This window comes from Notolepis coatsorum (assembly GCF_963971535.1).
Source record: "Notolepis coatsorum genome assembly, chromosome: 6".
Taxonomy (NCBI): Eukaryota; Metazoa; Chordata; class Actinopteri; order Aulopiformes; family Paralepididae; genus Notolepis; species Notolepis coatsorum.
Genome location: NC_140170.1, coordinates 114,518,251 through 114,590,339, shown reverse-complemented (window position 1 = coordinate 114,590,339; position 72,089 = coordinate 114,518,251). Strand labels below are relative to the sequence as shown.

The following is a 72,089-nucleotide window of genomic DNA, read 5'->3' as shown; positions in this document are numbered from 1 at the left end:
GAGATGTCCTTAACTCTTTCAGTGCCACTCACGAGATTTCTCGTGTTTTTTTATAGGTGGTTGCTAGCCACTCACGAGATTTCTTGAATTTTTTTTTTTTATTTTTTTTTTGCGATCTGAAAAATTATTGCATCACCCGAGCCTACCCGAGTATTGCCGAGCTGCGCCGGTGATCACTGTGGAAAAAAGCGCCCCCTGTCGTCTCCCAGATGACATAAGTGATTTTGGAATGGACTCAATGAAAATGAATGGGGAAAAAAATCCGGTACTCCACATTTTCCAGTTCACTGATCCAGCCGGGGTTACTAGAGTTCATTCTGGAGCCTCAGATCCCCGCGGCTCATGGAGATCCACTGTGTCGCGTTGGATCCATACACGTATCGATTTTTTTGAATGGTGATCAGGAATTGGAATATACCAGTTGGATACCATCTGATGTCAGGTAAGGACTCTATGTTATCAGTGGTAGGATAATCAGAGTAAGTTTGATGAAGTTATAAGCTGTTTTGTGAAATGTCTTCTTTCTTTTTCACTGTAAAAGTCCGAGAGGAAATCAACGAGGCGATTATCCGCGCGCGGCCGTAATGTGCGTGCGTGCACGTATAATATTGATCATCTAGCGTTTATTTGAAAACGATTCATAAAAAGGCCGACGAATATCAACGTTGTGGAATATTCCACTAAAAGACGATTTTCATAGAATGCTCCAGAATGAGTTGTTTTTTATATCAAAACGGGGGCTTTTCTAACTGCTCTGAAACGGCAACGACGCGATAAAAAAACAATCTGCCTTCACAGCACTGTCTGGAACATAGTCTTTGATAATGCGATGGGCAGATTAGACACATAGCCATAATTTAAAACATAGATTAGGCGATATTAACGTTAACATTGGCGCCGATGGTGGCATTCAAGCGGTAAAACGGAAAACCAGGCGTGGCATTGAAAGAGTTAAACAAGCCTCTGTGGTTTGGGGGGCCAACAATTAAGATCTCAGTTTTATCTGCATTAAGGAGTAGAAAGTTTTGCAACATCCACTTTTTGACGGCAAGCAGGCAAGCCTCAAGATTTTGTAATTGGGAGGAATCATTTGGCTTAATAGGTATATATAATTGGGTGTCGTCAGCGTAAAAATGACAGTTTATGCCAAATTTGCGTATGATATTGCAGAGGGGTAGCATGTAAATTGAAAATAGTAAAGGGCCCAGGACAGAGCCTTGTGGGAACGCCATGAGAAACGCTGGGGAATTATATTTAAGTGTCTAACAACCAGGGCGGTACACTTAGGCCATGGTTACACAGACAGTTTTTGTTTTTGTTTTGAATATGGTTTGAATACGTTTACTGTCCCTGTTAGATAGAAATGCCGTTTTGGCAGGAAACGTTTTGGCCCTACTGAAAACGCTGAAATTGTGTTTCCGTTTTGGATACTCGCCGACAACGTGTCGTGTAATCTGCGCGGAGCCGTTGTTGCTCAACGCCCATGCGCAGTAGATACCCACATCTGCGTGCCCTCACCAACGTCCGGTGACAACAGAGCTATAGCTGCAGCTACCATGTGTTGTCAAGTTATTGTTATAAGGACCCCAGTCCAAGCTACAACAGTCTGCATTCCCTTAACAATTGTTTGTATTGTTTGTATTGTATTGTACCCATTCTGCAATATGTTAAATAAAGTTTACATCCATTCATTCTGCTAGCATTAACGATTGCATGAGCAGCTGGCTAACGTTAGCTATCAGACCCTGTTAGCTCAGAGCTCCTCTTTAAATCTTAACAAGCATTAAACAAAATGGCCCAGTCATCTATTCACCTTTGTTTAATACACGAGACGTTGTCTCTAATGTTATCTAGCTACTGATAGCTCCTGATATCAGTTTGGTGCTGGCTGGCTAACTGACGTGAGCTAACGTTAGCTGCTAGCCACAATGCTATACTGTTATAATGGCATATTCCATTCACGTTAGCATGTAGCTAACAACATCTGCGATCTTTTTTGAGACTAAACTATCCGCTCTTGGTGGTCACTTGTGTTGATGTTAGTTTTGTTTCATCAACAAATGAGGCAGAACACACAGTGAATGTATCCGTTTTTGTTTATTGCACTTTATTTCTGTGAGGATTGGCCCGTTGCCGAACGTACACTTCTAGGTCAATTACCAATTGCCGTCACGCACCTGTCGTTTGTTTGTAATCAGCGCTCCAGAGCCCTTCATATACTCGGGTCTTTCTGTCAATCGTTGTCGGGTCGTTTTGGATTACCACTGCTGCTGCCTGTTCCCCCCGTTGTTGTACCTCGTCTGTTTTTCTTCAGGACGTCTATGGAAGTCGCCGCTGTTGTGTTTCTCTATCATCCGTTGGAGCTGTGCCTCGTTGCCCGCTTTGCGCTTTGGTGAGTTTTTGGAACGAACCTTTTGGATTCTCTGTTTTTTGTGTGTTTGGATAAACACTGAAGATTTGCCGTTTTGGTTTTGTACTGGAGTTTTTGGAACGAACCTTTTGGATTCTCTGTTTTTTGTGTGTTGGTAACACTGAAGATTAAGTCACGTGTGATTGTACTGGACTCAGCTAAACTTGTGTGTTGGTAACACTGAAGATTAAGTCACGTGTGATTATACTGGACTCAGCTAAGGAGGACTGGACTGCCTCTGTATTCCGTTGGCTTGTTTATTGACCACTCTCTCTCTCTCTCCGTTCCTCCCCGAGTTGGATCCTGGAGTAGCTGCAGAGCCGCAGAGGCAGTGGCGCTACGCCGCTTCACCATCTTAATACCGGGACGATCTGCAGAGCCGCAGACAACTCTGCCAAGAACATTCTCCCCTTTGTTGTTCTTATTGTTATTTCGCTCATTCCTGTTTCAGAAATAAATACGCCCTAGTCTTTGGCTAACTCTGAACTACCTGTCTGTGCCGTGCTGTTGGGGTCGGTTTCAAACCATAACAATTTCTTGCTGAAAAATAATGCTTCATTGGCTAAAATGGCTCGCGGAGGCATTTAAAGATGGTGGCTTTTGAGATTTTGAACAGGATGTGGAGTGTCCTCATTCAAGTTCTGATTGGTTGAAAATTGCCTTCATGTTCGCCACCTACTGCTTTGGCATTGTACTACATCACTGTGCTCAGGAGGCAAAACGAATGTCTAACTCGGCTGCCACTACGTTGCGACCTGGAAAAGCGAAACTCATCTTCAAAACGAAACGAAAACATCAGTCAGTCTAACCGCAGCTTTAGATCTCCTCCGAAGTTTGGATACGGATGCGTACCTGATGGCCCTGAGGCGATTCGTCGCCAGAAGAGGAACCCCTGCAGAGTTGTGGTCAGACCAAGGGACCAACTTTAAAGGAGGAGAACGGGAACTCTGAGAGGCCTTCGCAAGAATGGAGCCTACCCTGCAGAAACAACTTGCCCGCCATAGGATTAAGTTCCACTTTAACCCTCCAGCGGCCCCGCACTTTGGTGGAGTGTGGGAGAGAGAGGTTCGTTCAGTCAAGTCTGCACTCTACACCTGCGTAGGGGGTCAACCTGTTCATGAAGAAGTCCTTCTAACAGTCCTCCTGGAAGTCGAGGCTATCCTCAACTCGAAACCATTGGGTTACGTATCTGCTGACCTTGCAGATATTGACCCTGTGACTCCAAATAGTCTCCTTATGGGGCGGCCTGATGGATCACTTCCCCAAGTGGTTTATCCTGAGCTGCAGATGCTGGCGGCATTCACAGATTCTCGCTGATCAATTCTGGTCCAGATTTATCAGGGAATACCTCCCTGGCCTACAGACCAGACAAAAATGGCACTCTTCTCCCCCTGAACTTTTGGATAAAGCAGTAGTCATGTTGGTCCATCCACAGATGCCTAGAGCCCTGTGGCCAGGGGCGGAGCTATAGGCGCGGCAGGGGAGGCAGCGGCCTTAGGGCCCGCCCACCGTCTGGCGGGAGGGGGGGCCCGGGCCCCGGCCCCCCCTCCGGCCCCGGGCCCAGGCCCGGGACTGAATGGAGTTGCCGTTCGCGTGTGGGACTGGATCGAACACAACTGGTGGTAACGGCAACTGGGACTGGTGCGTTTGTTTTGATTCTAGGCTCCTCCCGTTTTGCCAGTACTGTGGTACGAGTACGACTGATAGCGTGTGGTTTAATCTCTGTCAATCTCTTAATAAGCTGTCAATCTCGCCTCGGGGCCCGTGGGGCATTCCAACCGCCACTGCCTGTGGCCCATTGGACATGTGACTAAGACTCACCGCAGCGATGATGGGCGCATCAAGGGACGTGTGTACACTCCCACAGCTCGGCTGGTGATGCTACCAGCTCTTCCACCTGAGGGGAATGATACCTCTCTGAGTTTCCGGACCTCCCTGAATCTGACTATTAAAGTGGAGATGAAGCAGTGAGCAATGTGATCCTAGTTTGTTTGTTGTGTACCTTGTGTAAGACAGGGTTCTATAATCAAATGTGAAATCTATCTTATTTGTCTGAAAAATATAATATAATATCCCTGTTTTCAACATGGGCGCCGCCATTTTGTTGCTGACGTCATGGCTGACGTCATGCCGGGGGTTGGGTGTATACACTCTGGTTAGCTGCCTATATTGAATGGGTCAGTCAGCAAATAAAATGTTGCCTACAAAACAACGGGACCGCGGTGGTTCTGTTTGTATTGCTCCTGGCTGTTCAAACTAATTTTACCATGTGAGAGAGAGGAAAGTTGGTTAATTTCCACAAACTACCAGTGAAAAAAACAGTGTTGTCGACATGTTGGCTCGGGCTGGCTGCACTCAGGCGGCGCGACCAGCCTGTTGGACAGGGAAGGAGGATCTGCAGCGAACACTTCATTGCCTCGGATTATGTTGTTGGGGTGGGATGTTTGTCCAGAAGACCACTAATCAGCTGAAGCCGGACGCGGTTCCCTCGGTCTTCGACAGACAGACCGGCGTTAGCTCTCGGGAGCGATCGCTAGCTAGTTGGCACCAGCCGGGGCCCGGCGTTAGCTCTCGCTAGCTAGCGTTAGCAACCGGAGCGTCGCGGAGCATTCAGCCTGCTGGCTACCTAGACCCACTTCAACCAGCGTCGCGGAGCATTCAGCCTGCTGGTCGCGCCGCCTGAGTGCAGCCAGCCCGAGCCAACATGTCGACAACACTGTTTTTTTCACTGGTAGTTTGTGGAAATTAACCAACTTTCCTCTCTCTCACATGGTAAAATTAGTTTGAACAGCCAGGAGCAATACAAACAGAACCACCGCGGTCCCGTTGTTTTGTAGGCAACATTTTATTTGCTGACTGACCCATTCAATATAGGCAGCTAACCAGAGTGTATACACCCAACCCCCGGTATGACGTCAGCAACAAAATGGCCGCGCCCATAATGCTAAATGCTTCAGAAATGTACACAACAAATCGTTTTTTCTTAGAAACTGCTTATTTTTATAACGTGACTTCTTCTGTGGCTTATCTAAATACTAATGTGATGCTATGAATATGTATTTATCGCACTGCTTCATTTCCACTTTAAGCCTTTTTTATTTTAAGCAAATGTGCCCTGCTTATTTGGGTACGGCTGTACAAGTGTTTATTGTTTCACCTGTTAAATAGATTGCAAATTCGGCTGGGTACAGTGATTGATTGGAAGAGGTTAACGTGATATTTCTTGATTGAGTTAACATACCAACCGTCATTCTTTCCTTTCCAGTGGCGGCCGGCCGATAGAGGGTGCTCGGGCGCCGTCCCCCCTGGTAACGAGAGAAGAAGAAGAAGAAATTGTGTTTTTTTATTTTAGATTTTTGGACCCCTAAAAATAAACTAAACATGTTTAAAATGAATAATAATTACTAATTTTAAGTATGTTTGTGTTTCAAATGCACAATAACGTTAATATATCAAATATAAATCATTGTTTTGTGCGTGATTCACATGACATCACTCTCACTCTCCTGATAAGAGAGTACCTCTAAAGCTGGGCGCATAGACTTAACGCGCACACTGTGCACGTCACTGTATCGTCGCAACCAATAGTTCAAGCAAATACATCAGGGTGTTCAAATATGATGTCTCGGGACGCGTTTTCTAGCGCTCGAAGCAAGCTCTGCGCCACTGTACTCATCACGTCGTCAGTCATCAGACAGAAAATTAATGATTGGAGGAGGAGCCAGTAGTATTTTCATTTCAGATCGTGAGTTAGCTTAGCTAGGCTCGTGGTTCGGTAATAAGAAGTGTATTCTCAGGAGTTGGAGAGATCATCACGAGATACTGTACATTCAGACAGTGTTGGATCTAACAAAAGGATTTATATATGGACACTTTATCATGGAAAGTTCAAGCCCGGACCACAAAAGCTTACTTAAACATTTTCTTCACAAACATAGCCACAACACTGGTAAACAAACTACCCTCCCACTCAGGGCTTTATGGGGTAGAACACATAGTAGCTTACTACAAAAACCTAGGGGTCCGCAAGGACGACTTCAAGCTGGAAATGGTAACAACAGATGAGGTACTCAATAAACTGAGCGCCCTCCAACCTAACAAGGCCACTGGCCATGACAACATCCCCTCCAAATTCCTCAGAGACTCAGCAGCCGCCATCACCCCAATCATCACACACATAATAAACCTCTCCATAAAACAGGGACACGTCCCCAAGGACTTCAAAATTGCGAGGGTGACCCCTCTGCACAAAAAGGGCAGCAAATTAGACCCAGGCAACTACCGCCCTGTTTCTATTCTCACCTCCATCTCGAAAGTCATGGAAAAAATAGTCTACGAACAGGTCGAAAAGTACCTAGCGGAAAAAAATCTAATCTACGAATTCCAATCTGGCTTCAGAACATCCCACTCCACTGACACATGCCTTCTCTATTTGAATGACCACATCAAACAAGAGGTGGACGCAGGCAAATACTGCGGCATGGTCATGCTGGACCTACAAAAGGCCTTTGACACGGGCAATCACTCCATTCTGATTGACAAGCTAAAAGCAATTGGTTTTGATAGTCTATCAGTGAGCTGGATGCAATCCTACCTTGAGGGGAGGGAACAGATGGTGGAGGTAAACGGTACCCTATCCCCCCCCCTCACAGTGAGCTGTGGTGTTCCACAAGGAAGCATACTAGGACCGCTACTGTTCCTAATTTATGCAAATGACATGTCGTCAGCTTGTGACTGCAACTTGTTCCTGTTTGCGGACGACTCAGCCCTGCTGGTCTCTGACAAGAACAAGTTACAGGTTGAAAAAACCCTCAGCTCGGAACTAGGCAGAATCTGCATATGGCTCGCTGATAACAAACTATCATTACACATGGGCAAAACAGAGTCCATTCTCTTCGGTTCAAATAACAAACTCAGCAAGACCGACGGCTTCTCAGTTACAGTGGGTGACAATATTGTCACAAGGAAAGATGAAATTACCTACCTGGGTTCCATCCTAGAGGCTAATCTCTCCTGTGACAAAATGGCATCCAATGTAATAAAAAAAAGTCAACCAACGAACTCGATTCTTGTACCGGATCTCCTCTCTGGTAAACAAGAACACCCTGAAGACTCTGGCAGGAGCACTCATTCAGGGGTACTACGACTATGCTTGCACCTCATGGTACCAAAGCACCTCAAAGGCGCTAAAAACAAAATTACAAACATCTCAAAACAAACTGGTCAGACTACTGCTTGACCTTACTCCTAGAACCCACCTCACCCCTGCCCACTTTGACAACCTAGGATGGCTTAGAGTAGACGACAGAGTACAACAACTTGCAATGGGCCTGGTCTACAAGATACACTACACGACCAAGGTACCCATGTACATGTCAAAATACTTCCCAAAGGTCAGTGAATACCACGATCACAACACCAGAGGGAGCTCCACAAATCATGTTAAACCCAGATTCGGCTCAAATAAGGGACTAAACACGTTTCGCAATTATGCCACATCAATGTGGAACGCCCTACCCAAAGCTGTAAAGGAATGTGGATCACTACCCACTTTCAAAACCTCTCTCAAGGGACACCTACGGGAGACTGCAATTCAACACTGGCCCCTGTAAATATCCTAACCCAACCCCCTCCAATGTACAGTAATTTACCTAGTATGGTTTTGTCAATAGTTCAATGTACAATTTTGTTTGTTTGTACAGTGTCTCCTCCCCCCCCCCCCCTCAATGTACAGTATTACTTGTTTATACAGTGTGCCCCCCGCCCCCCCCCCCCCCCCCAACCACCTCCAATGTAAATTACCCAGTATGGTTGTCAATATCCCAATGTACCCAACCCCCCCCACACAACCTCCTCCAATGTACAGTTTCTACGTCAAATGTATATACTCCCTTTTCTTGACTCCTTCTGTATCACAAACAGTACTGTATTTGCAAATCTGGTATGTCATAAATGTATAGATGTAGCAGTACTGACTATCTGTATGTCATGTATGTCATATATGTCCTGATGAATTGAAAATGGGGGACCCTGATGTAAACAAGACGAAAGTCTTTCTCTGGTCTGCATCCCCTTAACAATTGTGTGTATTGAGCTGTACTGTATTGTACCCATTCTACAATCTGTTAATAAAGTTTTCAATCAATCAATCAATCAATCAATCAATCAATCAATCAATCAATCAATTCAAGGGTTAACGCGACGGCTCTAGGCTCGTTCCAACCTGATGCAACAAAACAACAAGTGAGTCTAACAATATGTACTGTTCTGTAGTTACTGAAACTGATTGAATATGGTAAGATTCAAGAGTAGGGATGTCCGATATTATCGGCCTACCGATATTATCGGCCGATATCGGCATTCAAATGTGATATCGGAAAATATCTGTATCGGTTTTCAAATTTTTTTAATTTCTTTTTTTTACATTTCTATAGAAATTATGTCCGATATTATCGGCCTACCGATATTATCGGCCGATATCGGCATTAAAATATGATATCGGTTGATATCGGTATCGGAAATTAAGAGTTGGACAATATCGGTATATCGGTATCGGTAAAAAAGCCAATATCGAGCATCCCTATTCAAGAGGTTTATTTACATTTACATTTACATTTAGTCATTTAGCTGACGCTTTTATCCAAAGCGACTTACAAGTTCTGTGCGACAAGACAGCAAGAAGGGTATAACTCTATCAGCTGAGTAACAATGTTCATCAAAGTGTTTTGTATTTGTATTTGTCACATATATACACAAGGCGTGCAGTGAAATGAGGGTGGGCTGGCTGCAATATATATATATATCTCACACACGCAGTACGCGCGTTGATTCATGATCATTACATTATGATCGACTGGAATAAAAAAAAAAATACAATTTACATACTGTAACTATCCCTTTGTTCATTAACATTATCAGTGCCGGCCTTGTTTTCCTTTTTACCCCCTTGAATGCCATCATCCACTTCAATGTTAGTGTTAAAAACGCATAATCTATGTTTTAAATTATGGCTATGTGTCTAATCTGCCCGTCGCTTATCAATGACTTGTTTGCAGTCAACATTGTCGAAACGGATTGTTTTTTAATCGGTTCATATCCTTTTTATAGCATTTCGAAAAGCTATCGTTCTCTCGAAAATGTCCGGAAAATTGAAAGATTCCCCCATAAACGGCATTTATTGAAATATTCTCGAATACACTAGACACGTTGTCATTTGTCAGCTTATTTATGAATAGTTTTCAAATAAACGCTAGATTATCGATAGTATATGTGTACTTATGCACGCTATAGAAGCGGGCTGAAAAATCTATTCTCTCATTTCCTCAACATCACACACACACACACACACACACATACACACACACGGCACATGCTGATATCTCAGTGAATACAGCTCTGATTATCCTAAAACTGGTAACATAGACTCCTTACCTTAGATCAGATGTTCTCCAAAAAGATTATTCCAATTCCTGATCGCCATTCCAAATATCGATTGCGTTTATTGATTGATTATTGGCTGCTGTAAATATATATTCCACGCTGCTTTCCAACTCGCGATCACTTCCATGTTCATCAGACGGCTTGCCAGCACAGTGGAGCCAGTTGGCTCCACCTCCACAGATCCAGCAGTATAATCAAATGGCCTAGACCGTAGACGGTAGGGTGACCACCTGTCCCGCGACTCGCGGGACAGTCCTGATATTGGGCCGTTTGTCCCGCGTCCCGCAACAACAAAGCAATGTCCTGCAATTCAAAGATAAAAAAAAAATATATATTTTATATTTTTTATTTTTTATTTTTCAAAGATTATTATTTAATTTTTTTTTTAAATGTTGTTAATTTAATGCCTCGTTCCAATCCCCTCTTATATTTAAAATAAAAAAATCGGGCGACGTCACAAACCAATGCATTGCGCAGCCGAGCAATAGTATCCATCTGCAGGACCACAGCACCGACACATTTAGGACCGCGACACTTTGCGGACCCACACTCTCCAGACCCTCGCTCCCATTGGCTGATTTGGGTCACGTGACCGTCCCACCCAATGGCTGAGTGGAGAGTGTGGGTCCGCAAAGTGTCACGGTCCTGAGAGTATCGGTGCTGTGGTCCTGCAGCAGGATGCATCTCCAGCCGAGGCTGCTGAGCAGCTCACTCGAGTCGCGCTGCCTGTCACCTGTCCGAGCCGGTGTTCTGCGAAATTCTACTACTTTGCTGAGAACTGCTGCCGTAGCGCGAATCGCCTATATGTTTGGACAGCTGGGTGACGTCACCCTATAGTTCACTCCGAATTCCAACAGGTGTACCGACATTTTATCATCTACAAATACATTCGGCTGCAAAGCCAATTACATGCAAATATTTACATGCATATACAGTTCAAAAGGTGCAATGAAAAACATATGTTTAAGATATTGTTTAAGATATATCAACAACAAGACTCAACAAGACGTCCGTCAGCAAGGTGGCAGGATATTGTAGTGTGAACGATTGTGGGTCATGCGAATGCGTGCGCCATGCGTGCCAGCAGGTATAGTAGAATTTCGCAGAACACCGTTTCAGATGATCCCCAAAAGGTAGAATGCAGGATCTGCCACTGACAGGAGCTTCACCATCACACATGGAGGAGAGGGGGACGTCACATATAGTTGTTCAGCAAGTCTGGCCCGACTATTATTGAGAACTGAATCAATCAGAGGGTCGGTTTGTTATAATAACAGAATACACGGGGAGTATCGCCGGGACACTGTCCAGAGGGAAGGGGGCAATAGAATCCGGAGGCTAATATCCCCAAAACCGGAGGTGAGTTTAATAAGATTAATAACAAAATTAGCTATATATAGCCTACCGTCTGCGTCGAATATGATATATAGGCATTTAAATAATAAATACATTTATTTAATTTTAATTAGCAATAAAAATTACAGTAAAAAGAAAGTAAGTAAAAAAAGTTATTAAGCAGTAATTAAAGGAATGTTCAGTCAATATACATAATATACAATACAGAGTAACAGTGAGGTTTATATTTATATTATGTATATTTTTTTATTTTTATTTCTTTAATTTGCCCTGTACACATTTGAGCATTTAAGAGCATATACAGTGAACACAGTGTGACAGTGTTCTCTGTCGTTTACATGGAGAAATGGCGCCACCGCCTGGGAAAATGCGGTATTGCACAACTGATATGAAAAAATATTCGCGAGAGGCCCCCCCCCCCCCCCCCCCCCTGCGCCTGCGCCCCTCCTACTTCACGTGTCAGCGGCAGCCACTGAATCCTTTCATGTACAGTATAAGCTAGCATTAGTAGCATAGTGCCGTTTGTGTCACCGGTTAAATGTGCTAAATATTTTATATACTCATATTTATATATACGATATAATTTGTGTTAATTTGTATCATTATATGCTTATGTATGACAGTTCTTGTTTATGCTTAAGCCGTGAATTGCTTTACACCTCATTAAATAACTAATAGCAACTATTCCAGCTAAATGTGATGACAACTGGATATTGGCAGAAAGAAAATAAACCCTGATGGACAAGAATTCCACAAAAGGAAATATACATCTCCTCACCTTCCGTCGTGTCCTGATCGATGCACCATCCTGTAAAACGGTTAAATATATATAAATTACCTCACTAACATCTATGTAATTCTACATTTAAAGTCAGCTTATTCAAAGTATAATTTTCATGGACTTTTGTATTCCAAACCTATTTAATCACATAGCCTATGCAAGTTTAAATAAGTATTGAATGCAATAAGCTACTTACTTATAGGGCTAAAAATAAAAAGTTGTAAAGAAGTGCCATACGGCTATATTTACCTATACGTTTGGTGGTGGAAAGTATTTTTACTCAAGTACTGTAGGCCTACTTATGTATGTATTTTCATTTGAGGGAACTTTATACTTTTACTCCACTACATTTCAAAGGAAATATTGTACTTTTTACCTCACTACATTTATCTGAACCCACCAGTTACTAGTTAATTTTTGCATAGAAAACAATGCAAAATAAAAAATGGATGAAGATTATATACTTTCACATTTGAGTGTCAACTTCAAGAGGATGTAATCAGAGCAGCTAACTGGACCACATTTACCACTTTAACATAACCTATAGTCAGAGGAAATGGATACACAAAGGACAAACTGCATGTAGAATGAATGTGTACTTTTACTTTAGATAGGTAAGTACATTCAATCGCAAATACTTTTTTACTTTTTACTTAAGTAGACTTTGAATGGAGGACTTTTAGAGTTCTCATTTATCTGAGTATTTCTACTTTTTCCCTTTTTTTTTTAAAGTAAAGGAACTGTTCAACTGTGTACTTCTTCCACCACTGTACTTTAGTTAAAACATTTGGGCTAGAGAAGATAATCACACGAGCCACACGCCAGCGAAGCATCGTTGGCAGTGGCACCTGTCCTGCACCCCGCTTCAGTGAGCTGCAGCACCGAGGCTGTACCTGCAGAGATGATTTGAACACGGTTACATGCTTCCGTCATCGCAGGATGTCTCGCAGTAACCAGATACTTCTAAAATGTATTTATTTCAGGCGAGGCGCTAAACCACTTCCTTTATTAATCAGCACTTGTAACGTGCGCTCACTTTCAACCAGAGGCAATTTTAGTCTTAGACATGCCGATCCTCGGGTGGGGATGCATACTTCCATAGGAATTTCGTCGGAAAAGGCTGTTTGAGAATAGAACTATCTTCTGTTGGAGATGTTTTCGCTGACTAGCATACTACTCTAAGAACAGGAAACCAGAACGTATAGCTGCTCAGAATATAAACCTGCGTCGGTAAAGGTAGGCTAAGCTTTGTATTTTTGTTGCCTTTTTGAGGAGTTGGTCAACTATGAAACAAGTTGAAATCCTGATATATTAAATGAAACGTACCTTTCATTCCAACTTGGCATGAAAAGCAACTGCAATATTAAACTCCGTTTCAGTGTGCCAATTAGCCTTTCTTTGAATATGATGAGCATTTGATCTCGTTTATTTTTACGAGCTCAAATTGTCCTAATTCTCTAACCTTCAATATCACACTTTCCATGTTGTTCATACATGGAGTAGTATTGAATGACATGGCATTTTCCAAGGATAGACTGCAGATATAATAGATTCCTTACTTACACTGAATGCCCTTGATAATTACCAGCATGTTTCATTCCAGTGTGTGTGTGTTTCTCTGCGCTTGATTTTTTTTGTATGCGAGGAGGTTACCTTGCCTTCCAAAACACCTCCACGTAGAACTGTTTGCTTCAACCGTCTATAGTTCTACGTATTCAACCAGTCCTCTCTTCTTTTCATCAGCAGTTTATCTGTGAGGTGAGTGTGGACCATGGAGAGCCCCTCCTCCACGGTGAGGCGTCGAGCCTGGGTCCAGAGCAGCCGGCAGTGGCTCACCCTGGAGGAAGCGGACCCACAGCCACAGGCATCGTCATGCGGCCGGCCCAGTGATTCCCACACCTCTATAGCAGACGATGACGTCTTCTCAGACGGTCAGTCCAAAATAAGTAGTTTGTGAGAGATCTTGCTTTACATGCAATGTCTCCCACTGGTTGGTTGGCATCCTCCCTGTTATATATTTTGCATCATCCTCATCAACTGTAGTTTTGGACGGAATGGGGGGGGGGGGTACTAGGATTATCATATTAATCCTACTATGAAGAAAGCTGTCTGTCCACATCCATTGGCCTCAGTGGGTTGGCCAATCAATCTGAAATTGCACATGGACATTAGCATATAGGCAGGGACTGAAGGAGCTTTTCCCCCCAAATGTAAGCTATTTGTGAGCATTTTGGGCAAGTCTGAATAATAATAATAAATTGAATTTGTATTGCACTTTTTGTTCACTAGGATCCCAAAGTGCTACAGGGTTAAAACAGTTAAAAAATAAAATAATTATTAGTAAAAAATAAAATAAAATACAGAATAAAAATAAAATAAAAATAGAACATAGTTAAAAACATAGTATAAACATCTACTTTTTCTCCCCATTAATAAATTTTTCTCCTGTCCCCAATTTCGCATTGTCCAATTCTACCCTCCCCTGTCTCGAACGTTGTTAGGCCATGCCTCCCACAAGCCGGCTGCAATGTGGACGAAGCCTTGCATCACGTGTCCCCTCCGGTACTCGAGGAGGCAGCCGTCGCATCTTTTCACCTGCACAGCGCGATCTCTCAGCGGCGAGGGTCTGCGTGGGAGGGACTTGTCGCTTCCTGATTCTACTGCACAGGCGCACCAACCGACCTGTAGGAGTCGCTGTCCACAACGTCCAATCGCCACCCACCAGCTTCCCACCCCCTAATACTGCCAATTGTATTAGTATGAACGACCAGCCAAGCTGGTAGCAACGCCGAGAGCTGGGCTCAAACCCAGCATCTCCTGCGTTGGTGGCGAGCGCCTTGCCCACTGTGCCACCTAGCCACCCTAGTATAAACATAGTTAAAAACATAGTATGAACAGAAAATTTAAGACAACAGCACAAGAAGAAAAAAAATATCACAAGAAATAAATAAAAAGCTAACAGTCAAAGGCCTTTTGAAACAGAGGCCTGCTTTAAAAGAGTCCAGGCTCTGTGGTGCCCTCAGCTGGATGGGGAGGCTGTTCCACAGGCGTGGTGCAGCCGTGCAGAAGGCTCGGTCACCCATGGTGCAGAGCCGGGTATTGGGGACCCGAAGGCAGATTACAAAGGCACCTCCCTCAAACTGAACAGTGACATCTCCTTAGCAAATTATCTCAATATCTTCTATGTGAGGTTTGAGGCTGGGAATAACAGCACCAGCCTACAAACCACTGCAATGGAGGGGGGGGCACTGCTGATGGAGACTCAGTGTTCAGGATAACAGAACATGAGGTGAGGAGGACCTTTAAGAAAGTGAATATCAGGAAGGCAGCAGGACCGGACGGTATCCCCGGCCGCGTCCTAAAAGTCTGTGCCGACCAACTGGCCCCGGTATTCACTGACATATTTAACCTGTCCTTGGAACAGGCTGTCATCCCTACCTGTCTGAAGAAGTCCACCATTATCCCTGTACCCAAAAAATCCAAGCCCGCTTGCCTCAACGACTACCGCCCTGTAGCTCTCACCTCCATAGCCATGAAGTGCTTTGAGAAGCTAGTGAAGGGCTACATCTGTTCCTCCCTCCCCATCAACCTGGACCCCCTGCAATTTGCCTACCGCCCCAACAGGGCCACGGAGGACGCCATAGCCCATGTGCTGCACACAGCAGCATCACACCTGGACAAGAGGCAGGGGAACTATGTGAGAATGCTATTCATCGACTACAGCTCAGCATTCAATACCATAGTCCCCTCCAAACTCATAGCCAAGCTCAGGGACCTGGGCTTGAACTATGACCTCTGCCAGTGGGTCTTGGACTTCCTGACGGGCAGACCCCAGGTGGTGAGAGCAGGCAACTGCACCTCCTCATCCATCACTCTCAACATAGGGGCCCCCCAGGGCTGTGTCCTGAGTCCCCTCCTCTACTCCCTGTACACACATGACTGTGTGGCACAGCGGAACAACAACACAATCATCAAATTAGCTGATGACACAGTAGTGGTGGGCCTGATCTCTGCAAACGACGAGAGGGCCTACCTGGAGGAGGTTAAGGTTCTAGCGGGATGGTGTCAAGAGAACAGCCTCTCCCTGAACGTCAGCAAAACAAAGGAGATGATTGTGGACTTTAGGAGGTCGGGGGTCAGTGACTACAGCCCCCTCAGCATCGACGGGGCACCGGTTGAGAGAGTGAACAGTTTTAAGTACCTCGGAGTCCACATATCCGAGGACTTGACATGGACCACACACATTGACAGTGTTATCAAGAAGGCACGACAACGCCTCTACTTCCTTAGGCGCTTAAGGAAGTTCAACGTGAGTCAGAAGATCCTCAATAACTTCTACTCATGCACAATAGAGAGCATCCTAACTGGCAATATCACCTCCTGGTTTGGGAATAGCACTGCACAAGACCGCAGCAGACTACAGAGAGTGACCCGTTCAGCCGAACGCACAATTGGAGGGGGGCTTCCCACTCTCCAAGACATGTACAACAAGGGGTGCATGGGCAAGGCTAAGAGAATAATCAAAGACTCCAGCCACCCAAACAACTGCCTTTTTGAACTGCTGCAGTCAGGCAAGCGATAGCGGAGTCTCATGGCAAGCACAGAGAGAGACTCAGAAGGAGCTTCTATCCCCAGGCCATCAGGATGCTCAATGAACAATGAACAATAACAAGCAAATCATCAACACACCCACAGCGCACATACACTCACTTAAATAAACAACACACTGTAGCACCCACTTTACCACTTTAGACACACTTTACACTTTATATTTATATTATTGGTAAGGAAATTGCACATCATTCTCATTCCTTATTGCACCTCACCACTACAAGGTGGCACCACAAGCTAAGCTATACCTCACAAATTCTTTTTTTATCCACTTTTTCTCCCCATTTTCTATTTTTCTCCCATCCCAATTTCGTATGTCCAATTCTTTCCTCCAATGTCTTGAACGTTGCTAGACTATGCCTCCCACAGGTCGGTTGTAGTGAGGACAGAAGCCTTGCAGCACGTGTCCCCTCCGGTACACGAGGAGGCAGCCTGTCGCATCTTTTCACCGCAGCAGCTCGAACTCTCAGTGGCGAGGAGTAACGTGTGGGAGGCTCACGCTGCCCCCGTCACTTCCTACTTCCGTCGCATCGGCGTCACCAAACCGACCTGTAGGAGTCGCTGTCCACAACGTCAAATCCCCACCCACCAGCTTTCCCACCCTCTAACACTTGCCAATTATGTTAGTATGAACGACCGGCCAGCCAGTAGCAACACCGAGAGCTGGGCTTGAACCCAGCGTCTCCTGCGTTAGAGGCGAGCGCCTTGCCCACTGCGCCAATCAGCCGCCCCATACCTCACCATTTTTGTACCAGCTGAACATACTGTATAAATAGATACACTGAACAATTTTGTTGTTTACACTTCTTGACTTTCTATTTTATACTTATTATACTTATTTTATACTATCTTGTTATTATCTAGCACACTCTCAGGAGCAACACAGAAAGAAACATTTCATGCAAAGTATTCTGTATTCTGTATGACAACTAATAAAGAAACTTGAAACTTGAAGGAGCAGGCTACCTGCAGATCTGAGGGTACGGGTGGAGGATTGTGGAGTGATGAGTTCCTGAAGGTAGAGGGGTGCGTGTCCGTTTATGCAGTTATGGGTGAGCATCAGGATTTTGTAGTTGATCCGGGATGAGGCGGGGAGCCAATGTAGTGAGTGGAGGATGGGGGTTATGTGCTCGTGTTTACGGACTCTCATCAGGATCCTGGCAGCGCTGTTTTCAAGTTCAAGTTTCTTTAATAGTTGTCATACAGAAGTACAGAATACTTTTATACAAAATGCTTCTTACTGTTGCGCTCCAGAGACTGTGCAAGACAAGATAAGTATGAAATAAAATAACATAGTATAGCATGTAAATTAGAAGTAAAAAAAAATGAGGTCACAGTGTTCAATATAGACATATGTACAATGTTCGATGCAGAATAGATGTAACTGAGTTACCATATAATATACAATACTGTGCAGTGTACTAATATACAATACTATATAGTGCAAGGCAGAAATGGGATGAGGTGCAATTTAGGTACAATTTACAGTAGGTGTACGAGTTGTAGTGCAAATCCTTTATCAATAAATATAAAGTGTGTTTGTGTGATCTAAAGTGTGGAGAGTGGGTGCTGCAGTGTGTTGTTTGTTTAAGTGAGTGTGTGCGTGTGGGTGTGTGTGCTGTGTGCATTTGATGGTTGTTGCATAGTGTTTATTGTTCGTTTAGCAGCCTGATGGCCTGGGGATAGAAGCTTCTTCTGAGTCTTTCTGTGCTCGCCTTAAGACTCCGGTATCGCTTGCCTGACCGCAGCAGTTCAAAGAGGCAGTTGTTCGGGTGGCTCGAGTCCTTAATAATTCTCTTAGCCTTCCCCTTGCACCGCTTGTTGTAAATGTTCTGGAGGGAGGGAAGCCCCCCTCCAATTGTGCGTTCGGCTTGCGTTCGGAAGCCCCCCTCCAATTGTGCGTTTTGGATGTATTGCAGCTTTTGGATGCTCTTCATGAATCCCGATGAAGAGTCCGTTACAGTAGTCCAGTCTTGAGGAGACAAAGGCATGGACAAGCTTCTCTGCGTCTGACAGGGTTAAAGTGGGACGGAGTTTGGATATATTTTTTAGGTGATAGAATGAGGTCTTGCAGAGGTGTTTAATGTGGATGTTGAAGGTCAGGTGGGGGTCAAATCGAACCCCCAGATTTGTGACTGAGGGGCAGAGTGGGATTTAAGTTGGAACCAAATCAGATAAGAAATGTATGAGTTTCACACAAGCGGTTACTATACTCCCTTGCACTATGTGCATGTGTGTAATAATTTAAATGTAAAGTTTAAATGTAAATTTTATTCTGCTGTGATTTCTCCCTGGGTTATATCTTTATATCTTATATGGGTGGCGGCGGCTGCATCATATCAGGGGAAGTAGAGCATGAGTAGAAGAATAATTCTGAGAAAAAACATATTTATGTTGACATATGTGTTTATGGATTCCACAGGATGCTGCGCAGGAAAGATTGAGAGCTGGCTCTTGGGTTGTGGGTGAGTGGGTGCACATGGTTTTGGGTGACCTTTGAGAACTGACTCTCAGAGACAGTAAACAGTGTCTGAAACTGGTTCAGCTAATACAAGTCAGGCAGAGAGTGGAAATTCACTGATGGCAGGTGTACTCCAGGAAGTGTCATCTTTTGAGCTAGCCCTAATATTCTTACTCACACTATTTTCAGATTAGTGTGTTTTCATATATCTATATACTGACTACTGTATAGTTGAGTTAAATACTGTACAGTCCCAAAAATGTAAACATTACAGATCTTTGAATCAGGTAAACGTAATGGCATATTGAGTTGATTTGCAGCATGTCTGCAAATCCCGTTCTCTGGAACCCTGCCAAAGTTGGGTGATGTAACGAGCCATTTAGTGTCATATTGAAAACAGACCCTTGCCAGGATATGGAAGCTAGCACATGACATAGACCTATTCCTGAAGCAGTTTTCTTAACATCACAGAAACACATTTTTGCTCTATTTAAAAAAAAATGTTTAAAGGGGACATGCATTGCTATTCCTTGCACTATTTGGGCAACTTTGCACAATTCCTGTGAGTCTATGGAAGACATCTGTAAGGTTTATTTAAAAAAAAATTATAATAATAATTGTTTTATATTTCTAATGGAGTACTCAAAAGCATCATTTTCCAGCCTCAGGATTTCAGCCTGTTATTGGATGGGCTCCGCCCATAAGCGCTTTCAGTGACATACGAGAGAGAGAACGAGAGAGAACGAGCAAGCGAGAGAGAGAGAGAGAGAGAGAGAGAGAGAGAGAGAGAGAGATGTCCCTGACACACACGCAGTCAAGTTTGTGTATGTGTGTGTGTCCCCGACGAGGGAGAGAGATGGCGCACACACACTTCTGCAGTCCCTCCCGCCATCCCTCTCTCTCTCTCCCTCTCTCTCCTCGCTCGCCTGTCAAACCCCGTTTGAGGAAGTGTCGGGTTACACTATGCCTACGTCCCAGACACACACGCAATCAAGTTTGTGTGTGTGTGTGTGTGTGTCCGACGAGGGAGAGAGATGGCGCACACAAATTTTTTTGTGGGCGGGCATTGGCTCCAACCACAGAGCCAATCGGATCACAATCAGCTCCACCAGCGCCTCGTTACGTCACCTTGCGAGTCAAATCAGAATGACCTAATTAAATGGAGGAGGAAATTGTCGCAACTGAATGAGAGCAATCCGCCAATATGGTATTTAGAGACACAGACCCATTGATACTAACTCCTATTACTATATAACAATGCTAAACACTGAAAAAAGCCATTTATAATGCATGTCCCCTTTAAAACATGTTTAAAGAACACTTCCTTCACTGTCTGTAGTACAAACTTTACAATAGGAACTCAACTGATAGAGGAACACTGTTGGACTTATGGGAAACAAATGAGAAGAACAAGTTCAGTGGAGACAGACATGATTTACTGTACCTAATGTACTATTATTATCATTATTATTATTACAGATCTCCATAACATGTAATTGAACCCTTGAGATAAAGAAGCACACAAGTCTGTGTTGAAATCAAGAGGAATCACTTGGAATGCATCACACAAAACAAAAACCGGGTAGACAATTAGGTTTGAAAACATTGATCATCTGAAAATGTTGTATGGATTTATGCCGTTCTTCGTCTCAAGTATTCGAGAGAGATATAGAGAGATTGAGGAGGGGGATACTAATTAATTTCACCGCGGGGGGGCATAATCCCACGGGACAATGCATTGGTAACTTGTTTCAAATTACAATATATACTAGGGGTGCACCGATGTATCGGTCGGGTATCAGTATCGGCCGATAAGTGCCTTGTTGACTGCAATCGGCCTATCGGCCGATAAGCTCGAATGTGCCGATGGCAGTAGCCGATAAATTCAGTCGCGTCCTGCCAACGGCGCCGCCCCCAGTCCCCCACACACACACACACACAAGCTACTGCATCAAAGTTACTACTAAATATTCAACATTCTCTTTTGAGACTCCGCTTCAGACTCTTATCATTTGGCACTAAAAGCTAAACATTGTCACCGATATGGCTGTCCGCAACATGTCATTAATTGTGTACGCGAGGTGGTCGCTCAGTGACGACGCTAACATGAGCTAGGTTAGCTAGCATGAGCTACCGGGAGATAGAAGACTAACGTTACTGGTGAAAATGTGATTTACGTTGGAATACTCCTTTGCCAACTTGCTGTACTTTGCTTGCAGGTCTGCAGCCATTATTGCTGGATTATGAATAGCCCCAACTTTAGCCAACGTAACGTTATGGCTAAACCTTTAACGTTAGTTAACGCTAGCTTTCGGTTAGCTGTTCAATGCTATTAATAACACAACCAAGCGAACCCATCACAGCTCCCCGTCAACACCCCTCTCTCGGGAAGATGGCATTTAAGAAAGTATCTGCTGTTAAAATGACACAAACATTCGTTTTGTGGCATTAACGTTATATAGTTAGTGTTACACGTTAAATAACATCAGCATATTATTTACCCGAAGATAGCAAGCAAGCAAGCAAGGCATTACTCCGTTCATAGCTCAGTTCCATTCCGTTGCTCATTCCGTACCCAACTACCCATTCTGCAATCTGTTAATAAAGTTTTCAACCAGACAAATGTATAGAAAGGCTTTGTTTTATTATAACATTTGTTGCAGTAAAATCATTGTCTCGTTTAGTCATCCTGTGGAGCGATGGTCGGCGGGCAGCTAACGTATTAGCTACGTTAAGTTTGTTGTGCTCTCGCAAGCAGATCAATGGCAGCATTCCCGGAAGTAGAAAATGAATAAACGCTTGCCGATTGGTGGTAAGAACAGCAGGAGGTGGGTGCTAGCGGTGTGGCGTAATTGGCCGAATCGACTGTCAATCAAAATGGTTCTATTGCATTGGTTGAAAGCTCTGGTTGAGAGAATAGTATCCATCTGCAGGCCGCCAGACGATACTGGGAGAGGGATAGTGATACATGGCATGGTGGAATTAATACCATAAACATATTTCTTGATGTTTCCTTTTTTTAAGTAAGTAAAGAGGCCTACAAATACAAACATATACATACAAATATACAGTAGTTTCATTAAAAAAAATTAAAAATAACAAAAAAAATTAAAAAAAAAGAATATTAAAAAAAATTACAAATACTTATTTTTTGCCACAAGTATCGGTATCGGTATCGGCCGATTGTGTTAGTTGAACAATCGGTATCGGTGGCCAATTTTCATATCGGTGCATCCCTAATATATACCCCTGTGAATATTATTGCACGGATCGGAATACAGGCGCGCATGTGGGAGCGTGCGCAACGATATTTTGACAGTGATATGCAAGTGGAGAAGCTCCATCCCCGCGCACACACAGATTTACACACACACTCCCACGCAGGGCTGGAGGTTGTGTGTAAATGCTTGTGTCCCTCTCTCTCTCTCTCTCTCTACCTCTCTATCTCTCTCTCTCCCTCTCTCTCGCTCTGTTCTCTGCACATCAACCCGTTTGAGGAAGTAATTCCACTCGCTCTATTGTTGAGCGAATTGTTGATTGTGGGCGGTGACTACAACCAGTGCCTTACTCACGTCAGCAAAACAGTCAAATCAGAATGGCTTAGTTGAGTGAGGGAGGATCTCGTGAACTCGAGACTAGACTGATGAGTCAAAATGAGAATTAGAGACACAGACCCCATTGATATAAACCCCCATTGCTGCTAAACACTGGAAAAGGCCATTTATAAGACACAGGACCTTTAAGTGCTGATTAGGGAAAAAGATGATTGATAAGAATGGTTACAAACATGCATCTAACCTTACAATTTTATGATGCTGTTAATTGCTGTTACGTTGCTATTTCTGTCATATTGAATACACACACAATAGAGAAGTCAAGCACCTGTAAGTGGAATAAATAGGCCTGTATAGGTAATTCATGTATTATACAATGGCATGCAAATATCTTGATTCTGATTGGTTGAAACAGTCAAGTTAGCCGTTGTTATTTCGTATAACACACTCCACGTGACCCCAGATCCCTCCCACAACCGAATTACTTTTTTGAATGAGTCCGCCATAGATAGACAAATGGAAGTATGAATAGCTTTTGAACGAATCCTCCAAAAAAGATACAGTCAACTGGAATACCGTAATTCCTCTAATAGTAACCGGGTCTCATTGATTGATTGATTGATTGAAAACTTTATTAACAGATTGCAGAATGGGTACAATACAGTACAGCTCAATACACACAATTGTTAAGGGGATGCAGACCAGAGAAAGACTTTCGTCTTGTTTACATCAGGGTCCCCCATTTTCAATTCATCAGGACATATATGACATACATGACATACAGATAGTCAGTACTGCTACATCTATACATTTATGACATACCAGATTTGCAAATACAGTACTGTTTGTGATACAGAAGGAGTCAGGAAAAGGGAGTATATACATTTGACGTAGAAACTGTACATTGGAGGAGGTTGGGTGGGGGGGTAGGGCGGGCCATACTTATTTTTTTTTGGAAAATCAATCGAGTGGGGTGTCTAAAATATGTGTTTTTTTGTGGGGAATTCAAATATGGGATTATTTTTCTAATCGGATAACTCCTACCTACATTGTTTTGGATTTCAAAATGGCCGATTTGACCATTTTTCACCCCTTGGCCATACATGGATGCCAACATGAATCTGAAGGAAATCCTAACATGCAAGGTGTCTAAATGATGTGTTTCTTAATGGGGAATTCAAATATGAGTTCATTTTTGGGATAGGATAACTCTAACCTACATCATTTTGGATTTCAAAATGGCCGATTTTACCATTTTTCACCCCTTGGCCATACATGGATGCCAACATGAATCTGAAGGAAATCCTAACATGCAAGGTGTCTAAATGATGTGTTTCTTAATGGGGAATTCAAATATGAGGTCATTTTTGGGATAGGATAAATATAACCTGCATAATTTTGGATTTCAAAATGGCTGATTTTACCATTTGAACCCATTGGTATTGTATTACAAAATTGCAAAGATAAAAAATATATGGGAAATCATTTATAATGACAAAGCCATCAAATTTATTAACAAGTGAACTGTATATAACTGGATACAACTCCAAAGATCAATAATAATAATACTAACAATAATAAATTGTATTTGTAATGCACACAAACACCTAAGTGCTAAATCTCGATCTCCTGACTTCTTGAACTTTGCCAGGTTCCAATATCTTGATTGGACTCATTCTTGGATGGCAAGATCTCCTACTGTACTGCTTTAGCCACCAACCTACAAACACAAACTTAAAGTCAACGTCAGCCATAAATAGGTGAGCTCTTTCCAGAACTACTCAGCAGAAACCTCTGTAACCATTTTAACAAACGTCTCAATGTATTGAGAAAATCCATGGGGCTCCATCAATCCTCTATCTTCTTAAAACATTGGAAAGGCAGGGGATGGAAAAGAAGGCAGAGAAAAGGAGAAGGGGCAAAGAAGAAAGCTTTGCAGCAGCAGACAAGGTTGCCAGGAAGGATGTTGAGAGCTTCCTTACAGTCCCTGAAGTTGAGCTCATTCCTGAAACTGACCCTGCAGCTTCAGCAAAGCTACGGAAAAATTATGATGAGATTCCAAACATCGCCCTTGCTAGTGTAAGGTATGGCATAGGTCTAAGGCCAACTGCAGCTATAGCAACTGCAGCTCTGATTGATGCAGGACTCATCTTAGAAGATGACACAAGTAAAGTGATTGATAAGAACAAGGTTAATAGAGCACAAGAAAAGTTGATGCAAGAGCTGGGGGAAGAGTTTGAGGAGAAGTGCAGGGAGGAGGGGGGGATCTCCTGTATCCTCTTTGATGGGCGGATTGACATGACCAATGTGATGATGGAAGCTGAGGGCAGTGACCAATCTTTTCCTGCAAAGATCAAGGAAGAACACTATAGTGTTGCTAGTGAGCCTGGCAGCAACTATCTGTTCCACTTTACACCAGAGAAAGCAACTAAAGAGGAGTCCCATGCAGAGAAGATTGCTAAGGTCCTGTTTGCCTGGCTGAAAGAGAGAGGTTCTGATAAGACCTTGTGGGCCATTGGAGGAGACTCGACCAATGTCAACACTGGAGTGAAGGCAGGTGTAATGCGGAAGCTGGAGCTGCACCTGGGGAGAAAGCTGGTCTGGTTGGTGTGCAACCTGCACACTGGTGAACTTCCACTGCGCCGTCTCATTGTTGAAGTTGATGGGGCTACTCTGTCAGACAACAAATTGTCTGGGCCAATAGGACAGCTCCTTGATTCTGTTACAGACTTGGAGATCAATCCTAACTTCACCAGGATCTTTCTTGGCCCTCCGCTGATCAAGCTGCCTGAGAAGATCATTCAAGATCTCTCAACTGATCAACACTATGGCTATAAGCTGGTCTGTGCAATCAGGGATGGAGTGCTTTCTGCAAGGCTGGCTCTGCTGGAGATTGGACCGGTAAACCACAGCCGCTGGCTCACCACAGCAAACAGACTCCTCAGGCTCTGGGTGTCAAAGCATCAACTTAAAGAAAGAACCTGAATAATCTACAATGCATTGTGGAATTCATCATTAGAGTGTATTAATATCCATGTTGGTTCAACATGAAGGTCAAGCACTCCTGGATCGAAGGGCCTAGGCACATCCTGTTTCAGCTGGACTGCCTCAAGTCTCAGAGGAAGGAGGTGCTGGATGTTGTGATGCCAACTGTGAGAAGATCTGCTTGGTATGCCCACAGTGAAGCCATCCTCCAAACACTGCTGTGCTCTGAGGATCAAAAAGAGAGAATTGAGGGGGTGGAGAGAATCCTGGCCATCAGGGGAGAGGGGGATCCAGACACTCAGCTGGGAGACTCCTGTGTCAGGATCAGAAGAACACCTAACATCAATAGTGACGCTTCCAGCATTGGTGGCTTAATCAGCTGGTCAGAAGATTTGTCAGAGCCACCTCTCACCTGCTCCCTAAGCACCTCCGAGGTGAATAACTTAATCAACACCCCCATGGAGGTTCTCGACTGGCCTTGCCACACACAAAGCATCGAGAGGGTTGTTAAAGTGGTGACTGAGGCCTCTGCTAAGTACTTTTCACAAGAAAAAAGGGATGGAGGGATCAGGGCTCAGGAGACCAGCAGGAGGCTGATGTCCAAGAATGAATCCAAGCAGGACTTGTGCAACCTGATCAAATTTAAGAAGATAGAGGATTGATGGAGCCCCATGGATTTTCTCAATACATTGAGACGTTTGTTAAAATGGTTACAGAGGTTTCTGCTGAGTAGTTCTGGAAAGAGCTCACCTATTTATGGCTGACGTTGACTTTAAGTTTGTGTTTGTAGGTTGGTGGCTAAAGCAGTACAGTAGGAGATCTTGCCATCCAAGAATGAGTCCAATCAAGATATTGGAACCTGGCAAAGTTCAAGAAGTCAGGAGATCGAGATTTAGCACTTAGGTGTTTGTGTGCATTACAAATACAATTTATTATTGTTAGTATTATTATTATTGATCTTTGGAGTTGTATCCAGTTATATACAGTTCACTTGTTAATAAATTTGATGGCTTTGTCATTATAAATGATTTCCCATATATTTTTTATCTTTGCAATTTTGTAATACAATACCAATGGGTTCAAATGGTAAAATCAGCCATTTTGAAATCCAAAATTATGCAGGTTATATTTATCCTATCCCAAAAATGACCTCATATTTGAATTCCCCATTAAGAAACACATCATTTAGACACCTTGCATGTTAGGATTTCCTTCAGATTCATGTTGGCATCCATGTATGGCCAAGGGGTGAAAAATGGTAAAATCGGCCATTTTGAAATCCAAAATGATGTAGGATAGAGTTATCCTATCCCAAAAATGAACTCATATTTGAATTCCCCATTAAGAACCACATCATTTAGACACCTTGCATGTTAGGATTTCCTTCAGATTCATGTTGGCATCCATGTATGGCCAAGGGGTGAAAAATGGTCAAATCGGCCATTTTGAAATCCAAAACAATGTAGGTAGGAGTTATCCGATTAGAAAAATAATCTCATATTTGAATTCCCCACAAAAAAACACGTATTTTAGACACCCCACTCGATTGATTTTCCAAAAAAAAAAAAGTATGGCCCGCCCTAGTGGGGGGGGGTTGGGTACACTGGGATATTGACAACCATACTGGGTAATCTACATTGGAGGTGGTTGGGGGGGGGGGGGGGCACGCTGTATATACAAGCAAAACTGTACATTGAGGGGGGGGGGGGGGGGGACACTGTACAAACAAACAAAATTGTACATTGGACTATTGACAAAACCATACTAGGTAAATGACTGTACATTGGAGGGGGTTGGGTTAGGATATTTACAGGGGCCAGTGTTGAATTGCAGTCTCCCGTAGGTGTCCCTTGAGAGAGGTTTTGAAAGTGGGTAGTGATCCACATTCCTTTACAGCTTTGGGTAGGGCGTTCCACATTGATGTGGCATAATTGCGAAACGTGTTTAGTCCCTTATTTGAGCCGAATCTGGGTTTAACATGATTTGTGGAGCTCCCTCTGGTGTTGTGATCGTGGTATTCACTGACCTTTGGGAAGTATTTTGACATGTACATGGGTACCTTGGTCGTGTAGTGTATCTTGTAGACCAGGCCCATTGCAAGTTGCTGTACTCTGTCGTCTACTCTAAGCCATCCTAGGTTGTCAAAGTGGGCAGGGGTGAGGTGGGTTCTAGGAGTAAGGTCAAGCAGTAGTCTGACCAGTTTGTTTTGAGATGTTTGTAATTTTGTTTTTAGCGCCTTTGAGGTGCTTTGGTACCATGAGGTGCAAGCATAGTCGTAGTACCCCTGAATGAGTGCTCCTGCCAGAGTCTTCAGGGTATTCTTGTTTACCAGAGAGGAGATCCGGTACAAGAATCGAGTTCGTTGGTTGACTTTTTTTATTACATTGGATGCCATTTTGTCACAGGAGAGATTAGCCTCTAGGATGGAACCCAGGTAGGTAATTTCATCTTTCCTTGTGACAATATTGTCACCCACTGTAACTGAGAAGCCGTCGGTCTTGCTGAGTTTGTTATTTGAACCGAAGAGAATGGACTCTGTTTTGCCCATGTGTAATGATAGTTTGTTATCAGCGAGCCATATGCAGATTCTGCCTAGTTCCGAGCTGAGGGTTTTTTCAACCTGTAACTTGTTCTTGTCAGAGACCAGCAGGGCTGAGTCGTCCGCAAACAGGAACAAGTTGCAGTCACAAGCTGACGACATGTCATTTGCATAAATTAGGAACAGTAGCGGTCCTAGTATGCTTCCTTGTGGAACACCACAGCTCACTGTGAGGGGGGGGGATAGGGTACCGTTTACCTCCACCATCTGTTCCCTCCCCTCAAGGTAGGATTGCATCCAGCTCACTGATAGACTATCAAAACCAATTGCTTTTAGCTTGTCAATCAGAATGGAGTGATTGACCGTGTCAAAGGCCTTTTGTAGGTCCAGCATGACCATGCCGCAGTATTTGCCTGCGTCCACCTCTTGTTTGATGTGGTCATTCAAATAGAGAAGGCATGTGTCAGTGGAGTGGGATGTTCTGAAGCCAGATTGGAATTCGTAGATTAGATTTTTTTCCGCTAGGTACTTTTCGACCTGTTCGTAGACTATTTTTTCCATGACTTTCGAGATGGAGGTGAGAATAGAAACAGGGCGGTAGTTGCCTGGGTCTAATTTGCTGCCCTTTTTGTGCAGAGGGGTCACCCTCGCAATTTTGAAGTCCTTGGGGACGTGTCCCTGTTTTATGGAGAGGTTTATTATGTGTGTGATGATTGGGGTGATGGCGGCTGCTGAGTCTCTGAGGAATTTGGAAGGGATGTTGTCGTGGCCAGTGGCCTTGTTAGGTTGGAGGGCGCTCAGTTTATTGAGTACCTCATCTGTTGTTACTATTTCCAGCTTGAAGTCGTCCTTGCGGACCCCTAGGTTTTTGTAGTAAGCTACTATGTGTTCTACCCCATAAAGCCCTGAGTGGGAGGGTAGTTTGTTTACCAGTGTTGTGGCTATGTTTGTGAAGAAAATGTTTAAGTAATTGGCTACATCCAGCTTGTCTGTGATGAGCGTGTTGTCCGTTTTTATGTTTATGTTTGAGAATCTGGTTTTAAGTTTTTTACTGCATCCTAGTTGATTATTGAGTAATTTCCAAAGTTCACGTGGTTTGTTTTTGTTTTCCTCAGTTTTGTCATTGATGAAATTCTTTTTTGCAGTTTTTATCATGGAGTTTACGTCGTTTCTTAGTCTGTTTCTTTCTAGTTTGAGTTCAGTCACGTGGGCTTGGAGTTCACTGCTCGTGCTTTTAGTAAGCTTTGACTGACTTTTACGAAACTCAGAGCATTTTTTGTCTCTGGTTTTCATAGCGGCCAGTATTTCGGAGTGCAGCCGGGTCTCTATAAATGGCCGGGTGCGCTCTTGAGCTAAGCAATTATAAGCCGGCCTCCTAATACAAGCCGGGTTACTAATATACTGAGCTGCATACTGAGCTAGTTACTTGATTTCACTTTGAAAACGTTGAAATGACCACCTGTAATTGCACTGTTTACTATTTCATACAGTACTTGGTTTCAATAAATGAACCCAGTACATTTTACTGGGTTCAAACTGACACAAAATGTTGATTTATTCATTATGATCCGTTTGAAAATTTGAAATATAGGCCTCCCTCTTATACAGGCCTCCTCCTAATACAAGCCTGGTACCCGCTACAGTTGAAACAAATACAAGCCGGGGTTACTATTAGAGGAATTACAGTATGTTAGTTCGTTACACATATGTTGGATTATGTAATTGGTTTGTCATGACCCATTGTGAAACAAAATAAAAATCGCGGATTAAAAGAAAATAAGAAGAAATGGCCGTCGATTTATTTTTTTTGGTCAGACTTGGATCTTGCGTTTCCCAAACTTAGGGTCGCGACCCAAAAATGGGTTGCGGTCCCGTTTTTATTGGGTCGCCAATTGGCAGAGTAAAATGCATAACAATCAGGCACGTTGGAAGGGGGGGGGGGGTGGCAGCTTCAGTTACTGCACAAAAGTAAAACGGTATTTTTATATACTGTAACATATATATAATATAAGTTATAAGTTTATCCTGCTCAAAGCACTTGACATTACACTGACACACGTTAATTCTTGTTAGATTGCCCGACTGTATTATTTTCCTCGCTGTGTGAAAAACTACAGAACTTTGCGTCTGAGGGGAGTGGCCACTGGCTGAGTGCTCTCTGTCTCGGGTGCCGGAGAGGAGAAGCACAGACAACATGAGAGAGGAGAGATGAGATGCACCTAAATCCATTGCAGGGTGAAAATTTGCTGCAAAACATTAATATCTTTGGAACCGTGTGTGTTAAATTGTATCTGAATCGGGAGATGATCTTCTCTCATCACAATTGAAATTGTATTTCTCCGTCGTGCAAAAGCTGGCTGGCAGTCTCATTGAATAATATACACGCTCCGAAAGTCTGTAAACTTGTGCATAACAGTGTGGCTCTATAGCAGAGGTCGCGGACCAATGTAATATTAGTTCGTTACACATATGTTGGATTATGTAATTGGTTTGTCATGACCCATTGTCAAAACAATAAATCGTGGGATTTATATGAAGTTTGTTGTTAGATGACATGCTTTGTAGCACCTCCCTCTGCACCTCCCTCTGCTTCAAAAGGACACTGTCACACGAAGCGATTTCACTGGATGTCCCGGACACAATGGAAGTATGGATATATTCGTAACGAATAATTAAAAAAAGATAGTCAACTGGAATATGTTAGTTGTTTACACATATGTTGGATTATATAATTGGTTTGTCATGACCCATTGTCAAAACAATAATAAATCGCAGGATTTATATGAAGTTTGTTGTTAGATGGCATGCTTTGTAGCACCTCCCTCTGCACCTCCCTCTGCTTCTAGACACGGAGGCAATTTTATAAAAATTTTTGACCTACTTTTTCTGTGGATGGTTTTGTGAATAAATCTCCATTATGCTTCAATTACTGTGTGTTTATGGTATAGCAATAATGTAAATGATCCACCCCTGGACATCAATTAAGCATTACATCACTTGAAGTTGTGTGTTATACGAATTAGATCACGCCTAGGGGGGTCTAACGACCCTCCACTACACGTCGGCCTAACAACCACCCCTAGGCGTGATCTAATTTGTATTACACACTCCGTCGCGTGATGTAATGCTTAATTGATGTCCAGGGGTGGATCATTTACATTATGTCTGTAGCTCAATATGTGACGACCCACCGCTTGTCCACTTTGGTGTAATATGTGCAGATGAGTATACAGAAAGCTACCAAAACATTTAAGTTGATGTAATGTTATCTAGCTATTCTGATAGTTATAATGCTGTAAACCTATTGGTATACTAATGATATAGTCATTAAACATACAGTACATTCTCATCAGTTGATAGTCAGTTCAGTAAGTTGATACTTGGAATATGCACTTGTGGAATATGAATTGTACATCTCTATTATTAGGACGGAGGCATGTTCAGAGAACTCCAGTCACCTGACAGGTGAGTCTCATATCAAATCTATCATAGTCATCATTTTGTCTTATAGAATTACGATAAATAGTTATAATATATATCATCTAAGTCTGTTTTGAAAATATATTGAGCAGCTGAAGAGCTTATCATGTGCTAATTTTATGCCTGTCTTTTTTCGGTTGTGAAGCACTTTGAGCTGCAATTCTTGTATGAAAGGTGCTATACAAATAAAGTTTATTATTATTATTATTTGGAGCGTCAACTGCTGTACATCACTGCAAAGTAACTATGTTGTGGTCAACTATAAATGTACAAAACACTCCAACTTGTGGTTATTAGATAATGAGATTTGAAAACGTTGCAGAAGACTTAAAATAGTCTTCTGCAACGCTTGCTTGCTTGTTTGAAGGCTTTAGTCTTGTAGGCTAGTACTTGATATATAGTCAGTTCCACGGACATGGTTTACATTTAGTTATTGACCAAGACATGTCATTCAGTGGATATCTCCGTTGAACTCTCTCCACAGAACTCTCAGTGGGAGGCTAGACATAATGGACCTGTCTCAAACTCTGCCCTCTTTCCTAGATCCTCCAATCACAACTATTGTCCGAGGAAAGAAACAGTTCTGATTGGAGGATCAAGAAAAGGGGGTGGGGTTCTAGATATGTCAATAATTTGTATCTATAGAACTCTGATCTATAATGGGATCTGAGGATATAAAAGCAAACCTGAAAAACAGTTGTGATTGGAGGATCAAGAAAAGAGGGTGGGGCTCTAGATATGTCAATACTTCGTATCTATAGAACTCTGATTTATAATGGGATCTGAGGATATACAAGCAAACCCTGAACATTTTAGAGGGGGGGGGGTGAATGGTGAGAAGTAGGGTCTTTTAATATGTTATTGTATGCTTTTATTGTATTGTTTTACATTGTACGTTTGTATTGTATGTATTTATTGTATTGTTTTACATTGTATGTTTTTATTGTATTGTTTTATATTGTATGTACAAGGGACTGGAGATGTAAAATAGCAAAAGCTACAATCTAGTGCAATGCATCTTTTCTCTGAAATAAACTTCTATAAACAATAGTGTCTCATCAAAGGTTGGACTGTTCAACGTTCTGCCCTCCTCCAGAGTCTTTGCTGAAAGCCGCCCCCAGCTTCGAAGATGACCTGAGTCTTGGTGCTGATGGTGAGTAGGGACTTCACCCACAGGCATGCATGTACAGTACACACACGTTCATACACAAACATGCATGCACACACACACACTACGCTCACAGGGGGAGCTGCCTGCATGCACATAGGGAGGTACATACTGTACGTACAGATTCTGGCACACACACACACACGCACGCACGCATGCACGCACACACACACACAATCAAAGCAGGAAATGACCTTGTAGGAAAATGAGTTTTGCATCATGGATGTTTTGGGAATGATTCTTTTTATCGTTGTTCCAGCTGGGATTTATTTTCCTTGCACCGGTGTTTTGTGTATTTGTGTGCACCTGTGCGTGCTGCATGTACATGAGAGGAGAACAGACAGACCTACTAAGGAACTAAGTGACAGACAGAAATGATTGCAAACAAAATACAGTTTATCATCACATTTGAATTAGCCTTTACATGTCAATGTCAATTCCCCATTTTCAACTACAACGTTTTAAATTTACACACTTGTCAGGAAGGGATTAGATTAGTTAGTTATTAGTTGAGGAATCACAATACGTTCTGCCAAGCAAGAGCTGTGTGCAGAATTTTCTATCTGAAATGCAAATACAGGTTTGCTCACATAGAATTTGAATTTTCTGTGGTTGCCCATACACCTCGATCAGGGTCATATAATTACACTCATCAGAACAATAACCACTCTGTACCTTCCATGGACCTACAGCAAACCCACCACACATAAACTCTCTCCTGAGTAATACAAATAACAGAATGATCGTGTGGGACACAATTACACAACCACACTAAAGAAGGTTAACCCTTTCACTACCACACTACAGATGGTTAACCCTTTCACTACCACACTAACCGTTAACCGTCTGTAGTGTGGTAGTGAAAGGTTAACCGTCTGTAGTGTGGTAGTGAAAGGTTAACCTTCTGTAGTGTGGTAGTGAAAGGGTTAAACTCGTGCAAGTCCGTCCTTGTACTTGATATATTGGATTGCTGATACCCCCATAAATAATACTGCAATATTTTATATCCAAAGATTAGCAATATTCTGGCAGGCTACATTTGAAAGCTATAGCAGAAGTATATGTATATAAAACTAGACATTGCAAGGAATCTGTAGATACCAACCATATCTTGCTAGCTGACTGGAAGAGGGGAGAAATATTACTCCAAAGTTGAGCAAAGTTTTGACCAGCTGTCCAGCTATTGGCCACCTTTCACTACCACACTACAGAAGGTTAACCTTTCACTACCACACACTATAGACGGTTAACGGTTAGTGTGGTAGTGAAAGGGTTAACCTTCTGTAGTGTGGTTGTGAAATGGTTAACCTTCTGTATTGTCGCAGTGAAAGGGTTAACCATTTGGTAGTGAAAGGGTTAATTCACCATTCATCTGTATTGGTATCAGCTGGGGGAAAAAAATCCATATTGGTCAATCACTACATTGTATAGTAAGTACTTGTACAGTAGCCATTAGTATTACCCCTCAGATTGTACTGATTTAATTTCCCTTTAATTTCCCTTTTACCCTCATTTACAGTGAGGATGAGTTACATACAGAAAGAACTGTCATAAATGACAGCATTTGAAATCACAACATGTCAAGAAAGAACAAGGACATGAAACAAAGAAAATGAACTTGATAGACAGTGGTTAGAGATTAAGGTCCTAAACTCTGCAACATAGGGGATCATCTCAATCTTTAGAGCGTGTTGGAGGTCATTCCATGAGCTAGGGCCATCAAAGGAAAATGCAGATTTACCTATGTTCTACAATTCCATTCCAACAATGTTGTGATATACGGATGTAGCTTACCAATAAGGGCCTGGAAAATAAATAACCAATGTTCGTTGCACTTCTCAGCTAGAGAGGGCCAACCAACCTTATCATAAAGGATGCAATGGTGAGTATCATATCTGTCACCATACTGATGATATATACAAAGCAAGGGGGAGAGGGCAAGCCTGCCAAGAACCTGTCAACACACCCATCAAACACGCATACCATGTGATCTAAATGACACGATGGCAATGCTCCTAATCAAATCACTGTGGAAGAACATGGAGGCATGGAGCACATTTCACATGAACCCTTTCACTACCGCACTACCAAAGGGTTAACCCTTTCACTGTGACAATACAGAAGGTTAACCATTTCACTGCCACACGATAAAGGGTTAACCCTTTCACAACCACACTACAGAAGGTTAAACTTTCACTACCACACTACAGACGGTTGTCTGGTAGTGAAATGGTTAATTGTGTCCCACGCTTTGTGATGCGTGTCTGTTCTTTGTTACAGCGTCTGCCTTAAGTGTAGGTGAAGTTGGATCAAGGGGGGGGTGAGTAATGATCATTCTGTCAAGGTCGTTGACAACGTCAGCATCTATATATCCTCTGTATGAATTGACCTTGACCAGGGCACTAAATAGTTAGGATCAGGGTTATTATAGTTTTGTATTTTTCATTTGTTTTTATTTGTATTTAGTTTAAAAATTAATTAATTTAGTTTAATTATTATTATTATTATTATTATTTACAATTCAGCATAGTTTTAGTTTCCAGAGTGGATTTGCTATAGTTTTTGTTTAGTTTTATTAAAGGTTTTTTAAAGGCTTAGTTTTAGATTTGTTTTTATTTAGTTTGTCGTTTTGTTTTACTGTATTTTTCTATTTCTTTGTAAAATGGAGGGTATTTATCAGGGACAAGATTTAAAGTAATAGTACGAGGAAAATTGTGTTTTTCAATTTTGCATCATGTAACAGAATGCATTACAATGTAAAGTTACCCAAAATGAGTATTGTGGAAATATTCTCGAAGACACTCTGATGTCACGAGACCGCCGCCATCTTGGTATGGTGGAAAACAAACAGATTTCTACGATCAAATGTATGCGTTGAGCTCCGTTTTTATTACATATTTTATCACATTCTTGTTCATTTCATAACCTTTTCATATCATTTGTTTTGAAAATATTGAGGCCAACATGGCATTTCACTATTTCGAAAGCCTTTCTGGTGATTCTAAGGCTAAAAAAAAGGCATGTAGGCTACTTGAAGAGAATGGACTAACGTTATATGGTGAAGTAGCTAGCAGCTAACATTTCTCTGCTGTTTACAGCCTCACAGCCAATAAAACTTAATTTATGATATACATATTTATTCCTTATTCTCACCTGTTATGAAATGGGTAGAGCAGACATACGTATGATTTGACTTGGGGGCCAGGGTCTGCTTTGATCGACTCTCCCGTCTGAGTCTACATGTGCCCTCTTGATAGCCGCCAGCTATCCATGATGCCTCAACTGGTATTATATAAAACTTTTGATTTGGATTTTTTATTATGTTATTACTAGTACAAAGCGTAACACAGCAGCTCTTTGGCATTGTGATGCACTGAAGAAAATTACCCTTGATTGTGTTTAATTTGCCGCTTTTCCGATCCGTTTCTGCAATAAATGAACCGTACACAATGTACCCGGGGTGCATGTTTCCCCCACGCCGCAGTTGCCTAGCAACAACAGACAGGAAGTTGACTTCGAGAATAACTAAAGTCTCTTGAGAAACTATGCTCCTGGTTGTCAACATTACCAAGCAGATAAGCAAAAAAAAATTGCATAATAATATATATATTTTTTTATTTTAATTTGTTTTGTAAGTACACAATGTGGTCTCCCTGTAGTTTATATTTTTTATTTTTATTTTTTACTTTGTTTATTTGGACGGGACAATGCAAAATTAATGAACACTGTGGAGTGTAAAAATTGCCGGATTTAGCACGAGGCTAATTTCCATCCGTTGTCACCAAACATAAAAACTGGACACATAAAAACAGTAAAAGAAATTACAAATAAATAACAGCAATACACAGAAATACTAGTGGCTAGAGATATGTCACATGACTGGTTGGTCTTCAGCTATTTTTTTTAGTTGCCCTCTAAAAGAAGCAAGGGTGGTGCTTTCCCTTATGGAAATGGGGAGACTGTTCCACTGTTCTAAAGTCTAGTTTTAATTTTATTTCAGTTTACAAAAAAAAACCTAGTCACACCTAGTTTTAGTTTTTGTATTAACTTTAGCTAACTATATTAACATGTTCTTAACTTAATGTTCTTCCTTCTTTGCATTGACTGTGAAGGAGCTTCCCACTATTGCCTCCTCCAACCAAGCCATGCAACCGCGGGGCCAGCACCAGGTCAGTAGCCAGCCTCCTCTATAACTAGATCAGGTTGAAATTACTACATGTAATTCCTAACAAGGCACCTTTTTTTTTTTAGCTCAGTACCAAAACAACAAAAACGAATGAAAACATACTGCCGCTAAGGATGATATATCAGATGATACCAAGTACCAATCCAGTCTATTAGTTAATCTAGTTTTACTCAACAGAATACAAATGAATCCCTATTCGCACAGGACTAGTATTATCTAAACAAATATATATATATTATTATTATAATTTTTAATTGCCTCACGTCCTGGTTTGGTAACTGCAAAGTGTCATAACAACATCAGCTGAACAGGATTATGAGGATAGCTAGTAAGATCATTGGTGCCCCTCTCCCCCCCTTGCTGGAGATATACCATCAATGCTACGCTCCAGCATCATCAAGGACTCACAGCACCCTCCCACAGCCTGTTCTCCCTCCTCACAGAACCCCTCCCACAGCCTGTTCTCCCTCCTGCCATCAGGGAGGAGGTACAGCAGTATCTGTGCCAAATCCAGCAGGATGCTACACAGCTTCTACCCACAGGCGGTCAGGATTATCAACAGGCTATGACCCCCCCCACCCTAACATAATGCCAAGATTGAAGTGAAAAATGACACAAAATGCACTTTATTACCAACAGACCTTAATGAACTGTGCTGCTAACTGATTTTATTGAATCATTGATTGAGTGCCTTATACAATATGTCGACTTGTTTTTCATACTGCTTTTTAATGACCTTTTAGATATTTTTTATTGAATATTTCAAATATGCATATACATTTTAGTTTATTTTTTAACCTTTCTTGTTGCACTGCTCTGGGCTGGGAGGAACAGCATTTAGTAAAAAATAAAAATTTAAAATGTAACTATGGAAGTACACAAAGAAATGACAATAAACTAAATCTTCAATCTTACCTAAGAAGGAATTTTAGAATTTGTACCCTTTAAATGCCAGTGTTTGTGATGGCATCACAAATTATTGTTAAAAAAATAGGCTAGCATTATGTCAATGATTAGCAACAACACTGATTTTGATGGATTAGTAATGTCAGATTGAAAAAAATACTCACACTCTTACCATTAGGGGACTAAATTCTTGTTCTTCAAAAACGCCATAAGAATATTATATGTTGAAATAATTTACCACTTTTTCTTTCATAATTTCTTTTGTAATGGTCCCGCCTCCACCAATCACATGCGGCTGCCTTTGTGTGTTTGTGAGCGAGAGAGAGAGAGAGATAGTTCTGTATCACACTAGCTCCCGCTCTGCGTCTGTTGCATATATCTCGCTTCAGCATATATTTTGAATAATTTCACAAATGTACCTTTAAATGCCAGCATTCATCTGGCCACACCCCCATCCGCTTACCTATATAAGCAGGGATGGTACCAAACACTCATCTCCTTCTCAAATTTCATCACAAGCAACGTGTTGCTCATATGCCCACTTGACGGAGAAAAATATTGGCTGGAAAAACAATGTTTACGAGGAAAGGAAGAACAAGGAGATACGTTGACATCATATCTTTATTTTCTCTCTCACTATTTTCGAGAAAATACGGCGATGTTGTCTTCGTCACTGGAGTGTCTGGAAGATGGTGATCATTCTAAAACCCTCCACCGGTTTTCGTATTGGGAGCACGCCGCTGCATGCTTCTCAACTGCAGTTCCTTGCTGTGTTGGTTGGGGTGAAACCTTTCAGGCCACAGCTGAACTGTAGGACGCGCCGCTGTTGTGAGAAGCGGTGGGTTTCAGGTTGGGTGAGTACTGTTGCTGGCAGGCTTCACTTGTCTGTTAGTGCTATGGGGGCTAATTGACAATGTTTATGAAAACCGGCCCCAGGCTAGGGTCCTTTGTTCAGCCTCCTAGGCGACAGAAGGCCTTGGTCTGAAGCCCATTGTAGTTTTAACTAGTGGGCCGCGACCATTAACACTGGTGATCCCTGTGTTTTCTGGACGAGTGGGTATCTCTCTGTCACCGTGTAGCCCCTTCTTTCATATCCAAATGAGAGTATTCCTTCACGAGGAGATATGGGCATAGATGTTTGATAGCGGAAGATCTATGTTCAAGTCAGCTACACAGGCCTGTTTGGGTATTGGGCTGGCTCCGTCGGGTGTTGGTAAAATCACCGTTGTAAAGCTGTGTTGACATCTTGTTTCTCTTTTCTCTTAAAAAGTGAGGAGGGTTTCAGAACGGCGGCCTGTCTGGGTGAGTGTTATATCATTGTGTACAAGTTCAGGTGATAGCTGCTTAGCTTACGGTTAGCCAGTCAGCTGTTAGCTGCGGCGTTAGCCTGCTGGGATCACTGCGTGGCCTACATAGGTTGGGCCTACTGTTAGCCAGTCAGCTGTTAGCTGCGGCGCTAGCCTGTTGTGATCACTAGGAAACGTTAGCTTGCTGCTATCGGCCAAGGCCTGGCGCGGGGTAGCTCCGGCTCCTCGCGCGCCGCCGCAAGCTCCCCTCTGGTCGCGTGCGCCGTTCGCTCGGCGTCTCGCGAGCAGGGGCAGTAGCGCCCGAACGGTTGGAGCGGCCGTTAGCTTAATGCTACTCTGTTGAACGTGCTTTGATTATAACATGTTTTAAACACTCTTGACTACGACGTCATCTTTGACAGGGGATGTTCGTCGACCCTGCCCTGAGCCAGGACGGCAAGGATTGCGTCAACAAAGAGGACTGTAGCGACGGGTTGGAGCGGCGACGCTGCCCAGTTCGAACAACACAGGATGGCTTTGTTGTCTACGGGGTCTTGAGACTGCACTTCGCTGATCTACGCTCCGGGTAGGACAAAGGTTTGGCCAGACCTTATACGCGTCTTCTGGCTTTACCTTCTACATGTTTTGTAAATAACGCTGTTTTCCAAAAACGTGTGTTGCTGCAATACATTTAGGATACGACGCGAGTTTTGTGTGAATTGTCTTGTCACTGGTATTAGCTTCTCCGTGCAAATCGGGTGTTGTTACAGATGTGAAAATGATCTGGTTGTTGTGTGAGAAACCGTGAACCGTGTACCGTGTACTCACAACTAAGGTAACTAACCTATGAAGCTATGCTTAGTGACAAATGAGTGAAAGAATATTCTTTTCTCAGCCTGTGATGACAATGAACAGTGTGTTCACATATTAACAGGTTTTCCTGTTTTAACTGGCCGTATTAAGGGTAAAGTAGGAGGATTGTGTTTCCCCCCGGTTCCCTGGGGACTTTTTCATCCTCCTATCAGACATGTTGTTGCACTACATTGTGTCTTTGTGTGGTAGGGATGCGATGTAACCCTTAGCTTGATTGCTGAGGTTGTGCTAAGACTGCTGGAGAAACTTTATTTTCCTAAAAGAAAAGATTGTTTGGTCGCTTTCATGTGTGCTTAGCAAGGCCTGTGGCCGATACTAATCGAGAATTATGTATTCTCTCATTATGAAAAACGGCGTTCCTCTGTAGAGTGTTTTTGCCATTTTTTGTAGGTGATGATGGGTTGTGTGTGTCATGTGACCTACAACTGGGTTGGACTGGCCACAGAAGCATATGTGTAAGTTGGACCGGGGCTCTTAGAGAGCCCTCTCTATTCTGTGTTTTTTCCTTAGTAAAAATCAAATAGCAGGTTAGCTCATGCGCTGTGTGAAGCTGTCAAACGCTTCATAGAGCTGACTATGACTGTGTCATTCTCTCTTTTTGTCATTACATCGTATCATGGGTGTGGGGTCGTAAAGGGGTGAACTGGTAACCTCTCCCCCCTTTTTTCTGTTGGTCAGGGGTACACCCCCTGTCCTTCAAGGTTCCTGTCACGTTGCGGTTCGGCACGTTACGGGGTGAGGGGGGGGGGGGGAGTTTCCTGGTCCCACGGCCTGGAATATTAGGCGTGTGCACCGCAGAAATTCCCCCGCCATAGAGTACGTCACCGTGCGCGTCTCTGTTGGTAGGACTTCCGTGTGCTGTTCAGGTCCATGTGATGGATCTGTTTCGGGGGGGGTGGTCAGGGCTCCTCCTCACCAAGCGCCTATTCGGGCCTTCTGTGAGTTCGGACTCCTCCTTCCATGTGAGGGAGCCTCCATCAGAGTACAGAGCCTCCTCCTCAGATTGTCAAAGTGAGTGGACCCTCTAGAAGGTGTCCTATTCTATTGTGTATGTATTCGATTAAATTCGATTATTGAGTGTGTATGGGTTCAGTGCCTCTTCCCCGGAGAGCCCTAAAACCAATTTTTTACATGGCTCAAGGTGCAATATATTCTTTTCAATCTGTACAGCTCGCGTGGGAAGTCTCTCTGGGGATTCCCGTCTCCTTCCTATGGGAGGGTGGTGGGATGTAAAAATGTGATTTTTTTTTACCCCTGGCTGTGTAGACTGGGATACATACTGTTGGTGCTTCCTTCTTTTCTATTAAAAAAGTGTTGGAGTTAGGAAGTGTCACACCCCTCTTGTCGTTCCCCTGGGCGCCTTGGGGATTCAATGACAGGTCTAAATAGCCTGTTCATTGATGTGGGTGTGTCCCGACGCACGCATAGTGCTAGCTCGCTGTAAACAGGCGACTGACTGGCACGCCTTGGTTGCTTGAGGTTAAAACAGCGTTTTTATAGAGCAACTGAGATGGAGGTTTTTCCTCTTCCGACGACCACATCCCACGACCTGGGTTGGTTATCGACGGATTCTCGTTCATGTCTGGGGGATGATGACGGAATGGATCTGAACATATGTAGAGGGGTCTCACGCCCTGGGGGTGGGCCACCGGGCGCGGTTCGCCCGAACGTCTGGGTGGCGCCTTCTTTTCATGTTAAGATCAACACGCATATCTGCCCTTTCTCCTGGAGTAGGCATGTCGGCGTGGTTAGGGCACGGGACTGGTTCTGGTCACGCTGGTCCGGATCAGTTGAACCCGTTGTCCGCCGGGGATGCAGATCTGCTGTTCTGGTACCCTGAGGGACTTGGGCTTTTTTCAGGGGGAAAAATGCCAGGTTGGTCCGGGTGTCACAGGGTTAAGCACTATGGAGACCCTGGTTGGGTACGTTTTTTACTCAGCACTGTCGTAATGGCTTACGGCCATGCCAACCTGTACGCGCTCGATCTCGTCAGATCTCGGCCGCTACTGCGGTATAGCCAGTGTATACCCGCAGGTGTGTTTTGGAGTTTTTAGGAACAACCACCGCATTGGGTAACACCGAGGTGGTTGATTCCCTGGTGTGTTGGAGCAGTGTCAACTCCCGGGTTCACCGGTTGAGGGTGCCCCTGCACGTTCATGACGTCTGCCAATCGTGTCAGCCTTCTCTGCCTCAACCCCTCTGGGTGGGTTTTTTTAAATGGAGGCTTGGTCATGCAACAATGCCAGCATACGCCCCTTCCGCCGGGGCGGCTGTGTTCAGCTGTCCCCTCTGGCGCCTGTCTCGTCTGCAGTCTCCAGGCTAGGTTAACAGCCTGTTGCCTGGTTTTTCCCCGGTGCGCTGCCTGCTTCCGTTGGTTAACCTTTTTTGTGTGCTTACGGCCATGCTGACTGCCTGTTCTGCAGGGTCAGTGTGCCAGGCGGTGTACTATTGGGGGGACAGGGCCCGCTCGGCTGAGGGGCCTTTGTCCGAATACGCTGGCGATGTGGGGGGCGGGGTCACTGAGTGCCCACCTGGTGGGGTCTTGATGCTGGCATCATGGACTTCTCCGGGCCCCCGTTCCAGGGGGTCCAGTCCCTTTGGTGGGTCTGGGTCTTCCTTCGCGCTCCGCTGCTGCGGCCTTGCCACGGGTTGGGTTTGCCCTTGACCCCGTGATTCTGGGGGCAGTAACGAGGTTGTTTCCTCCGTTCGTTCCCGGGTGGCATGCGGGTTGTGCGTGTGTGTAGTCGTGGGGTCAAGCCACGGTCTGCTCACCCTGTGCGTTGAGTTGCTTGAGTGCCTCTTCGCACGGTCGGGTCCGTCGCCCTCCCGTGAAGCCACCAATAGGGGGGGTGCCCTCCATTAGGGTGGGTCGGGGGGGCTCGGCCCTCCCTGATCTGATGGCTGTGGGGGGCCTCAGCGGGGTGTATTTGTCGAGCTTCTAGCTCCCGCTCAGCTCCTATTATGCAACAGACGCAGAGCGGGAGCTAGTGTGATACAGAACGTTAGGTTATGAATATAACCAAGTTCTGTTAACACTAGTGGACGCTCTGCGTCTAGACGCCGCTGCGGTCCTTGATTTTTCATTGTGGTGAAATTTGTTGGGAAGGAGATGAGTGTGTGGCACCATCCCTGCTTATATAGGTAAGCGGATGGGGGTGTGGCCAGATGAATGCTGGCATTTAAAGGTACATTTGTGAAATTATTCAGTGTATATATGCTGAAGCGAGATATATGCAACAGACGCAGAGCGTCCACTAGTGTTAACAGAACTTGGTTATATTCATAACCTAACGTTCTCCAACTTGTGTGAGTTTAGACTGCGTTACCCTCTGTTGCAGTGATCTCCTGGTTGTTCCCCACCTAGGTTATCTAACTATCGCGCCACCGCAACTAGAAACACTGGCCTTGCCTGCTTCTAAATTCAGTGGCCTGACAATTTTTTTTATAATTTATTATCCTTTTATGAAATCAATATTCTGGAAATTATCTCGCAACCCCCCCTGCGGCTGCTTGCGACCCCTCTAGGGGTCGCGACCCCCACTTTGGGAACCACTGGTGTAGTGGATGCAAAGCTAACCTATTAGCTTTGTAGGAGCCATTATGATGTTGGCATATTATTTATTATTTGTAATATTATTATTGGACACCTGGTGGCGGGCTTTAGATTAGACAGCACTGGTTATGTATTTAGAGGGTCACAGGTGCAGTGATTAGTGAGGACACAGGTAGTGAGGAGCACACCGTTCTTACCAGCAGCCTGAAGCAGACAGAGATATCAAATAAATACAGAATAACAGATAATCCCTACAGAACCCACACTGGCATTAATGGAATGTACAACTGCAACTTCAAGCAATAAATACACCTAAACCTGGAATCACGACTAGACATCCATCTGTGTTTGTTGCTGTGTCTACTGCGTAGGATCACTCCCATACCCTACCTGTGAAGTAATGTGCAAGGTAAAACAGGACATTGGTACATGAATATTTGCTGTTACAAGCTTACTTACTGAGCCCCGTGGTCAAAGTTCTGGTCGGGTTCCGAGCTAACCGGAAAGCAAACGGGGTCTTGAAACAAATGTTTTAATCTAACAACTACAAAATGCAGGCAAAAGGGTTACCTATTTCTAACACAAAATCATTGTCCTCTAGCACTTCGGATTCTGCGATCACTTGGCAGTGGCACCATTTTGTTTCTTGGAAAAAGCCAGTGTACTGTATTACTACATGCTGGAGCTGTTTCACAGGTAACGCGGCCTGTCAGCTGTTTTAAAATGCTGGAGGACAGACTGTTTTGTTTTGGAGTTGGGATAATCCTTTGCCTGCATGTCGTGGTGTGAATTAAACAGGTTTTGTGACCCTGTTTCTGCCGTTTGCTGCCTGTCTAAAGCTCTGAACCAGACCAGAACTCCGACCACAGGACTCAGTAATTAAGCTAATAGCTTTGCATCCACTACTGGCAAATATTTCATACAATTTAATGTCAAAATTGGAACTATCCCTTTTAATATAGTGCATTGCCATATAGACATTGCTCATTGGCTGTGGTGGGTGTCAATCAATTACAAGCACATGCCAGTTGATTACTTACACCTTTGATAAAATACCGTTTGTCAAGGGTTGTGTGGTGATCGAATATTATGAATAGTAAATTAGGATTCTAACAAAATGATGGATTAAATTGTTGTTGTGATAGTGGGGATAATCGTCCGTTGGTGATTCTTGTATATTACTTTTCTGTAATGAAACCTGAGTTACTGTGTCTACCCTGCCAGATAATGATTAAGTTGACAAGGCACTTGTGAGTCAGTGAGTTAAAATGCATTTTAACTTCAACTCCTACCTTGAATAATCTAAAGCGTGCGTTTGCTCGGTCACAGCTGTTTCTCACAAAGGTGTGCCGCCTCTGAGGTCCTCTCATTGTCTCTCAACTACTGCTCTCATACACCACTCTTATAACACACCCTGGACTTACTGTAACTAAGTATTGTGATACGGGAAGTCCTTACCAAGTACTGGAAGGCTTTACGTGCCAGCTGACTTGGATCTTTGATTTACAGTGTTTCCTTGGGTTATCTTGTGTTTGTTTCCCAGCACCCCTCGTCAGAAGTTGAGTCTGCCGCAACTGAACCTGGGTCACAGCATGGCCTCAAGCTGCCTCTCCTCCTCTACCAGTAAAACTGCATCAAGGTGAAGCTTTGACACATTTAAATGTCACAACGTTGTATTATAATGTGCCTGTAATAAATGTGAAATGCTTATGAGTTTCAGCACAAAACCTTAGAAAAATGCCTGTAATAAGCAATACAATGCACATGTCTGAATACACAATCTCTTAGAAACGTACTACTTACTTAGAACTAATACCCCCCAACTCTCTCACTCTCTCTAGTGTGTCTGAGGTCCTGCACCTGTGTTCAGAGGACCCAGAGGAGACGCTGTACCAGCTGGGTTTCGGTTGTGACGAGCCGCAGGTCACCACCCGCATCCCCGCCCGCTTCTTCACATTCCCCTCCGAGCTTCAGGGCATCAACTTCCGCATGTTCCTGGAGTCACAGCTCCAACGCATACGAGAGGAGGACCCCAGGCTCTCTCTTGCCAGTAAGACTCGCCAACATAGAATCTCGAGAAATACCGCTATGACCACAGGTGGATCTGCATGTTTTAAAAAGATTGTTTAAGGTTTTTAAGTTACTCTGTGTCTGTGTGAGAGATTAGCAGCCACGTCTCCTAGTCTCAGCGGGGGCTGAGTCTAGTGTGATATCGTTCAGAGATTGACGCCTGATTGCTTGATGACTCACTCTTCTCTCATGTGTCACATGGTAAGTATAACTATTTCATCGATTCTGCTTTATATCCCTCTTCCCGCAGGTCGCTTCAGACAGGTAGAGGTGCTGACTGCCATGGCCAACGCTTTCTACTCCCTCTACTCCCACGTGTCCCGGACGCCTCTCCAGAAACTTCCCCCTCCAGAGTTCAACTTCTCCCGGTCTCCCACGGACAAGATGAAGCGGTTTATGAGCAGCGTCCACAGCGAGCCGCGGTCCCCAGTGGAACGGCTGAAGGACACGGTCTCCAAGATGTGCCTGTACACAGGCTCTCCCCGGGGGTCGGACTCCACCTCTCCACAGCCCTCGCCCAGGAAGAGGTCCAGCCTTCCTGACGCTGTGAGTTTTATACTGGAGAACGCCAAGTCAGCAGCCTCCAGAAAACTGGAATTGAAGGAAGATAATGGGACTAATTCAACTGTGGATGTTAGTCCAACCAGTGACAGTTGTACGGTCTATGAAAATGGGCTAGAGGAGCAAAGGCAGCAGACGGGTATGCAATAAGTAGCAATATTTATAAGTTATATTTTTCCAAATATTCATAGTGTAGGAGAGGAAGACGTAGGCCAATCAGAAACCACAAGACAAACAACAAATAATCAGTATAAAGGTAAACTCATGACTGCAGTGTGATTTGACATCTACTATTTGCATCTACTCACAAGTGGTAGGCTGAATTGCATTTTCTTTTATGCAAGAACACAAGTTAACAGTCTCAAACACAGTTGGTTGTTCAGTCAAAGAAGGCCAAGCACACAGTCAAGTCTCAAGCTGCGGTGTCGAGGAGTCTTGGTCACCACTCTCAACAATTAGTCAAGACCGATTCTCAAGTCAGTCATTGTAAGAAACAGATGTTTTCAAGACTTGCTAATCCTGCATCTTTTAATTTAGTTTCTATTTATTTTTGGGCTTTCTGTATTTTTCACCCATCCCAATTTAGTCGTTATGCAAATTCCCTTCCTGGTCGTTGCGCGCATTGCCCCACTGTCGGCCTGGGGAGGATGTAGAACTACCACAAGCCGCGTCTTTTCACCTGACAGCGAGGAGTTTCACTGGGGGAACGTAACTTGTGCAGAGGTTCACGCCATTTCCCCCAGATCCCCTCCCTGTTGAACAGGCGCACCGACCGACCAGTAGGAGTCGCAGTTTACAATGACCAGGACACATACCCCACCGGCTTCCCACCCGCTAACACTGCCAATTGTGTTAGTAGGGACGACTGACCAAGCCGGAGGTACCGCTGACTGCTGGATTCGATCCCAGAGTCTCTGCGGTGGTAGGCGAGTGCTTAGTCCACTGCGCTACCCAGCCGCTCCTTTAATTAATCCTGCATCTTTTACCTTTAAATCTGGTGGTGGTTGGTAATGTCATGTATGAGAAATACAGTTTTGGGTATGTGAAAAAGCAACCCACGTATGGGGGAAGGTTTCTAGAGCGAAGAGGCTCTGTATACGGGTTACTATGCAGGTGTGCTGCTAGTACAGTAGGTGGGGCCTAGAATGGCTGTGTTTGTGCACTTACAGTATGTACACGTGTGTGTGTGTATAAACCCCAGAGTTTATACACACATGCAGTCAGACAGCTATGTAAAGGAAGAAGTCCACCTCGGAGAGGAGCAGACAACAGAGGCACAACTCCACGTGTCAAAGTCACATTAAACTATCCTTTTAGTTGAGACATTCTGCCCTGAAGGGAGACCGTTTCATGACGTTTTGGATTAGGGGGAGGTTTGAGACATTATAAATCCTAGATCCAGGCCTAGATGTAACCTGACCTGAAAGCCTTTTGTAGGGAAGCCTTACATTGGAGAGAAGGGGGGCTTTTTTGTATGAGAGAAACTCTCAAATGCGGATATGTGCAGCATGAACAAGAATACTTGATTGTGAAGTGTAATTTATTTGTTGTGTTAACATTGTGAATCGATGAATATGGCAGTTCCAAGGCTGTGCCTTGAGGAAATTGTAATGAATGGGAACATTATTTATTTCAATAGTCACTTTAAAAGCGAGCAATTAAAACATGTAGAAACGCAAACAGTTAAATTCAATAAAAATTGTTTTGCACTGAAATGTCTCAAAAATAATTTTATTTGAATGGGCAGTTATTCACAGGGGCTCTGTAAGCCACATTTCAGTCATTTATTATTTGGGTGACTTTTCACAACAAACACAAGTCAGTGTCCCTCAATTCACATTCCAACTTATCAGCACCATTCATTACCAGCAGTGCCACATAGTAATGGCCAGAAAATAATGGAGACGGCACCAACAAGCCAGTCATTATTTCTATATATAGAAATTAATGTTGTCTTGTGTTTGTGAGAAACAGAAGACGGGGCCCTGGTTACATAAGAACCAACAGAGGTAGATTTTGAGAAACTTGGTCAACCAGCACAGTGCAAAAAAAATAAAAAGGGTAATGGCATCATGATCATCTCTGAGTGCAAAGTCGCTGAACAAAATGTATATCAATTATTTTCCACCACTGGGATTGAGCCCTACTGAGCTCAAGACGACACATGTGCAGAAGTGCTCTGAACACCTGTGGCTGCTGTAGTTCTCTATGGTAACTTGAGCACAAACACGGAAAACCTGTTGAGACAATAATGACCTTGCAAAAGGTAACCTGGAAAGTCACCCTCATTATTAACTTTGCAAATATTTTCCCCAACTTCATTAACAGAAATCACTAAGATCACATAGATAGAACCTGCCCTGACATTAACCTTGATTTGATCAAAAGTATTGTGAAAAATGCACTGTAGATTAAAGAAAAAAACATTCAGTTGATAAAAAATTGCTCAATTTCAACCTAGCTGATCAGGATTGCTGCTCCACATGACAACATGGACATGATGGGTTAAAATGACACGGCAAGTGGTTATTCCTTTTCTGTCCGGAAAGTTCTGTCCAATCTGCTGAAGTGTATATATTAAAAAGAAAAAGGAGGTGGGCAAGGCGCTCGCCACCAACGCAGGAGACGCTGGGTTCGAGCCCAGCTCTCGGCGTTGCTACCAGCTTGGCTGGTCGTTCATACTAACACAAATTGGCAGTGTTAGGGGTGGGAAAGCTGGTGGGTGGGTCCTGGTCATTGTAAACAGCGACTCCTACAGTTCGGTCGGGGCGCCTGCTCAGCGAGGAAAGGATCTAAGGGGGGGGTAGTGTGATCCTTCCACACGTTACACCCTCTCAGTGAGTCCGCGCTGCCAGGTGAAAAGAAGCGGTTGATTTGCTACACATGTGTCGGAGGAAGCATGCGATAGCCTCCACTCTCCCAGACGGACCGTAGGGGGTAGGTGCGCAGCGACCAGGAAGGGGATTGGGAATTGGCATAACGACTAACATTGGGATGGGAGAAAAAAACGGGGGGAAAAGATTTAAAAAAAAAAAGTTGTTGGGTGTCTCTCATGGTCTAATTATGACAGTAGTATTGATCATATTTCAGCAAGTCCCAGTTCAGAATCAGTGCATAGAGCCATCTATGCCCCACTAGCTACTGACTACCGTACTTTTCGCACTATAAGCCGCACCCGACTATAAGCCGCAGGAGCTAAATTGAATGATGTGTACATATATAAGCCGCACTGGACTGTAAGCCGCATGTATTTTAATGTTTAATTACCATATGTAAGGAGTGGAGCCTGCGGCTTAATTTGACTCAACACGGGAAACCTCACCCGGCCCGGACACGGAAAGGATTGACAGATTGATTGCTCTCTCGATTCTGTGGGTGGTGGTGCATGGCCGTTCTTATATTGAGCTTTAAGTTCCCACCTCTACAGAGAATGACTCCCATTGGGACACAATACTGTCGGACAAATATTAACTCATTTACAAGTTGTATTAAGTAAATAAGGGAACAGATAAATAACATTTCAATGCAGTAAAAAAAGCAATATTTCGATTTTCAGGTTTTGTCCACATATAAGCCGCACCGTTATATAAGCCACAGGGTCGAAAAATGTGGGGAAAAGCCGCAGCTTATAGTCCGAAAAGTACGGTAGGTCTTCGTTTTTACTCTCAAAATGTATTTAGCTTTAGAGGGACTGTTATGCAACAATTCAAAATGTATCTTGAAGCTGTAAATGGGTTACAAGTTAAAGATTATTTTCCATTTAATAATTCATATAACCTTCGAGACTAATATGCATATACCCATCGTTGATATGAAATATTTTTTTTATAAAATCCTGAATCAGGACTTTAACAGAGATTGCAGTCTATTATTATTATTATTATTGTGTGCCTGAAACTAAAACTGCAGGCCGATATCATTGCTAACGTGCATTCAACTTTGCATAAACTTGTCTGCAGACCAGTCCGCAGAAACTGGTTGTGAATTCCTAAAATTATTTGAAAGTCAAGGCATAATCTCAAGTTACAAATGTGATCTAGTCAACTCTTTCATTTCATGGGCCACAAAATAGGACATTTGGGATCAACATGTTTAAAATATTGTCATGATTCAACCTATAAACTACATCTACAATCTATACATTTCCCACATGATAATACATGTAAAATCCAGCGAATAAGGGAGGGATAACAGAGTAGTACCTTTTGACAAGGCAAACTTCATTAGGCAGCTCTGTTCCAACAGGGGCATCGCTTGGCAGCTCAAAACTTTAGTGAGTCCATCACGCATTTCTAAAACACAGGTCACTTGATGAGTTTCAATTAACTCTAACCATTAATTGAAGTGTACAGGGGAAATCAACTTTGAGCTGTTCAAAATGGCACATTCTGGGGCAAACATTAAGAGCAGGACAGTGGAGAATGTGATGTGTTTTAGGGTTCGGCAACTATGAAATCATAGCCATTCGTTTTTCAGTCCAACTAAAAAGAGGGCAAACTATAAAAAGGGGTATTTCTTTTTTATAGTTGGCTGCCTCGTCTTCTGCGGTCCTCGTCTCGCTGCATGTTTCAGCAGTATGGCAGGCGATTTGTTCCAGTCCATCTGAATGGGAACCAGGGGGTCGAACACTGCAGACCGAGGTTTATTAACTCCTTCATTCCTTTTGCACATTGGTGTGTTGCAAAATTATTAAAGTACAGTGTCCTTATTTTCATATGAAGTGGTGTTTATCTAATTTTTCTTTTGAAACTTTAGGAACGGGACCCTACTATCATCCATATGATGTAGTCCCGAGTGATGCATATGTTTTTTTAAAGTCGCCTTTAATTTAAGGTAATTGCACCTTTGGCGTTTAGCTCAAAATCAACCAAGGAGGGTGAGTACCTTTATTTATGATTTCATATTATTTGAATTTCATAGCTTTGCATACTGTAAGTTTGTTTAGTTTAACGTTTTTTACAGGAAAAGTGGATTGCTGAATATTAATTCATTTTGGAACAACAAAATGTGCAAGGAGGTCAAGGGATGGAAAAGTCTTTTCGTTTGAGTAACCATATCTTCATAGGGAACAATTGAAAATCGATGGGTCTCACGGACCTCAGGGAAATTTTGGGGATGGGGAGAAGTCTCAATTTCCCCATCTCGTGTGGGGTAATTCGGGTAATTCAAACGAATCGCAAAAAGCAAGGGTTATTTTACTGGCAACCAACCGAAGTGCTTCTGTCTGAGGATGCAGGGATCTGTCGTGGCGTGGCGAAACCGCTTCAGTCTGGGAGCAGGGAAAAACGACAGGTTGCCTCACTTCCCTCCGGCCATGATCTTGAGGTACTGCAGTGCATTGTGGGCTGCGCTGGCGCGGGCGGCGTCTGTGTTCGGGGCGAAGCCATGGCACACGGTGATGGGCTGCGTGGACAGCTCCACCAGACACTGACACAGGCCGCTCCGGCTGCACTCCTCTGAAACCACAGGACAGAAGGTTAACTACAGGGAGCGACAGGTGTCAGACACAAACTGACCTGTGTATCTCTGAAAACTTTTTTTTTTTTCAGGAATTACCGTAAGTCAAACTAATCATTGACATGAAAGAATTTAAATAATATAAGCTAAGGCTTTGAATAGGTTTCACAGGTCGTACAGTCATGAAACTTACTTGCCTCAGAGAACCGTGTACATTTGCATTACAAATTAAATCTACTAGGGTGACAGTTAAGTACTTTTTTTGTACTTTTAATCCATTTTAGAGCAGTATTTCAGTATTGTTTAGCTCCAAACTTGTCACAATGTTTTTCCCCCCCAATCAAAGAAACCCAAGGTTTCGTTCTGCTTGAAGGAACACGCCAACATTATGGTAAATGTGCTCAGTCTTCTCCAGTCGGAGAAGAAGATAGATACCAATTTCCTCTCTGTGCGTTTAGTGGAAAGCTATCCAGCTGCAACCTACCTTATCTTAGCACAAATTAATGGATACAGACCGCTAGCCTAGCTGTTGGCCAAAAACACCTCTCCCAGAGTTTTAAGCTAGGCTAGTGGTCTGTATCCACTTCCATTAATTTGTGCTAAGCTAGGCTAGCTTGCAGCCGGATAGCTTTCTACTGAATGCACAGAGGAAATTGGTATCAGTCTCCTTGTCTGGAGAACATTGTGAGCACATTTCCCTTGTCAGCATGTTCTTTTTAAAGAGTTACTTGGTAAAAAGGACAGATGCTAAAGCATGAGCAGTGTGCAGGATCTCCTACTACTGTACTGAAGTAGTGTACTATACATTAACAGTAACCCACCCAGGTCCAGGTAGCTGATGTCAAAGTGCTGCTCCTCAGACAGGTCGCTGAGCTGCGAGCAGAAGCTGGAGTCGGAGGGCGTGCCCAGAGGGTGGCTCCGCAGCTGCAGGATCTTCTCTCCCGCCGAGTTGCGCAGGGAGTCCCAGGTGCAGCCGAAGCCTTTACACTTCCCCGCCTCCGCTCTGCTCCCCATGTGCTGGACACCGGACAAGACATTCAGGTTATCTTCAACTTACTTGACCCATTCAGACCAACGTCTTGTCAAATTGGGCTACGATTGAGCAAGTTGTGTTTTAGGCGCTTGAGCCGGCTGCTCCTTTAAATGCATGTTATACTATATATATTTTTTGCGCATATGTGATTTTTTTGACAACACACAATGTCTTATAACACTGAGTCGATGCGTATTCGAGCTGAGGGCACGCTGAATATAGTCAATAGGGTCCAGCTGCAGCGCCGGAGAATCCTGGCCGTAGCTGGAGGCTACAGTATAGGGACCAGCTGCAGCTCCGGAGAATCCTGGCCATAGCTGGAGGCTACTCGAGTACACACAGACAGTGGAGCTGGTTGCATATAGCGAGCATTTTGACTTGTTGCGTGGTGGTGATGTCTCGCAGATAATACAACTACAAGTATGATTATATAATATATATATTTTATTAAAAAAAAATTATATAAAATAACTATTTTTTTTTTTAAATCAAAAACAATCGATATAAATAATGGTAAAATTGTTATTTAAAGATTTGCCCCTAAAAAATATTTTTTGCCCCTAAATTTCTCATTTAGGGGCAAGTGTGCCCCTAGTGAAAAAGCTTAGCGTACAGCCCTGTAAGTAGGGCTGGGCGATATGACGATATTATATAAATATCTGGTACAGTTCATTAACGATACACTTTTTAAACGTATCGTGGATATCGTGATGTTTTGCCCAAGAGGCTTGTGTCGCGTCAATCTGGTCCACACGTTGACACTTTTGAACAGCGCTGCCCCACACACACACTACTGCATCAAAAGTTACTACTTATGATAACAAAGGCATTCGTTTTGTGGCATTAACGTTATATAGTTACACTTTCAATAACATCAGCGTATTTACATAGCAACGACCGAGGTCGACCTAGATATAGCAAGCATTAGTCGTTCATATCTCAGCCTGTGCTGACTCAGTTGTGCCCATTCTGCGGTCTGTTAATAACGTTTTCAATCAGACAGATGTATGGAAAGGCTTTTATTATAACATCCGTTGCAGTAAAATCATTATGCCTCCAGTCGTTTAGTCATTCTGCGGAGCTAAAAGCTAAACGTCGGCCGCGGCGAGCTACCGCTGCCATTGTTGTTGTCATTGAGCTCTCCAATGGCGGAAGTAAAAAATGAATACGCGCTTGCCGATTGGTGCTAAGAACAGCAGGGCGGGTGCAAGCGATGTGACGTAATTGGCAGACGCGACTGTCAATCAAAATGATTCTGTTTGCCGACTGAATGAATGAAAACGTTATTAACAGATTGCAGCATGGGTACAATACAGTACAGCTCAATACAACAACAGTCAACAGTGGACTGGAGGATGCAGACCAGAGAAAGACTTTCGTCTTGTTTACATCAGGGTCCCCCATTTTCAATTCATCATATTTCATATCTAAATCATATAATATCTCATTGCTAAATATATGCAATATATAATCTAATAATCCAATAATCTAAATCTAATATATAATATAAAAATGCTAAATGCATGGGTATTTTATTTTGTCTTTAATGTTAGCTTGCAAACTCAAATACTGTCTTGGTAAGCCTCATAATGAATTGTTTGGGGAAAAAAAGAAAAACATCGTGATGCGTATCGTGTATCGCCGAAAGGTCAGAAAATATCGTGATATCATATTTAGGCCATATCGCCCAGCCCTACCTGTAAGGGTGATACCACCTGTACTAAGGGGATACCACCTGTACTAAGGGGATACCACCTGTACTAAGGGTGATACCACCTGTACTAAGGGGATACCACCTGTACTAAGATGGTTACCACCTGTACTAAGATGGTTACCACCTGTACTAAGATGGTTACCACCTGTACTAAGGGGATACCACCTGTACTACGGGGGATACCACCTGTACTACGGGGGATACCACCTGTACTAAGGGGGATACCACCTGTACTAAGGGGGATACCACCTGCACTACGGGGGATACCACCTGCACTACGGGGGATACCACCTGCACTACGGGGGATACCACCTGCACTACGGGGGATACCACCTGTACTAAGGGTGATACCACCTGCACTACGGGGGATACCACCTGTACTACGGGGGATACCACCTGTACTAAGGGGGATACCACCTGCACTACGGGTGATACCACCTGCACTACGGGGGATACCACCTGCACTACGGGGGATACCACCTGTACTAAGGGGGATACCACCTGCACTAAGGGTGATACCACCTGCACTACAGGGGATACCACCTGCACTACGGGGGATACCACCTGTACTAAGGGGGATACCACCTGTACTAAGGGTGATACCACCTGCACTAAGGGGGATACCACCTGTACTAAGGGGATACCACCTGCACTACGGGGGATACCACCTGCACTAAGGGGGATACCACCTGTACTAAGATGGTTACCACCTGTACTACGGGTGATACCACCTGCACTAAGGGGGATACCACCTGTACTAAGGGGATACCACCTGCACTACGGGGGATACCACCTGTACTAAGGGGGATACCACCTGCACTACGGGGGATACCACCTGTACTAAGGGGGATACCACCTGCACTACGGGGGATACCACCTGCACTACGGGGGATACCACCTGCACTACGGGGGATACCACCTGTACTACGGGGGATACCACCTGTACTAAGGGGATACCACCTGCACTACGGGGGATACCACCTGTACTAAGGGGGATACCACCTGTACTAAGGGGGATACCACCTGTACTACGGGTGATACCACCTGTACTACGGGTGATACCTGCACTACGGGGGATACCACCTGCACTACGGGTGATACCACCTGCACTAAGGGGGATACCACCTGTACTAAGATGGTTACCACCTGTACTACGGGTGATACCACCTGCACTAAGGGGGATACCACCTGCACTACGGGGGATACCACCTGCACTACGGGGGATACCACCTGCACTACGGGGGATACCACCTGCACTACGGGGGATACCACCTGCACTACGGGGGATACCACCTGCACTACGGGGGATACCACCTGCACTACGGGTGATACCACCTGCACTACGGGTGATACCACCTGTACTAAGATGGTTACCACCTGTACTACGGGGGATACCACCTGCACTACGGGGGATACCACCTGTACTAAGGGGCTCTTATAATTGTTGCACCGTGGGTCTGGACAGTTTTGTGCTTGTTATTATTATCATTACTACTACAACTTCATGAAGTTGAACATGAACATTATTGATAAACATGTCTCTCACCATGTTGAAGGTATCCTCTTCAGCCTCTGGCTCATGGCTGGTCCTCAGGTCCACTGGGACGTCATGGATACGGGACAGCATCTTGGCTGCAGCGTTCCTCTTGGCCAGCTTCTTGGAGGTGCCACTTCCTGAGGAACGAGAAACCAACATTCTTAGTCCTTACTAGAGGAAATCTATTTATTATAGAATGTTAAACACCCCAGTGAAATGCTGTAGGCACAGAAACCACTCATCACACTCAGACTTTCTTTGCAAGGGAGCCTGAAGATTTTTTTTACATGTGAATCACCTCATAAGGGACATTCTGGATGAAAGTCATGAGACAGGTGCAGGCAGCCAATTGTCCTACATTGCCAATCGTCTAGCATTTGATAGTTGGCTAGCCTCAAACTTCATTTAGACGCTGAGCTGATGAGCAAACTCACTCACGTGTATAACTGTTCAAAGATCCATGGAGCACCTAGTTAAATCCATAGGTTTGGCTGCTAACTTCGTCTGAAGGAGTGATGTCACGTTCGGAAAAACCCAAAGACAGTGCATACATTCTGTTGCCTTTGCCGGTCACCTGACTTTCCTCCAGAATGTCCCTGGTAAATCACCGCACCTCATAGACCGGCAATATCAGTCATTCATTAATTCACCCCTGGTGGGTCACAGGGCCTAACAAAATTAATAGTTGGTTTCAGGTTGCCGACCGACCCTGCCGATTTAGGTGCGACCCAATATATTTTATGAGTTTAAAAAAAAAAAAAAAAATAAAAAGATCTTTTTAGAATAAAGTTTCATAGAAATCTTAGTCAAACATTTTGTATTATGGATATTAAACATGCTGGCAGAGTACATGCATCCATGTTGTTGTGAACATTTTAATTAAATAAAGAAATTCCCTATCCATAGTCGCCGTGGGAAAGAATAAAATAAAAAAATTAAATAAATTCCCTACCTACCCATGGCCAAACTGACAACCAACCTGAAACCAACTATTAATTTTGTTAGGCCCAGGCACGACACTTTGTGCAAGAACAGTTCAATCCATGAGAGTCCTCATTCTATCTGAATAGGTCATTTATCATAATTAATTTGACAACATCAGTGTTAAGCTCTGTAGCATCAGCATGCTCCTCAGCAGCATACGGTAGTTCATTCCCCTTGTTCTGCGTTAGGAGGACGCATCATCGCGATTCACAACTAATTCCACAGTGATGCATCAGTGAGAAGAACATTGAACGCAGCATCTTCAAACAGACATCTAGGAATCTTAGGGATAAAGACCCATGAAGGCCCGTTTTCTGTGCTCTCAATGAGATAATCCAATTAAAATATCCTTAGTATGGTTATTAACACAACCTACCTATTTCCACAAATCTCTCCACTCTGCAGGTCATGGTGAACTCTTTGCGGTGGGCGGGACCAGACTCTTGAGTGACAGTGTACTCTGGCAGACGCCAGCCCTTTTGCACCACCAGCTCCTGGTAGAACAACACACACATCCATACATTCACGCCCTAAAAGTTCAGTATTGTAATTGTGATCTATGGACACAATCAGACAAAATGAAGTAAAATAAACAACTAATTGTCTGTTTTTGATATTTTATTGCCACTTTGAAATACGACATGGTAAGGAAGCAAAATATTACAATCGCAATATCGTCGAAAAAAAATAGCAAAACGGCGATTTCGGGGGTACTGTCTCACCTTAAGCAGACACTGGCAAAATGCTGGTATATATAGGCTGTGTGGTTGGTAAGTCTGTCTAGATGTTCCAACTGTATACTTTACGAATCCAAAACAGCACACTTAAGCATAGCTCACTTTATGAATGGTTGCTAAGCTCTTGAAACATTTTCAGGCAGTACATATGCAATGCTAAAAGTTGTATAATACTGTAAATCAACAAAAGGGAAAATCTATCAAATCAGTCATGTACAAAAGCTATAGTACTGTGGTGGATTTGTCGTTAATCTACCTTGACCTCGTTAGGTTTAATCAATCACGGTGAGATCAGGTGACAAGATGTTGTTTATCAATCCATTAGTACAAGACACGTACATTGATTCCTACTTCCATTACCCTTACCTTAATCTAATCTAACCTAATCTTAACCGACTTGTCTAACTTGCTCCTCTAACTACTTAAAGTCTAACTGACTAACTAAGTAACTAACTAAATGAGAGCCGGCCCTTAACTCTAATTAATTAATTAATCAGACTCCAATTAGTTCTCTCTGTATCTGTGCTCCGTTCTCTCTGTATCTGCACTCAGTTCTCTCTGTATCTGCACTCAGTTCTCTCTGTATCTGCACTCAGTTCTCTCTGTATCTGCACTCGGTTCTCTCTGTATCTGCGCTCAGTTCTCTGTATCTGCACTCGGTTCTCTGTATCTGCACTCGGTTCTCTCTGTATCTGCGCTCAGTTCTCTGTATCTGCGCTCAGTTCTCTGTATCTGCGCTCAGTTCTCTGTATCTGCGCTCAGTTCTCTGTATCTGCGCTCATTTCTCTGTATCTGCGCTCAGTTCTCTGTATCTGTGCTCAGTTCTCTCTGTATCTGCACTCAGTTCTCTGTATCTGCGCTCAGTTCTCTGTATCTGTGCTCAGTTCTCTCTGTATCTGCACTCAGTTCTCTGTATCTGCGCTCAGTTCTCTGTATCTGCGCTCGGTTCTCTGTATCTGTGCTCAGTTCGCTCAGTTCTCTGTATCTGCACTCAGTTATCTGTATCTGCGCTCAGTTCGCTCAGTTCTCTGTATCTGCGCTCAGTTCTCTGTATCTGCGCTCAGTTCTCTGTATCTGTGCTCAGTTCTCTGTATCTGCGCTCAGTTCTCTGTATCTGCACTCAGTTGTCCCTCAGAAATTCCCAGAATTTCAAAACAATACTAGAGTCCCCGCCAACATTTGAGGAACCCAGTCTTCTTCCTTGATACTTTTTACCTTTAATAATCTAATTGAACCTTGTTCAGGCAGGAACTATATGTTTCTGCCACAACAGTACCCTTGCGGATGTTCATCACTGTTGGTATTTTCAAGTATCCACCTTGGTACAAGACACTTCTGCACTGCAGAGTGCAGAGGACAGCTGTGACCATAATCACAACAACGAACGTCCTCTTGGGTGTTATATTGCTAGAGATAAAGATAAAGATATCATATAAGACCCTGTGGGAATTACACCGCACCTGGAGAGCTCCCACTGGGTTGCATTCAGACTGCTGAGAGGTGCTGGAAGTCTTCATCTCTGGTTTTGGGCTGTGGAGAAGATCGGATGATTCAAATCAACAGACCAAGTAGAGACCTAGAGTTATGTGCAGGGGGGAAATAGAAACAAGATTTCTAAACCTTGGTGGGTGTTTTTTTAAGCTACGCACTTTGTGAAAAACCGTCTCTTGGCAGAATTGTAATGTGGGATGATGACGATGGTACAGTCATGGCAGTTGCCTAGACCTGCCAGACTAGTGCTCCAAATCCTTGAGTTCCATCCGTAGTTATGGCGAGTAACTTAAAGGGTAAGTTCCGAATTTTGGACCCTTAGGTTAGCTCTATTTCCAACTCACCAATGATGTTGTCGGTCTGTAGAGTCCTTTCTCTCTCCATGCTGTTCTTCATACTGGACGGAGTGGACGCCCGCAGCAGCAGCTATTTAGCCACAAAACAAATGCAAAGTCAATGGGGCCACGCTCCATTCTGTACAAGCCCTGAAACCTACTTTGGGTGCAGTGTGGGCTCGGGAGTAGGTTTCAGCATTTATTTCAGGGCTTGTACAGACTGGAGCCTTTGACTTTAGATTGGTTGTGTGGCTAGCTAGCCAGAGCTTTGAGTATCGAATAAGAAGAACAGCATGTATTGTGCTGAGAAAGGATTCTTAACGATCAACAACATTATTGGTAACTAGGAAATAGGGCTAGTGGTCCAAAATTCTGTATTTACCCGTTAAAAGGAGACCTATTGTGAAAATTGTCTTTCCTGTGTGCTGCATTGTTTTTACAGAAAGAGGGGTTGTCCCAACACTTAGAAAATGTAAAATATGTGCATTGTGCCTTTTCTGCAGTTCAGCTGCGACAAGAACCCCCCTCTTGAAATGAGCCATTCAGAATTGCAGCTACAATTGTCATAGTAAGTCATTATGCGTGTGTATGTGCCTATATTAACTTGTAGAGAAAATAACAATAAAAAAACTATATCCACAATGAGTGGATAATGTAGAGCTGAGCTATGCTTCTTAAACTTCAGCCCAAGACCCAAATGATTTAGTTTGTCACCCTTGGACTCTTGACAACATATTGCTACTCTTAACAAGAGGGAACCCTATGGGGGGGGGCTGCCTTTTGGGTTGTGAGTGACACAGTTCAAGATGCACCACCGTAAAGGAAGCTTTCTGCTCACCTATCTCCGTCAACAGGCACGTCAACCCCAATCAACCCCTCAACCCCAACGCCAACTCCAACAGGACCCCCGAGGTCCCCAAGGCTTCCCTTGTGCATCTTCAGAGCAGCCTCGGCTGCTTTGTGCTTGGCCGCCTTCTTGCTGGGCCCCTGGCCGGTGCAGCTGATCTCTCCCACGGAGACGCGGAACGTGAAGTTGGGCTGGTGGGCCTGTCCCTCGGCCTTCAGCAGGTCATACACTGGGGTTTTGCCTATCCGCGTTCCATATTCCTGCAGCAGACTGATGGGCGTCTTCCCGGGGTTCACAGCCAGCATTTGCTCAATACTAGTCATAGTGGGAACACAACACAAAAGGGGGAGGAGAGAAGCTGGAGTCAATCTGTTCATCCGAGAGCAGGAATACATGAGGTGAATCTGGGATTTCTGAATTCACTGTTGCACCCTTGGGGTGCTGTGGGCAGAATTGAACAAAACATAATTTGGTATACCCCTTCAGATCATGTGGGGTTCTAATTACAGCATGTGTTCGCTCAAATACAATGGAAGAGGGAAAACAATGGGAGAGTTTAAGTAAATCCATTCATTTCTGGTGGAATTCATATAAATTCCCTCTCCTCGTCGTGCCTGATGTGATATATCAGAAATGAAAGCCGAGTCATGCATTTGTCCTCTCCCTCTCACACACACAGACGACAATCACAATTTAAAAACACATTTACCATAACGTATAGTAAACTAAATGGGTTAGCAGGTGGCTATATCGAGCAGCAAAATGGAAGCTAACGTTGCTAATATTAACGTTACTTTGCATGCGTAAAACGTAGCAAACGTTAAAGTATACGTTTTAACTGATGTTCATTGGCTGGTGCAGCTAACTAGTTGGCTTATATCTAATGATCAGTTAGCCGTCATCTCGATCTCCTACAACAAGCTCGCTAGCTGTGCCATGCTAGCTTCTCGTTCGTGTTCAGCCAGTGATGGCAACGTTACCTGGAGCACCCAGAGTTTATGTTGCAGCTGTCCGGTGGTGTCTCGTCGTTCATTCCCTATTTTACACAGACAGAGACGAGCGGTCTCGGATGGCAGATCCCCCCCACCAAAAGAGACACTTTCTTTCATTAGATGGTCTTTTATTTTCACAAGACAGGCGATACAGCGACATGTGGAGAGAAGAGACCCCCTTCTCAACGTCCCGACGAAAGTGCGGTGGTTTGGAGACGTGATGACGCACGTCGCGCCCATTGGCCCGCCAGAGTATTTAGGTTGTCTCGTTTTGTTGAACAGAGAGCGCCGTCCACACGGAGCCGGGTGGAGCGGAGCACGAGCACATGGCCACCTGGCAAACTTGACAGAGTTGTGCTGAAAAGACATGGCGAGGCGGGGTCAAGGACGGGCTGCCGGCGTTATCTTATTTTTGTCACATTAAAGGCCCAATCTGTGATTATCTTTGACCGTAATAGCGTCAATATCGCTATAGGGTGCCTTTCAAATGGGGGACCCTGATGGAAACAAGACGAAAGTCTTTCTCAGGTCTGCATCCTCTTAACAATTGTATGTATTGAGCTGTACTGTACTGTACCCATTCTGCAATCTGTTAATAAACTTTTCAATCAATCAATCAATCAACCCTCACAATACTCAGAAATTGTTATCTTAATTTCCCATTCCCTTCATGTCTTATCATAAATAGTAGATACTCAAGTTGTAGAAATATATATAAACTGAGCTCCCACACATATTTTCAGATAATTATGGGCATATATTCAGAGAATAAACCATGAGATATGTCCACCCTGTCATGGACATAATACATTACTATTAAATATGTTTTCATTGCAATATTAAGATGAAAATGACTTTTTCTGAAAGGTATGATGTCCCTTTCCTGAACAGGTTTATATTTTTGCTTTAAATTATAAATAAATAAAAGATTTTATGTAAACCATCTGTTTTTAAAGAAATACATACAATTCGCACATATATATTTTATAATTAGGAGAAAACTGTGATATTTGGATGCAGTTTTTTATTTGCATATTATTGTCCCCCACTTAGCTATTGAACACATTAGATTATTTAAACATATCTCACAGTATGATTGAATTATTATTAAAAAATATCAAGATGACAGGGTGGACCAGTGCATGACAGGGTGGACACATAAAACAGAACACACAAAGCATCTATGTACGAATGACTTCCAGCATATTTTATGCTGACAGGGTGGACATGTTAAGCTTGGTCAGAGCAAGTAAGCAAACTTATACAAAGAAAATTTGTCAATAGGAAAATCAGCTACTCACTCACCTCAGCTGTTGCATTTCCCGCCACTGAAGAGAAGGAAATGATGTCGTTGTGATGTCACTAGAGTGGATGGTCTTTCTTAAAGGGGCGGATTCCCCAATATTACAGGGTGGACAATCATTTAAAGGACACACACAAACTCTTCTTTTTTTATTCTGAATTAAAATATTTATTTTGTTAAATAAGATAATACACTTAGGTTGAGTAATATCTTATTTAACTAAATAATATTATGAAAACAAAATAAATATTTTTTTGGATTTGACTATATTTTACGCACATTGAAATTGAATGAGCAGTGCATGGGACATAGCAAAACAGCATGCATCCTCTTATACAAAACTGAAACAAATCTGGAAAATGTATTTAAAGAGCCAGGTAATGCTTTTTTATTAATATAAAGACTTCGCCCAATATACCAAACCCTTTCATAGTCATTTTTATGTTAAATTGACATGACAAATTAATTATTTATGTACAGGACACCAAAAGGCACCCTACAGCGATATTGACCCAATAATCAATGTGGTGTTAGCTATATATTCACATGTTTTCTTGAGGAGTTTGTCTGTAGATGGAAAATACGCCATTTGTAACATTCCTGTTAAGCCTTAACTTAAGGCCCCCCTATAGGGGACTTTTCTTTTCTTTATCATAAATCGATCAATAGAGACCGTATTAGATCCCCAATTATCATATCATTTTCGAGATCGCCAAATGATTGACGGAGCTAGAGCCCCGGGAGTCGGGGGTGGTAATGTGTACTTTTGCATACTTTGGGGCACGCCTCACATATCGGCATGTAACTCGAGAACCGCTGAACGGATTTTGTCACCTGAAAGGGCAATTGACAGGCAACAAATAGGGCTTTAATTCTATCTATATATTGTATTAAAAGAAATGCACACCCGAGCCACTAGAGGTCGGCAAAGAATCGTCCACATGTGGGCCCTTGGATGTTAAGAGGTCAATGTTTTTAAATATTTTTTTTGTATCCAAGAGTAAAGACCATAACCCTATCAAAAACAGTAGTCAAAGTGTATATTTTCATTTTTACCGATGTTTTATACGATTGATCGGAAATACAAATTTATCGGAAAATGCTAATTATCGTAAAAACCGCAAGGAAATGACTAAATCCAGATTCAACCCTGCCATTGGAAAGAGGAGCATTTTCCCTATCCATAGATGTATGATTTGGCCATAATAAGGTCAAGTTCAAGGTCAAATATGAATTTATAATTAAAATCGATTATCATTAATTACTGTATCTACAAATCCTTCTGTTTAATCATCTTCCCACGGTTCATTTGCTTAGATTTTCTGTACACATGATCTCAATAGGTGGTGAATGAGCTCAGTGAGCATTTTCTCCTACCCGTATCAATTTTTGATCAAAGATGCAAAAATCATAAATCATAATTTATATTCTCCTTTGTTTCATCACAATTTACTCAAGCCTAGTAACAGACACAATATTTCTGACACTGGAAATACATACCCCCAGGTCCCTAGATGTTCCTAGATACCAAGAACATGCAAATTGACCTTGCAGAAGTGGAGCAATCTTCCATTTACTTAGGCATGTACCTTTAGGCGAATACGGCTTACAGCTTATCAGGTTAAATAGGAATACAAATCTGCTTTCCCCCAGTGTTTACAAACATACCGACTTAAACACGCCGTTAAAGCCACAACAGTTGTACAGTGTCCCCCCACCCCTGACCCCACCCACCCAACCACCTCCAATGTACAGTCCCCCCCACCCACCCAACCCCACCCCACCTACCCAACCTCCTCCAATGTACAGTTTCTACCTCAAATGTATATACTCTCTTTTCTGGACTCTTTTTTGTATCACAAACAGTAGCTACTGTATTTTCAAATCTGGTATGTCATAAATAGATGTAGCAGTACTGTCTATCTGTATGTTGTGTATGTCATATGTTATGATGAATTGAAAATGGGGGACCCTGATGTAAACAAGACGAAAGTCTTTCTCTGGTCTGCATCCCCTTAACAATTGTATGTATTGAGCTGTACTGTACTGTATAGGGATGTCCCGATCACGTTTTTTTGCTCCCGATCTGATCCCGATCATGTGATTTTGAGTATCTACCGATACCGATATTTCCCGATCCGATCAAACAAAAAAAATATTTAATATTTTTTTATTTTTTTTATTTTTTTATTCAACAAACATGACCATGTTCACGTCTTAAACTCATACTGAGGCCTTAGTTTTATACCAATAGTATCCAGCTGCAGAACGGCAGACCAGCCACACTCTCAGACCCAAACACATTTCCTTTGATTTAATTATACATCAAATGATTTATGTCAAGGATTGCAATGCCTCGCTTGAATGAAGTTAACTTTTCACCTGGATAACGTCAACATTCAGGGTGAATGTAATGTGAGAAATTGGGATAAAAAATTAAATAAATACATTTTTTTTTAAATTTGGGTCTGATAGTGTGGCTGGTCTGCCGTTCTGCAGCTGGATACTATTGGTTTGTTTTGGCAAAATTCTTCTGCTCTGTGTGACAATAAATAAATTAATGATGATATGCAATTTAAAACCAAAACTAAGGCATCAGTATGAGTTTAAGACGTGAACATGGTCATGTTTGTTGAATAAAAGTAAAAAAATAAATAAATAAAAAAAATCCCGATTTTTGTTTTGTTTTTGCCGATCCCGATCGCCTGAATGCCTTCTACAACAGAACTGCGTTTCCGCGTCTCTGATTGGCCAGGTCATTTCTGGTCATGTGACATGTACGCCCAATCGTGGGACCGCAAGTTTCTACACTGGTTAAGCTTAGGCGCTCTTTCGAAGTTGGTTAAGGTTAGAGTTTGTCTTAGAGCATGGCGATAGAACGCCTGCCCTGATTCTGACGGTTAAGCTTAGGCACTCTTTCGAAGTTGGTTAAGGTTAGAGTTTGTCTTAGAGCATGGCGATAGGTAGTTTGCAGGCTGGAGCAGGCACAGGAACTCCTGTGCAGAGTGGAGACAGAGTGCGCCAAGGTTGGCCTTAGGCTAAATGCCAAGAAAACCGAGGTCATAATGTATAACATCCTCCCGGATCATCCACCTCTAAGGACAACAGGAGGCTCTGCTCTAAAGGAAGTCAGTGATTTCAAGTACCTGGGCTCGTGGGTCAACTCGTCCGAGCAAGACCTTAAAGTGAGGAAGGCGCTTGCGTGGAGGGCTCTGAACGGCATGACCAGTGTGTGGAAATCCAACCTCCCCGTCAAATCAAGCTCAACTTCTTTCATGCAACAGTTGAGTCTGTCCTTTTGTATGGCAGTGAATGCTGGACCTTGAAGCCCACCCTGCAGAAGTCCTTGGATGGGTGCTACACCAGAATGATGCGCGTGGTGCTCAACATCAACAGGGATGAGCATGTCACTAATGCAATCTTGTATGGGGGGGTGCTAAAGGTGAGCGATAAAGTGGCAGTCAGGAGAATGAGGCTGGCAGGTCACTGCCAGAGACACCATGAGATCCCAACCAGCAAACTTGTGCTGTGGGAACCAACACACAGGCATCGATCACGAGGACGTCCCACATTAACCTACGTGGACGTACTCAGGAGAGATGCGGGAACAGAAAGCACCGGCGAGCTAGCCAGATGCATGGAGGATCGGGATGACTGGAAGCACCGATGGAGGGCCCGTCCGAGGACGACCTAGATAGATGTTAGACCCGGAAATAGGCGCACATGTCACATGACCTGGCCAATCAGAGCGCAAAACTCGAACGCGGAAACGCAGTTCTGTTGTAGAAGGCATACACGCATCCCGATCTTCGGAAAATCACATGATCGGGGCCGATCACGTGATCGGATCGGGACATCCCTACTACTATACCCATTCTGCAATCAGTTAATAGAGTTTTCAATCAATCAATCAAACACGTAGTGAAATATAATGGATTTAGGCTACCTGTCTACCGCCTCCATTCTTATAAATGGTGGTTGGGCTTTTTCCCACATTTGTTTACTGTAGACTGGGACGTTTGTAAAATGTCCTGGTGGAAAAAGGCTATAGTTACCTGAATAATGTACTAATTGAACGTTGAAAGACTTCCTTTTCACTCACATTATTTATCTAGTCCCAGGTCAGATTTGTTAAGGCATCTTCTGGCTTATTTGCTATGATTGAGTTCATCCTCAAGAGGGCGACAGTCAGTTACTGACAGACCCTGCTGAATCATGACCGAAGCACCAAACGTGTTGGGGCCGTTGGGGCCTCAGTCAGCCCTCTGGGGCCTCAGGGGTTCCTGGTTAAAGAGAATGGAAAGGTAGACAATTCCAGTGATTGCCTGTTTGAAGGTAGTTATATTGTGAGTGTGCTGATTGGTGAAAATTATTTAGGTTAGAGCAAGTTACCCCCACACACCCCTCCTGCACACACACACACACACACACACACACACACACACACACACACACACACACACACACACACACACACACACACACACACACACACACACACACACACACACACACACACACACACACACACACACACACACACACACACACACACACACACACACACACAGGAAACGGGGGCATGCATTGCACATGCGTCTTTCTGCCATGCATTACACATAATTTAGACCAGCAACAAGTCAGTGAAATAATTAAATTACATTTGTTTTCTTTCTTATCATTTAGGCCTACAATAAAAGTTAGTGAAGTTAAGGTTACATGACATTTATTTGAGTTATTCTGCTGCCAACAGCATCTAAAAAGGATGAGGCATGTAATTTTGTTCAAAGTTCCCCGTCTCACTTTAATATGACTTCGTTTTTGCCTCAGATTGTCTCTCAATCTCAATTCTTGTCCTGCCTGAAGTCTTTGGAGCCTCAGTCTCTCAACCACTGGTCTGGATGATCAGATCAGTAACTGTGCATGGCATGAACAAGAGCCGATGGAAGATATGCATAGGTTAGGTTATGACCAGTGTAAAACATACTAAATTTCCTTTTTTGTTTATATGGTTGGTCACGGTCAAATCAATCCCAAGAAAGAAGGTTAGCTCATAACCTCTATTGGCCACACTGTTGAAATACGACTTTTACTCTTTCGGCCGCACGTCTATTCACTGGCAAATGTGTGTCAGTGTGGATAAGCATGTGTTGCCAAACGTAACACAAAGTGAAACGGCCTTGACAATGAGCAAAGCTGTCTCCGAAGTTTGAGGTCCCAAACCTACAATCACAGTGCCAGGATTTATCTGTGACAAGGGCACACCACTCCTCCTTAGTCATACTTTCAACGCTAATTTGTCTTGTTCACCAGACTTTTAGTTGTTGGTTTTAGGCCCTAATTTATTGGCCTTTAACATGATATTGTAAGTGTCCTTATTGGGCTAGTGTTAAATTACTGACTTGAGATCTGTAATGGATCCTGTCTTGAGATGTCATACTTTCATCTACACTACACACACACACACACACACACATGTATGCATACTGCACAGACATGCACAAATGGAAATGAACACACGCATAAAAACTCGCTCGCACACACACACTCATTTCTCCCCTCCCCTTCCCATCTTGGCCTGGTATATTAGTATGTGTGGTTCCGTCGTTGCCAAAATCATCAGTAGATATCTTTAAGCATGGAGCTAGAATATGAATTGCTCCCCGCCACCAACCCCCCGCCCCCCCTCCCCGGTATGATGTGTTTCCTTTTTTGTGTGTGTTTTGATCCCTCTCTTGCGGCCAGGCAGCGCTGTGGCGGGGCGCGGATTCGAGTGGCGCTCCAGTGTTATTTTTGGCGGCAGCAGTGGTTGGTGGCTGCTGAGAGAGAGAGGAGACAGGAGGGGGATCGCATGGAGTCCAAAACCAAGGCTGTTTAAGGGATTTCTGTCTGAAAGAATCGCTTAATGATCAGAGAATCATTATAGGTGTGTGTGATTGATTGATTGAAAAGTTTATTAACAGATTGCAGAATGGGTACAATACAGTACAGCTCAATACACACAATTGTTAAGGGGATGCAGACCAGAGAAAGACTTTCGTCTTGTTTACATCAGGGTCCCCCATTTTCAATTCAACTGTACATTGGATTATCGACGAAACCTTACTTGGTCCCAAGAAGAGGGTCTTGTGTATTATTGGGTTAGGACGTTTACTGTACATTGGCGGGGGTTGGGTTAGACATTTACAGGGGCCAGTTTCGAATTGCAGTTTCCCGTAGGTGCTCCTTGAGAGTGGTTTTAAAAGTGGGTAGTGATTCACATTCCTTTACAGCTGTGGGTAGGGCGTTCCACATTGATGTGGCATAATTGCGAAACGTGTTTAGTCCCTTGTTTGAGCCGAATCTGGGTTTAACATGATTTGTGGCGCTCACTCTGGTGTTGTGGTCATGGTATTCACTGACCTTTGGGAAGTATTTTGCCATGTACATGGGTACCTTAGTCGTGTAGTGTATCTTGTAGACCAGGCCCATTGCAAGTTGCTGTACTCTGTCGTCTACTCTAAGCCATCCTAGGTTGTCAAAGTGGGCAGGGGTGAGGTGGGTTCTAGGAGTAAGTTCAAGCAGTAGTCTGACCAGTTTGTTTTGTGATGTTTGTAATTTTGTTTTAAGCGCCTTTGAGGTGCTTTGGTACCATGAGGTGCAAGCATAGTCGTAGTACCCTTGAATGAGTGCTCCTGCCAGAGTCTTCAGGGTATTCTTGTTTACCAGAGAGGAGATCCGGTACAATAATGTAGTTTGTTGGTTGACATTTTTTTTTATTACATTGGATGCCATGCATTTGCATAAATTAGGAACAGTAGCGGTCCTAGTATGCTTCCTTGTGGCACAGCTCACTGGGAGGGGGGGGATAGGGTACCGTTTACCTCCACCATCTGTTCTCTCCCCTCCAGGTAGGATTGCATCCAGCTCACTGATAGACACACACACACACACACACACACACACACACACACACACACACACACACACACACACACACACATTTTCACATACTGTAAACACACACATGGACATGTATGTGTAAGCACAATATAATTACAAGAGAATTAGCTCATTCAACACTCTATGAACACCTCATGTATGCTCCCATAGGCAGACCACTTACTCAGCTCTCCATAAATAAACCTCAGAAATACTTGATTGTTGAAGATAATGAAATTAAAGACACTATTTAAACAACAACTTCATGTAAGAGATAGGAATCCATCCCTCCATCTACGCATCTGTCCATAATTCAAAACAGCAGTCTTGCATAAGAAATAATTGAGATCATCTTACATTCATATTGACTTTACACTCTTTATGTGATAATATGTCACACTCGGGGGGCCTAATCTTTCATATTCAGTGTTTACTTCATGTCATGTGGGAGGATCTCTCTCCTCGGTGGGCGTCGGCCTTATACCCAGCGTCAGGCATTTACACTCCTCCCACTACGCCTTTCAAAACACCATTTGAAAAGGGAGGGAGAGATATTCTCCCTCTATTCTTGGCCATAGATCAAGAGAATATTATTATTCGGCTTTATTTATTTATATTTGGTGGTGATGATGTGTGTGTGTGTGCCTGCATGCATGTGTATTTGTGTGTGCGCGTGCACTTCTGTGTTTGTGTGTGTACACGCATGTAACTGTGTATATATGTGTGTGTTAAGCCACAAAGATATTTCAATTTCTTTCTGAATATTAAATAAACATGCAGCGGCAGCAGCAGCTACAGTGGAGCGCTGCCTGCCAGTGGCTTTGGGGTTGGAGGGGTGGTGGTTGTCGGTGGTGAAGGGAGGGGGGAGGCGGGAGGGGGTTTTGTGGCCGTGGCTCCGGGGGGGTTGAGGCAGCTCATGGTCAGGGCCTCCGCCGGACACGCTGGCGCCTCGCGCTGGAGAACTTCTGAACCACCACACTCCTCCACCAGAACCCTGCCAACCCCGCTCCCAGCCCAAATCACTCACTGATTCTGCTTCGTATTGACTCCATCTCTCTCTCTCTCTCTGACTGTCTTTCTCTCTTTTTCTCATTCCCCGTCTCTCGAATGTGCGCGTGTGCAGACTGTCTTTTCTTTACACTATCCCTGTCATTTTTGTCTCCTTCTCTGTCATTCTCTCTCTTGGTCCCCACCTCTCCCTCTCCTCTCTCCCAATTCCTCCTCCTTTTATTTTCTCTCCCTTCATCCAAACCCTGATCTAATTGTTGTTTTCTTGTGTCCTCTGCTTTACTTGTAATGGCAGGTCTATCTCTCATTGTGTTCTCTCTATCTTGTAATGGCAGGTCTATCTCTCATTGTGTTCTCTCTATCTTGTAATGGCAGGTCTATCTCTCATTGTGTTCTCTCTATCTTGTAATGGCAGGTCTATCTCTCATTGTGTTTATTTTTTCCCTTCTCTCTGGGTTATGTGCTTCCTCTGCGCCGTTCCTTCCCTGCGCTCTGTCTCTCCTAAATCCCTTCCCTTTTAAATGTTCCAAGGGAAGTATTTAGTGGCTTTGAGTCGAAAGAAAAAAAAGAGAAAAAACAAGGATGGTTTTGGGCTGCGTGTCAATCAGAATACCATCAGATAGTAAGCGTTTTCAGAAGGAAAGAGCAGTTTATGGGTGCTCTATATATTTGTAAGGGTATTAGGTTGTAATGGGCACCAATTTTCTAAGTGTTTTTCCTACAGTCTCCAAGAGCTATTTGCTCTGTGCCGTCACAGTGTTCAGGCCTATTTGGTCTTGTCAGTGAATAAGACTTTCCATTGGGTTTAGAAATTAAAGAAACCATAGCAGTCTCTTATGTTCTTACTATAGATCTCCCTGTGTGACCCTGACCAACGTTCCCAATCTGGGTTTAATTTAGATTAGGAAATGTGTGTTGTCATTACATAATTGACACAATGATTTATTCAAGGGTAAATTTATATGCTGATATAGATTTTCAAGTTCCGTCCGTGCCCTGGGAGGGACAGTAAGCGGATACTGAGTTTTTCTGACTGCACCTCTATGGCGGGTAATTTAATTATGAACGTCAAAGGACGTTAAGTTGAGCGAATGTGTCTTTTTTAAAGTGTCACACATAAAAATGTCTTAGCTTAATTTTCCCCTGGAAGCAATTTGTCATCCGGAGGCCATTAAATGGGAAGCATATTATCTTTTTAAAGGGGCATAGAGTCGCCCACAACCCTCCCACAGTTGCTGTAAACAAAATGGCCTCGTTTAGTGGTGTATTTGGTGCATCCTGCAGTAAGGGAGGACCAGTGCTATAGTGTGGTATGAACTGGTGTGGTATGAATGGCCATGATGACAGTTTGTATTACAGTGCTGTTGAAAGCATGAAGGTTCAACATTGACAGAGCCACACAGACCACTGTAGTTTCTTTTGGTTTTTGAGTGTGTATTCCGTCCTATCAGTTTTACTGATTCAGTGAAGAGACTAGGAAGAAGAGGAGAGAGAGGCGTGATATCATCAA

The 72,089-nt window shown here is 43.4% G+C and overlaps 2 protein-coding genes and 1 long non-coding RNA gene across 4 annotated transcripts in view; 1 reads left to right on the top strand and 2 right to left on the bottom strand.

Moving 5' to 3' along the window:
* The window catches only part of LOC311230531, a 13,923-nt gene extending 8,209 nt beyond the window's left edge, over positions 1 to 5,714 (bottom strand). The window contains exons 1-2 of the long non-coding RNA XR_014619815.1: positions 5,652 to 5,714; positions 4,232 to 4,307 (exon numbers count right to left, since the gene is read on the bottom strand). This is a non-coding gene — a long non-coding RNA (uncharacterized lncRNA). The remainder of the gene's footprint in view (positions 1 to 4,231; positions 4,308 to 5,651) is intronic.
* Positions 5,715 to 13,072: 7,358 nt separating this feature from the next.
* On the top strand, positions 13,073 to 49,427 carry tespa1 (thymocyte expressed, positive selection associated 1). Of its 2 annotated transcripts, none has more exons than XM_084316835.1 (10): positions 13,073 to 13,223; positions 13,731 to 13,918; positions 19,021 to 19,063; positions 31,565 to 31,602; positions 32,714 to 32,770; positions 35,066 to 35,105; positions 36,898 to 36,954; positions 45,133 to 45,228; positions 45,431 to 45,639; positions 45,910 to 49,427. In XM_084316835.1, exons 2-10 carry the CDS (start codon positions 13,759 to 13,761, stop codon positions 46,368 to 46,370), a joined length of 1,161 nt encoding a protein of 386 aa, XP_084172961.1. In that variant the 5' UTR covers positions 13,073 to 13,223; positions 13,731 to 13,758; the 3' UTR covers positions 46,371 to 49,427. The 2 variants fall into 2 exon arrangements, with proteins under 2 accessions (XP_084172961.1, XP_084172960.1); XM_084316834.1 differs by having other exon boundaries at positions 45,431 to 45,687.
* A 203-nt stretch (positions 49,428 to 49,630) lies between these two features.
* tarbp2 (TAR (HIV) RNA binding protein 2) lies at positions 49,631 to 61,529 on the bottom strand. Its single transcript, XM_084316547.1, has 7 exons — positions 61,336 to 61,529; positions 60,347 to 60,670; positions 59,143 to 59,212; positions 57,322 to 57,439; positions 55,971 to 56,098; positions 52,499 to 52,694; positions 49,631 to 51,676 (listed from the first exon to the last, which is right to left on the bottom strand). Exons 1-7 carry the CDS (start codon positions 61,386 to 61,388, stop codon positions 51,519 to 51,521), a joined length of 1,047 nt encoding a protein of 348 aa, XP_084172673.1. The 5' UTR covers positions 61,389 to 61,529; the 3' UTR covers positions 49,631 to 51,518.
* Between the last annotated feature and the right edge of the window lie 10,560 nt (positions 61,530 to 72,089).

Coding starts and splice junctions, on each gene's coding strand:
- tespa1 (XM_084316834.1), top strand. CDS start 13,759: ATGGAGAGCCCCTCCTCCACGGTGAGGCGTCGAGCCTGGGTCCAGAGC. Junction 45,229..45,430: donor ACCAGTAAAACTGCATCAAG/GTGAAGCTTTGA, acceptor CACTCTCTCTAG/TGTGTCTGAGGTCCTGCACC. Junction 45,688..45,909: donor AAATACCGCTATGACCACAG/GTGGATCTGCAT, acceptor CTCTTCCCGCAG/GTCGCTTCAGACAGGTAGAG.
- tarbp2 (XM_084316547.1), bottom strand. CDS start 61,388: ATGAACGACGAGACACCACCGGACAGCTGCAACATAAACTCTGGGTGC. Junction 57,440..59,142: donor ACCCAGTGGGAGCTCTCCAG/GTGCGGTGTAAT, acceptor TTGTTCTACCAG/GAGCTGGTGGTGCAAAAGGG. Junction 56,099..57,321: donor GGAGAGATTTGTGGAAATAG/GTAGGTTGTGTT, acceptor CTCGTTCCTCAG/GAAGTGGCACCTCCAAGAAG.